The sequence below is a fragment of the Toxorhynchites rutilus genome, chromosome 1 (genome assembly GCF_029784135.1).
Source record: "Toxorhynchites rutilus septentrionalis strain SRP chromosome 1, ASM2978413v1, whole genome shotgun sequence".
Taxonomy (NCBI): Eukaryota; Metazoa; Arthropoda; class Insecta; order Diptera; family Culicidae; genus Toxorhynchites; species Toxorhynchites rutilus.
In genome coordinates, this window is record NC_073744.1 from 67773526 (window position 1) to 67845150 (window position 71625).

Below are 71625 nucleotides of genomic sequence, written 5' to 3' on the forward strand. Positions count from 1 at the left end.
CTTGATGTCGTTTGACAACAGTATTGAGGCACTTCCCCCTCGATTTAATAGTTGCGTTCACAATTTCTGTAGCGAGACGGTTTCAAACTTTTGTTTTGTTCGCATTATATTGCGAAAAAATATAAATATGATTTCCATCACTACTATATTTGACAGTAGCTAAAATAGTTCAGTTCAGTACTGTTCGAATTGTCTGATTGAGTTTGTTGATTGTTGCGTAAAATGATCAAATATTTAAAAATTATTATTGTTACAAAATCTGTATAAAATCTGCATGGATATCCAATAATCTGTAATCTGTATATACAGATTCTTGGTCAAAAAACATGCTGAAAATCTGTATCATTACAGAAAAATCTGTATATGTGGAAACACTGTTGCAGAGTGCGTTCGTTGTTGTTGCTGGAAGGAAGGTATTGAATTAAAGAGACTTTAAACTCTGAGAGTTCATTCGTCTCTTAATTGTTGCTGGGTGTGAACGACTAGAGAACATCGTCGTTCGCTATCGTGCGCTATCGAAGTTCGAGTTATTTGTATGCGTTGTTTACCTCCCACCTAACAGTGAAACGGTTTTATATGAGAATCATTCTGCTTGTGTCCAGAAATTGAGTGAACTTGCCGGCGATAAAGAACGTGTATTGGTTGTAGAAGATTATAATCTTCCCCACTTGTGTTGGATGCATGACGAGGATAGAGATGTCTAAATTTTTCGATTATTCATTCATTTCGACATGTAGTGGGGGTAATATGGACAGGTCAATAATATACGAAGCGTAGAAGTTTATCGCTCGCGAGAGGACTAATTTCTCTCTCTCTCAGTGTTTGTGCGTCAAATACATTAGTGATGATAGTAGTGATGGAAGCCCCCTGGTTCCAAAGAAAAGCGTTAAAGAAACGAAAAAGCCAATACTGCAGAAGTTCAAGGATGAGTGGACGAGTTCCAGCGAATTTTCTTGTTTCACGAAATATGAGAATAATCTGCACTGTGCATGGTTTAAAGTGTGCTTGAATAAATTGAGTGTCTCACGCGGTGGGAAATCAAACCTGACAACTCACCTGCAAAACAAAAGGCATCAGGAAGCAGCTTTGAGGATTTTGAATGAGTCGATAGAAAGCATGGAGAAATATGCCATCCCCGAAAAGGTCATGGAGGTGGAGGTGGAACTCTGTTCGTGGGCAGTGGAAAAGAATATCTCGTTCTCAGTCTTGGGTAATCTTGTTGAAGTTCTCAGAAGCATTGATCCTGAGTCGATAGTGTTCTTCAAACTCAAGCTAGGAAGGACCAAGACTGCAGCTCTGGTGACTGGCGTTTTGGCGGAAGTCCAGCACGATGAACTGGTGAAGAAGATGCAACAGCAAAATTTTTCATTAATGATTGATGAATCGACGGACCTGAGTACATCAAAGACCCTGGTCATGGTTGTTAGGCTGTTGGATGACGACGGAAAAGACAAGTTTGAGGTCAGTGACAATATATATGCAATTGTAGAGCTGAAGGCATGCGACCATAAATCGATTTATAATGCTATTATCGGGGAATTTCAAAAGGATGGTATTGATTACAAGAGGCGATTGAAAGGATTTGCATCAGATGGTGCATCCGTCATGATGGGCAACAATGATTCCTTGATGAGTCTTTTGAAGAAAGATTACCCAGGCTTAATAGTGGTTGAATGTACCTGCCACTCTTTGGCGTTATGTGTGAGCAGCGTTGTCAATGTTCCAGTTTAAACTGGATTCTTCCAGTTTTTTCCTCGATCCAGTCATCCAGCTGAACCATAAAATCTCCCAGGTTTTTGGAATATTGTCCAGTTTTATCCAGTTTTTTATATGTATGATCTAGTTTTAACCATTTTATGTAAAATAAATTTACAATGATAAATATAACCTCTCCCTTTACCTTCCTATGCCTTGACCAATTTTATTTTTTGCCATCTATCGTTCAATTTGAATCGATCATTCTTTTCTTACACAGTCAACTTAGTGTTGCTTACACTTCCGAAATACGGTCAGCGCGGAGTGCATGTGGTGAAAATATACTGTTTTTCAGTCGTGTTATATCTACCATATGGACTTCTGCGACAGGCGAGGTTGTTATTTGGTTCTTCCCATTTCGTTCAATTCGTCGGTGTTATGTCGAAAATGCCAAAACAAAAAGCTTTTTCCAAATGCTGTAAACTTATCAAACTACTTCAAAACAGGGTATCACTCCATTTTTATCTTATTCAACAGCCTACCCACCCAATCGTAAGAAGCAACGTGCTACACTGTGTTTAAATTATATAAATACCAGATGTTCTAGGTCCTCCAAACCATTCTGAAGTTCAGATCAATTGATCTATCATTTCATCCACTACTGGTAAAATGTTCTTAGCAAGAAAACCTACCCAAAATAGTTCATAGAGCCCGCGTGCTTTGCTGGCTTTGAGTTTATATAGGGTTGGAGAAAAAGAAATGTCGTATTTCTGATCGAAATTTAACGATTTATTTAACATACTTAAAATTATCCAATTTAAGTCAAATATGCGCTGTTTTGTTCGCAAATTTTTTGCCATTTAGAAGGCAACTTCATTATCCCCCCTTATAAACCCCTTATTTGCAAAAAAACTCAGACAGCCAGTTTTCGCAAGCCTCTATTGAGGCCAACTTAGTATCACCAAGAGCGTTTTGCATGGACCGGAAGAGATGATAATCACTTGGAGCCAGGTCCGGACTGTACGGTGGGTACAATAGTATATCCAATCCGAGCTCCCGTAGCTTCTGGCAGGTCATCAAAGATTTGTGAGGTCAATCGCCTGCTTCACACGGTCAACCTGCTCACAGTAGAGAACCGAGTTGAGGGTCTGGCCATAGTTGAGCAGCTCATAGTGGATGATTCCCTTCCAATCCCACCAAACATACAGCAAAACCTTCTTGGCCGTCAATCCGGGCTTGGCGATGGTTTGGGCCAGCTCACCGCTCTTCGACCACGACTTTTTTCGCTTTAGGTTGTCGTACGTGATCCACTTTTCATCACCAGTCACCATCTTCTTCAAAAATGGGTCGAGTTCGTTCCGTTCCAGCAGTGCATCGCAGGCGTTGATTCGGTCTAAAAGATTTTTTTTGCGTCAACTCGTGTGGAACCCATACATCCAGCCTTTTTTTTGGAATCCAATCTTCTGCAAATGATTCCAAACGATTCCAGTTCCTGGCCAATCGAGTGAGTGCTCACATGCCGGTCTACTTGGATGATTTCAACGATTTTATCGGCTTCCACGACGATTGGCCTACCAGTACGGGGTGTATTTTCGATAGCCACTACACCAGAACGAAATCGATCAAACCAACGTTGTGCTGTGCGAATCGTTACAGTATCGGGTCCATAAACTACACGAATTTATTCGGCCGCCTTCGTTGCAGTTTTACCTCGCAGGTAGTAAAAACGTAAAATATGACGGATTTCTTGCTTGGTGGACTCCATCTTTGACGCGCTATAATCTGAGACTGAAAAGGACAATCACAACACTGTCAAAACGACACTTGTAGCACAGATTGTCGTCTTTAAATAGCCGTATTGTATGACCCGATGCGATAAGTACAACACAAGATATGTTTAAGTGTTGCCATATATTGACAATATACGACATTTCTTTCTCCCCAACCCTATATAAACATCAGATGTTACAGATCCTTCAAATCATTCTGAAGTTCAGAAGGTCATAGAGTGAATAGTCTCCATTGACTTTAATTTATATGAATATAATACCCAAGTAACCATGCTTCCGTTTATATCAAATGGATATTAGTTTCTCATGGTCACTCAAAGGAATTTTAGTTCAAAATATCATTAATTTTATGCATAATCTAAACTCCCCTAAAGAGCTGATAGCATACTTTGCCTAAAATGCATATGCTCCAGAGTGCTTAGTTTGCAAGAAAGCATACTTTGTATATTTTTTTCAAACATACTTTCCCGAGTAAGAGGAAATATTTAAGAATATTTTGATCTTGATACCAAATTTGGTTTGGACAAGTCTGATATAAGAAGTAAATTACCAATGAATAATTTTCAAAAAAATGAGAAGAATAGTTTCTCAATACAAACATTTGATAATTCGCAGTTTTGCGACGATCTTCTATCAGCGATTTTATGGACATAAAGCTATAAATACGAGACACTTCAAGTTATGTCCGAAAAAATACCGTCCTTAAAATATTGTTTTACGGTAATAACAGTTACTAGAGGCGAATGAACTGCAAAGCTTAAAGCCTCGTAGAACAAAGAATGGAATGTAATTACAGTTATAGTTTTTCAACTACATATAAACACTACACGAAGCTTCAAGGAAAATTCTATTTCTCAAGCATTGAATGGGTAAAAAAACCACTTTAGATAAATCATAGCCGATCTTCCTAAAATAAAATTGTTTTACAGATCCAGTTTTCTTCCAGTTTTTTAAGAGCAATCTTCCAGTTTTTTGAAAAATATTATTGGCAACCCTGTGTGCGAGCCATGCTTGCGAGAAAATGCCTCCGTATGTGGAACAGTTGCCACGAGACATCTACAGCTATTTATCTCATAGCCCTAAGCTAAAGTGACCAGATGGTCAGAAGTCTAACGCGGGACACAAAAAACAAAAAGTTATACGTTATGTGAACATAAACCATAGTTTAGCGAGTCTAAACTGATCAGTATTATTTCTTTCTGAGTATCGGCACTCAGTTGTAATTATTCGTTGGGTTAAATTTTGTTTGCGCCCGAAAATCACTCGCCTGGCAAGCACGATTCAGATTCTACAATTTACTTCAAATTACCGAATGGAATGCTCGAAAATTCCAATTCATTTTTCATCGATTTTAGTGTTAACGTATGCATTCAAAAAAATGGACTAATTTCGGATGGCGATGAAAGATAATTTATAGGAACAAATTTTCTTTAAATCTTACGTTTATTAAGTCTACAACAAAAATGATTCAAAGATGTTGATTCGCAGCAGCAGCACTGTCAAGCAACTTGATGTTTCCATACTGCAAGCTCCACTCCACAGCGAAGGAGTTGGACATCCTGAGGCACTTTGTGTCCGCCAGATATAGCCGATGTGGTATTTACAATATCATCTATTTGCCGCTTCTTAAGCCGGGAGATCGAAGCAACCGGCTAAACGGTGGAGAAGAATCTGGCCAAAATGGACATTTTTATGCGGAAGCGTCAGACGAGACCGGCCGTATCTGAGCAGCTGGCAATCATCCTGAGGGAGTAGCTTGAGGTGCTGGTGAAAAACTTCTTTCCGGCGAAAGAAGTGAAAAACTTCTTTTCGTACTCATAATGAAAGACGAGACGTACTTGATGCTAGAATTTAACGAATGCCAGGGGACTGGGTACTTTATGTTCCCCAGGTAAGCGATAACGTCAAATATATCATTCACATCAAGTTCTCGAAGAAGGTCCTTCTCTGACAGACGTGAAGGGAATGTCCAAGCCGCTCTTCTTTCGAGTCATATGGTGAATGGGAAGATATATAGTACGAAGTGCTTGCCGGAGTTGGGAAGGTGATGTGGTCTTTATGCCGAACCTGGGATCAGCCCATTATGCCAAAAGATCACTGGAGGATGGATCGGCTGGAGATAAACATTGTCGGGAAGACCACAAACCTTCCCAACATTCCCGATAGAAAACTTTTGGGCGAATGGCCAAAATAGAGAGACGGACGACCACCAAAGCCACGAAAAGGTAAAATAACACGCCGATATACATATTTTCATCGGCCATGGTTCAGGTTCCGGCCAACTTCCGTAAGACCGCCCAGCGCTTCATTTACGATACTTCATCAAACAACTCTGCCTCTTCCTGTCGAGTTCTTCCGGCTTATTTAAAACGTTAAGCCCTGACCGAGCTAGGGGACCAAAGATGAACTTTTCGTCTGACTCACGTTGGTCCCTGCGGACCAATAGGGGACTTTCATAAAAATTATTTTCCAATTTTGTTGCTGTCGCTTCCAGTGGACACTCTCTAAATAAAAAGCCCAAAGTCGGTGCGATGAAACCAGCTCAACGTATTAATCTTTGGAAGCATTAGAAGCGCTCTTGTACAGTCTGCCAAATAAAAGTTTTTTTTGAGATTCATCCATTTAAGAAAATCAACATGATCAAATTGTGATATTGAAATATATTGATATCGCGGGACATTTTCGTTTCTTTTGCCAAATGCGGGACGGAATGTTACGCGGGACATTTTGTTGAAATGCGGGACTGTCCCGCGTAACGCGTAACGTCTGGTCAGTTTACCCTAAGCGCTCTTTTGAGTTCGAAGCTATTCAAGAAATTGTTGAATTGAAGCCATTACGTATGCTTCACCCCTCTCAGACACGATGGCTCTCTCTGGAAGCAGTTGTAAAACGGAACTTGGAGCGTTTGCCGGATTCAGTGTTTGCCAAATGATCCACTCATTGAAAAAATCGCTTTCGTTCGTTCAAATATGATCTTTCAGGAAACATTTCCCCCAGTGTTATTCTATTGTTGTTATGTGTTGCAAATCACGACACAAAAGAGAACGAGACAACTCTGCATCGGCTCACACTTCATTGCACACCAGCATGCAAGCAAAGCTATCATATACGTTTTCGGTGCAGAAAGCTTATTTTCTTCTTTGCCTCTAACATATGCATACCGACCTTTCCATGCATCATGAAACAGCAGGATCGTACGGACAACGCAAAGCGAAAGATTCATATTCAGCTAATGTAGCAGATCCTGATTTTTAAGTCTCAGAGAGTGCAAACTATATGATTATTTAGCTCGATAGAGGCTAAGGGAAGGGTAGTCAGATTATATTTTCCATTTTTAACGCCTCTATCCCTTGAAATGTGTATATTCATATAGACCGCATAGTTTTACTAGCAACACCGCTCCAGTGAGAAGCAAAAACTCTCGCGTTTTATCTCTTTTCCCATTCGCTGCTCTCCGCAAATGGTGACGTAATGATGACGTAATTTTTCTTGTATCATTTATTGCTTTGCACTTGTCTGTGCAGTGGGTTTCACTATAGTAAAATGGGACGATATATGCGGTTCAAACTTGTATGCAGGCTTCGAAAATGGTATGCGATGTTTGATACAGATCGGATATGCAATCAACAGTCTTCGTTCCTCTCTCAGTTTAATCACTAAATATTACACAAGTGATTACTGACATTCATACAAGTATCTGAATGATCCTCTCATATTTGGTTATATGTTCGTGAGAGTTTACTTGCATGACACATTGTGTATCATTCGATTTTGATCGAAATCCAAACACTGGCCGGATTTGAAAATATTCTTTTCCTTTCAATACAATTATGACAAGAATCCAACTGCTTACAGAATTTTATCATATTTGAGCGATCAAATGACGAAACCTATTCTGAATTTCTGGTTTTGAATTACGTTTTGCCTCTGATTAATAGGTTGAACAGAAAGTTCCAGTCCGAATCCTCAGAGTACGCAAGCATTTACGATGAAATGAAAACATTGCACATGTTGCTTCTCAACAATCTCTGCGGTGAAAAATACTTAAAAAGTTTAAAAGATATTAACGCATCATATTTCTACGTTGGGATTGCTGCAGAGGTATCGATTTCAACGGAAGAAATGGGTGATGGTCGAAAGCAAACATTTCGGGAGATTTGTTGCGGTTTTTATATCGAGCTTATCAAACAAATGAGGAAACGATTTGACTTCAACGACCCCACGTTCAAGGTATCTGCTATGATGACTCCGTCGAATCTGGAAGATCTTCACGATTTAGGCCAGTTTTGAAGCAGTTTAAGGATTGTTTCGATGAGGAAGATAAGCAAGATATTGAGAACGAATTCCGAGAACTACGCATGAAGATAGTATGCAGGAAGATAGTGATCGATAGATCGTTGGAGATAGAAAAATCTTGGAACAAGATTTTAAATATAGCAAGAGCGAATGGAACGTTAGCCTTTTCCTTACTTCGAAACCTTATATTTAATTTTCTCATCATTCCTCATTCATCAGCGGCTGTTGAGCGTATTTTTTCACAATATAATGCGAACAAAACAAAACTTCGAAACCGTCTCTCTGCAGAAACTTTGAACGCAATTCTAAAATCGAAATCATTTGTTAAAATCCAAGGGGGCCAGTGCCAGTGTTGCCACATTGAAATCTGTATTCCCGAGCTAAAAAATCTTTTTTATCGGTAGAAAAATAGAAAATCTGTATTGCGGATTTTGCACCTGATAAAACTTTTGCGTTACAATTAAGTACGAAATAATAATTGCATACTTGCAGTAAAGTGTACATATCCATATTTCTAAGCCCGTGATCACTGGTATAGCTGGCCAATAGTTTTCTAAATAAGACTATTTTCCAATTTTCAGTCCTATGCAAAAAGTTTACTGTGCAATTCTTTTTTGCACAGAGGTCTAATTTGATAAAAAATTGTAATATCTTAGATTGGGAGTGTCAGATACATAGAGCATTATTTTAAATAAAAAATAAAAAAACATTTTAATTTAATTTTATTTTATAACCAGCGGAATGAGTTTATTTTGTTTCGTTTTGCGTAGAAAACATTTATTTAGTCATCACTTTCCTCGTGGAGTTTATACATTGTCTTGCAGAATTTAGTCTTGATGTCGTTTGACAATTGTACTGAGGCACTTCCCAGTGTTGCCACATATACAGATTTTTCTCTTTTTGTAATACAGCGGCATCTGGAATCAATTAGACCAAAGAAAAGCCTCAAACCTGTAAAGCGGCCCATACATCTACAATATTATTGCACAACACAGGAGGTTGTGAAATAAAATTGAACGTTTGTTTCTGATATTGAAGTGTTGTACAATATATTGTATGATATCAAAAAAATTAGATATTTATTGTGCAACGCTCATAATATTGCATGGTCTACGGGCGACGTTGTGCAATTGGTGTCAATGAATGTTAAAGTTTATGTTTACATTTGCATCGTCTAGAGTGTAAAGTGAGTGTTCTCATAAAAAACTTCACGGACTTTTTTTCGAGGACGTGTGAGTCGCGATGGCCGTCAAAAACGCCGACAGGCAATTTATTCTCGAGTTTATCGAGGTTTACCGTTCACTCCCGGCATTATGGGACATCAAGTGCAAGGATTACACAAACCGTCTAAAGAAAATTGAACAGTATGACGTGCTGATAGAGAAATACAGAGAAAATGCTCCCGATGCCGACAAACAAGATGTTATAAAAAAAATTAATTCTTTGCGGACCAACTTCCGGAAAGAGCTGAAGAGGATTCGAGACGCAGAAAAAAGTGGTGCAGGTGCAGAGGAAGTTGAACCCACGCTGTGGTATTTCGAACAAATGAGATTTCTTCAGAACCAGGAAACACCAACCGCTTCAATCAGTTCGATGAACCCGGTTCTAGATTCTGGACACACTTATTGTGAAGATGCAGGGATCGAGGTCATTGACAATATAAATTATGGAGGAGCTTCTACAGAGATCAATGTAAGTCCTTTATTTTTATTTTGTATCCATTTTTAATTATAGTTACATGGTATCGTGAATAAGAATCATACAATGAATTACAATAAAAATCATCTTGTTATAAAAGTGGGTGTTACGGGAAAAACCACTTCACTTCATGAAACTGCTTTCAATTGCCATGATAATTGTCCTTCATTGTTGAAGTAATGACAATAGGTGTCTCTCACAATCTTTGCACTTGATGGTGCATTTCTGGACACAGTAGCCTGAAGAGGTGTTCCTTCATTCGCAACCGTTTTTCTCCATGATCCTCTTGTGAGAGTTCCGGATTGTAAATCTTCATCATCTACATCACTCCTAGTAATGTAGGTTCGTGGTTGTCGTTTTCGTATATAGTTATGTAAATAACAACAAGTCATAACTAGAATTTCAGCCTTTTCAGGGGACAGTGATATTTGTTTCTGAAATAAGCCGAACCTACTGACCAAAATACCAAAGGCATTTTCTACAACACGACGTGCACGGCTTAATCGATAGTTGAAATTTCTTTTATCCAATGACAATTCTGCTAGAGGGTAGGGTTTCATGAAATTGTCCGTCATCGCAAAAGCATCGTCGCCCAACAAAACAAATGGCAGCCGTTTCTCACTGTTCGGTAATTGTGAAGCTTCCGGGATTTTAATTAATTTGTTAGAGAATGCTCTTCCAAATTCTGTGTAATTGAAGACACCGCCGTCCGATATTCTTCCATTGATTCCCACGTCGACCATGATAAACTCATAATTAGCATTCACTACTGCCATCATCACAATACTGCAAAATTTCTTGTAGTTGAAGTAAAGTGATCCAGAGCCATGAGGTTTCTTTATCGCAACATGTTTACCATCTACCGCTCCCAAGCAGTTCGGAAAATTCCACCGGTCATTGAAGTCTCGTGCGATTTCTTTCCACTCTTCTTCTGTTGTTGGTAGCTAAAATAAATCAATTGAACAGATATGTTGTATTAAATATAAAAAAACAGGAATTATTATTAATAATTAATGTATTATTCATGTTTTTGCAGACTCAACTTGGACCACTCAAGAAGAGAAAGAAAACAGGAAATATAACAGATGAGCTGATGGAACTGGCTTGCAAACGCCTCCAAAAATCACCTGACGATCACGATACAATAGCTGCAGCTTGGGGAGTAGAACTTAAAAAAATGGAGCCCATTCAGCAGATGTTAGCGAAGAAGTTCATCAATGAAATATTATTCGAGGGACAAATGGGAACATTACACCGTGACTCGGTGGTTATCAATAACCCCCCACGATCGTTCACTCCAGTCAATGTTGAATATATCTCATCACCCAGCCACCAATACCTAGAAGTTGATGAGCAGAACACGAAACCCCATTTTGTTACTTTTCAATAAATATAAAAATTATAAGAAGTCGTATATGTCATATAAGTTTTCATAAAATTCTTTATTATTATTATTTTTTTCAATAATGCATTGTTACATAATAATTGTTACATAGATATGTATATGAAAAGGAGCTTACCTTTATGTATTCCTTGAGGCTGTTAATCAGAGCCGCGCAGGTTTCTATAACAATGTGGCCAATTGATTGCGGTGAAACGGCAGCAGAAAACTTAAGATCTTCGAATGTATTTCCTGTTGCGAGGTACCGTAAAGTTATCGATAAACGTTGACTTACAGGAATAGCATCTCGCATAATAGTATCCTTTCTCTCAATCTGAGGAGCAACCAAAGCCAGGAGTTCATCAAACATTCCAGCATCCATTCGGATAAAGTTTCGAAAGTCATTCGGCTCAGTCATTCTGAGCTCATTAAATAACACTTCATAAGTGTACTTCTCTCTGTTCAGCAACCACTGTTTGGCCCATTTCCGATGTTTTCGTTGCTTCTTTTTTTTTAAACTATTGCTCACTGCGATCAAAACACAGCTAATATCGGTATCACTCAACATATTTCTAATTTAACATAAGACCTGTGTATAGAAGGGACAATTCCGAAACCTGTTTTCCTATCAAACTTGGAACAGGCGGTATATAAACAAACAGACTTCTCATACCAATTGGACAGGGTTGCCAATAATACACGGAAATGAAATTCTACTAAATGTACTTACGGTACATACAGTTGAAGAAGTTTGATGACAAGAAATAACAGAAAAATACAATTTGTTGGAAAATATGTAATATTTTTGTATTACACCAACAAAATCTCACTATTCAGAGAATATTTGTTTCGAAGAACATATTTTACTGGTGAGCGGCAATAGTCTTCAGAAAGTTAATATTATTTGGAAGCTATGACATCTTGTGCTGTTCGGCATCCCTGTATTTTCCTCTCTGCCAGTTGTCAGGTTCAAACAAGTGCTAGTGATAAAATATTGAACGTCAGTAGCCACCCTTGTGCAATATTTAGCACAAACTTCAATATCATCTCCAAAAGATTCAATTCCATTGCACAAATATGACTGTGGCGCAATAATATTGTACGTTTGTGGACAATCTTCAATAATAATGTCAATAAATTCGTACAATAGTATTGTGCGTGTATGGGGCGCTTAAGACTGTAGGACCCCACAGAAACGTGTCCATGTCATCCCACACGACATGCAAAAATTAAAATGCAATCAATTCCATTTATTGTTATTAAACTGACAGTTTCGCTGCATCAAATTGTTCCTCTTCTGTAGGCGAACAGAATTTTACTGCACAATACCCGAAAAGTATGTTTAATCAGCGGGAAAAAACTTTAAAACCACGATCGAAAAACTCACAATTTTTGACAATCAAAGTGCTTACCGTGTTCATGCTACCGGTTCTTTCCACCTGTCGAATTTTACCAAAGTTTTTTTTACGTTGGGTACATACGGTTCAACAATAGAAGGAAATTACATTATAGAAAATCCAAGTTGAGCCGTACTTTTTGAGATAAAGGGGTGGTCCAAATCACCCCGTATGTCCAACTCACCCCGTGTTAGGATTGAATGAATACATTCACTGTTTCCGTCGGTTTTCCCTAAAAATACATTTGTAAATGTTTTAATTGTTTTAATGGCATTTTCTATGTATCTAAAACTCTCAATCTAAGATATTTCACATTTTTGATCGAATTAGACCTCTGTGCGAGAAAGAATTGCACTTTTTTGCATAGACCTGAAAATTGAAAAATAGTCTCATTCAAAAAAAATAAGCTATATCCAGTGATCACGAGCTTCGAAATATGAATAAGCAGAATATATTAACTTTATTATTGCTATTACTACTTTGTATTCAAATCTAATGCAAAGGTCTTATCAGGTGCAAAATCCGTTATACAGATTTTCGATTTTCACTACAGATAGAAGATTTTTTTTGCTCAGAAATACAGATTTCAATGTGGCAACATTGGTTACAATTATGCGCGGGATTGCAGGAGGATTCATTTTAAATGTCTCCTCTTTTATTAGGTTACGTGGGCCGATCCCGGTGGTACTGCAATACCGGGCCAACCCATGGTGGAAGTGGAGCAAGCCCCTAACCATTCCACCCTTTTCCAAAAATCAGTTTAACATTTGTTGTCTCCCTATGGGAGATCTATCAGATGTTAAGCTGATAAGAACAGATACTACACTTTGATCTTAGCCTTTAGGCCGAGAAGCGATAACCGTTAAAAGCGGTAGAAGCTCATGCGATGAAACAACAGCATACTGTAGTAGCGATACATTGAAACGCGTATGGAACGATTTCATGCCCACCGAGGTACAAAAGGTAAAGAAGATGAAAACCTATTCACAAACAGTAGATTAGCGACGACAGTGGTACAGTGTCGACGTCTGGTGGTGACTTTCAATTTTGGGCCATAATTTGGGTCCCATCAGATTAGAAGCACGAAGCCAGTTTTCAAATGTTAAAATTTGAATGAAAATTTCAACATAATGTTATGCGGTTACTTAAAACGCGTATTACTGACACTTATTTAACGATTTATCTTTAAATATCTGATATTGCTACTAAAACTTTTTATTATAATATAAAATTGTTTTCGAACACAATTTTCGTATGAGATTTTTTCACCATTGCAAAAAAGTGATTTTCATTTAAATAAGATACTAATTTGATACTGAGAAGTTAATTTTCATTCATAATTTTAATTTCAATTCGCGTTCATTACGCCTGAGAATCAATTACTGTAAAAGATCGATTCCCAAAATAGTAAAACGAAGCTCAATGCCGTCAATACGAAATTTTCAGACTATCTTTGACGAAAAAGACTATACAGAGTTGCTAGTTTTATTGAGTTTATGCTGTTGTAAGGTTTCTGATGAAAAAATTCGCGGGTGACATGAGTTTGGTAGGTTGAGAAGGATGACAAATTGTTTCGTTTTGTTTCATTGTTTCATTTTTTTTATTCCTCTTCATAATCACCGAATTTAATCCAACCATAAGTGTTTTATATATGTGCATTTTGCCGTATAAAAATAATCGTCATTGAAATCTTGATGTAAACATTTCGACCTTCGCTATCATTTTTATTCATCACTCCAAGCAATACATAACATTCATATTTCGATGTTCCAACAACGGCGAAAAGCAAAAATGAAAAGGCATATATTTCGATATTACCGTTTCAACTGTATCGATCTGCATTATTATGTTTGGGTTTATCTACAGCACTAGAAGTCATATTGAAAATATGTATCTTTCTATTTTTACAACAAACAGAATATTAAGAATACGTTAGAATTTTGAAGTTTAAAATATTTCATATATTAGGTGATTCAAAATTTATCCACAGTTATTTGTTACTAGAGGGTGTTGATTAATATATCGGGAAACAATAATTCAATTGTGTCAATAGAAAGTAAAATTATTTGAATATGAGCCTGGAAGACTACGTTTTAGATTACTTTTTTGTGAACAAAGTTTGGTAATTCACTAATCGTGTTAAAAGTTTTATTGGTTCGAAAATGAATGAAATTCTTGAGGAAAAATCGTCTGTGATGCTTTTTAACGTAGGACGTAGGTAACATGAAAATCTAGGCACTGAACAAGTAGGAAAAAATTAAAGATTTCGAACTCTCATAACTTGAGCATTTCTTAATAGATCGCAAGGATGTTTTAATTTATTTAGTGTTGAAAATTGTGGATGTTGTGCCTACTACTATCCACGATCTGTGAGAATAATTGATTTTTTGCAATAAACATAAAAGATCCGCTCGCGATTTGTATAAAATTTTGGTGGAAGCTTACGATGAGCATGCTCTCGGCAGATCGACATATTACTGGTGGTTCAACAAGTTTAAAAGTGGGAACTTTGATGTGAGCCACGATAAACGTAAAAAACCACCGAAAGTGTGCGTTGAAAATCGGTGAAACTGCCCAAAAGTGAACGTTATCGAAAATAATTGATCGAATTGCACCATGCTCTGCTCTGAAAATGATCAGAATATCAGAACTTGAAGTGATTCTTCGATGACAACCCAAGTAACCATGAGCATTAACGTATAGCTCTATTGTAGCACTAATTCAGCATCTCTAACACCAAATGGCAGTATATCTGCTTTTTTGATGCTTATAGGCCTCATATCAATGCGCTATATACGCTTTTAATGCTACTATATAATGCATACAAGCATTAGGCTAAACGCAAATTGAGAAGCGTATAGCGCTTGTGAGCTAGCACAAGACGACCAACACGACTCATGTGTACCACAAAAGTAGCGTGGCGGTGCGCATATTGAGTCGCAGTTTGATGTGAATTACGTGCCACAATTTCTGATTCACACAGAGTTGCGCGATATATTTATTTTCTAACACAACTACCCGATCGGCACAATCATACAGTGCCAGACTCACGGCGCTATATGATTGTTCACCAACACAACCACCACAGTCGGCACAATAGGCACGAAAAACTGTGGTTCAGCCACAACGTCACGCGAGTCGTCTCTCACGAGCACTGCGTCATCTCGGGTCTCCTCGCCAATTTGCGCCGTTCTATCTGTTTTCATTAGCAACAAAAACAGGCACTATATCGCGTCAAGTTACTCGCGCTATACGCGTCTCAATTTGCGCCTGGCCTTAGGATAAAACATTTATACATTGGGCATTGGGTATCTGACTGAAAGTGTTTGTCTCGAAATAAACATAACATAACCCTTTGAATTATTCTTGAATTGCGATAGGATTGTTTTGAGATGATCCATTTGAGCAGGTATCTGAGCTCGATTTTCGAAATAGGACTATTTTCAATTCTTTTATATGTATTAACAGTGGGCCAGATAGCAAAGACACAACAGAGAAACATACATGTTGCAGAGATACCTCGGTTCGAATCTCATAAGGTAATTTTCATATAACAAATATTTCTCATTTCAAACAATGCGCCGTAAATATAAATAATGATATATCAATATTATCCAGAAAATTATTGCAATAAATCTGTGTGAGCCCATTAAATGCGTGATTTATTTTTTTTTTGTTTTTTTGTCGAGTCCCCATAGATTTTATGGCTTTTTCCTAAAAAAAACTAAGCAAAAACAACTGCTTAGTAAAGGCTGCCATCACAAGTGACATTTTCAGTTAGCCCTAAGTAAGCTTTAGTAATGCTTATTTAAGGATGTAACTGAAGCATTTAAAAAGTCCTATATGTTGCCTTTTTAGCATTAGCATTATAACCATATTATATTATGGTTTACAGAGTGTAATAAGCATTTATTAATTATTCTATGTGTGGATGCAATGCTGATTTAAGACCATTTCTTAGTGCTCACTGGTTCCCTGGGAATGCTCCGTCACAAGCAAGACCGGCCAGGAAAATGTCTGAGCTATTCAATTGAAATAACAGATTTGGCTACTTCCGATTTCAGTTTGTTTTCCTAAATAGGTTACACAATTCTTATGAAAATTTGCGAAAATGGCTTGATGACTGGTTTGGCTAAAAAAACAAAGAAATGTTTGGCGATGTATTAATGAATTGCCTGACAGATAGGAAATATGTAGCCTCCAATCACTTTGAATAAAATATTTTAAACCTTCCGAGAATAAAGAGCAGTTCCACGTCGAAACAGCTGACCACTGGCCCGAACCTCTCCGATTTTTTCTGAAACTAGGTATGTACTTATAAAATAAAATTTTGAATACACTTGAATACACATCTTTATATCACAAAACACTACCCTTTCGATATTTTTTTTGAAAACTCTTTTGATTCAACAAAGTTCGACATATAGTGGTGGCGTGTCGGACTCGCCAAAATGGAGATATGAATTTTTGAAAAAATTAAAGAAATTTCTATACACATTTTTCACAAATCGTAACCATTCAAGATAAATAACATAAGAAAAAACTCTACTTGCGATTTAACTACATTAACATAAAACACTATCTATAATGTTTTGTTCTAGGGATATGACCAATTCAATATAAATAAAATCACTTTGGTAAATTAGAAGAGTTTTGCTTTAAAAATATACAAAAAAATATCGACCGGGGGAGAGGGTTGGTTGTATTGATAGTTTTAACTTGATTGATGTGATTGATTGGCTCTGTACCTATAATAGCAAAATAGAGCTAACATAATAGGACCCATTTTTTTCAAATTTTACAACACATACTTTGTGTGATGAAATCTAGGATGTAATGTAACATGTATCTCTGGCAACACTGACTGCGCCTTCATTTCATTTTGGAGGTTAAATTGTAACATTTGTAGGGTTCCTAAAACAACTTCCGTTAAATTTTACCGACGGCGTATGCATTCTCACACCTTATCTCAACCTTGAAATAATCTACCGACACGAACGTTTTATATGACAACATTCAAGATTTGTTATTTCAATTTCTTTGCTGTGGTCCTTGAGGAAAGTTGTGCTGTCGAATATTTGTCGGAGCTGAAATACGATAAAGTTCCAAGGTAAGGAATAAGTGCTCAATATATATTCTCCCATAACAGGAATAATATAATTGTGTTTCCACATCCAAGCTAATCTTTGCTTTTGTCTCATCTCTGCATAGCTTTTTGAAATGGCGTTTTCCATTGTGGAATTTTTGTATGTGGGCCGCTACTACCTGGAAGAAATAGAACACGCCGCTGTTAGGCCAGCGAATACCGACCCCGTATAGTGGGGGATCGGTTCCGCTGGCCTTCGGCGATATGATGACTACTGCTTTGAGTATTCAAAAATGCAGAAACAACGATAGTTTTAAGAATATCCAATGCGATGTACACTCAAACAATAAACCACTTAAATATATACATATGTGAATCCCAAATATTTTTTTATTTTTTTCTCAGAAATCTAAGTTTGATGTTAATTGTGTAGTTAAAGCATGGCTTTTTTTTTGTATGCAGGATACAGGTAGGTAGGTAGCTCAATAAATCTAGAATGAATAGCAACTCGAAGTCAACCTAACCTAGAATGGAAACTATCCGAGTTAAATTCTTATGAACACATCTAGTTGTGAACCATTGGTTGTTTGTAAGAGGACATTCATCCACATCGGATACTAGAAAAAGGAAACTTCGTGAAGTGAATGTGTTCATTTCCGTTAATTTTATGCAGGCAGAATTAATGCAGTGTAATGGCGGGTTTACATTAGGGAGATCTATTGCTATAGATGGATTTATTCACCCGAAAATAGATGTAAACGGGTGAGAATACACAGTCGATCGCAAAATAAAGTATACACCCCGTGTTGGTTTGTTATTTTTAAGTTTTCGGGGTTAACAGGTAAATAATTAAAAGCGATTCATATTCATCGTAAAATTGATCCTTTTCACTCTCATGGAGTGATAAGAAAAAAATTAAAATGGTCTCATTTCTACTTAAAGTTTAAAAAGCAAACAAAAAATCTTCGATTCAGCCGTTGTAAAATTGAGTGTACAGTTCAAGTTTTTCTTAAAAAGAACATTGAAATCACTTCAGAAATGTTAACAGATAACAAAAATCAATCCCCAAGTATTTGGTATGGATCGTTTGCGTTTAGCACTTCCTGCAAACGACGAGGCGAGATTTCTGGTCACTGTAGACGGAAGTGCCTCCCAGATCTCCGAAATCGTCGTTTCGGTTTATGCTTTGTTCCCTAGATTTTTATTCTTCAGATGCTTCTTTGTTTCCCACCAAAGATAATGTGCGATGACAGCATATAAGCCGCAGAATGCAGGATGCAGCGATTTTGTTAAAATGTATCTGTTCAAGGTTCAAGGAAGGGTACTTGGATTCGAAGCACCTGGGTTACTATGCAGGTATGGTTCTGATAATTTCAGATTCTGTCAATTGAAAACCATTTGTCAATTTGTTTTTCTAGTATACTCATATTGCTGGTGGACGATGTAGTTTCTATTGGATCAAAATAGCCAGTTACTACTATGTTAAAAGCCATCTCTCTTACCATTTTTGTGGTTTCAGTCCATTTAATTAACGGAACAATGTTTAATTTACTGATAAATTTCAAGTTATATCCTGTTGAGTTCCTATTGAAAAGTGAACAAGACGTGAATGTTTATTTCCGAAGAAAAAGGGATTTATGTACTTGCGTTTAGCGTTGATTTATAGCGTTTACCGTTGGCTACTACTGTTCCACAGGAAGTCTCGCCTAACGTATTTGTTTCAACGATAACGATAAGTGGCGTGGTTCTGAATGCAACTGCTATGTTACTCGCACGATCGTGCAACGATATTATATCATACTTCGGAGTAATAGCATTCGTTGAGGTTGAATCTGTTTGATGATTCGGTTTCATTAGGTGCAATCTGTAAGAAGTTCTGATCAAACTAACCACTCTCGCTAAATGAGTAAATGATGAAGTGACAACATTAACTTCACCAATAAGTCGTGGACGATATCCCAGTTTCAATGACGTTACCAAATTAACGATTTGAGTTTTCTACAGAGCATGAGCATGGCTCGTTTTTGTTTATTAAATTTTGATTAACTTACTATTCATGTTCTCCAAAGGATATTAACTCGTACAGCAACATGCAAAGTTGATCCGTTGCAATACTTAAAAACTCGACGACCCAACATTCTATTGAAAAGACTCAATGTGGGATACTATCTGGCACTGGCACTCAATTTGATTTTACGTTTGTCATATAACATCGGTTTAATGAATTTTTCGAACTCTACGTGACTTTTCACGTAGCATTGACGGGTGCAGCGTTGCCAATGTTCCAGTTTAAACTGGATTCTTCCAGTCTTTTTTCCTCGATCCAGTTGAATAGTTAAATCCTGAAATCTTCCAGTTTTTTAAAATATTGCCCAGTTTTATCCAGTTTTCTTATATGGTTGCTTCATTTTACCAAGTTTTTTGTAAAATATATTCATTATGCATAAACATTCTCCCATATCCTTCCTATTCCTTGGCCAATTTTGTTTTTTTTGACATTTTTCGTTCGATCGATCTAAAGTTATGCATATTTTTCTCCTGCTTACACATCCGAAAATCAATACGGTTAGCGCACAGTGCGTGGGGTGCCTTACCAAGCAGCAACGTACTACAATGCCTTTGAACCAGAAACCGTGTACGTCAATTAATCTCATTGTCGAGGAAAAAAAACGAGATTTTTAAAGTTTTATCCAAATAAAACCATATTTTTTAGAGGTTTTAGAAGAAAAGATCCTCAAATGTTGTTTCACAGTAATGTTCGAGTGGTGGAAAACGTTATTTTGATCTACTCGAATGGTTAATTCATGGTTTATTTCGCTACCACACGATCTACTATACGCTTTGAATGGAATACTATTTCTCGGACATTCGAATGAGTATAAAAATGATTTTAGATAAATCAAAGCCGAAGTAAAACTTCGAAGAAAACTTCTTAAAGTAAAACGATTTCACGGGATCCAGTTTTCTTCCAGTTTTTTTTAGGAGCAATCTTCCAGTTTTTTGAAAAATATTATTGGCAACCCTGGACGGGTGGATTTTTTTTGAGTGTAGCTATTTCCAACTATGTTTACAAATTTTGACAGCTGTATTTACAGATTACGTTGGAAAAATACCAGGTCATGCTGCCCCAAGCAGATATGTCCATTCTACCCCGTACATTTACGCTCAATAAAAAAGAATTGACCTTTTACATGAAACGGCAAAGCAGCGCAATAAATCGGTGGAAATGATCTTTTTATCCCTATCTACCCTATTGAGGGATTTCGGCATCAACGGAAAGAACTGCATTGTTTGTATAAGAAAAAAAAAAATGTATTCCACATGCTTCCCTTCAATTACTATATGTATGTGTATGCACTATGTACGCGTGTTTACGTCTGACTGTATAGTTCAATTCTCATAGTCTCTGGATATCGAATATCATTCAGCTTATAACTGTGGTTCAACTCATGTTTGATTGCAGGTTTATAGTAAATTTAATGCGTGATAACTAGGTTTTGTAAAAAAAATCAATCGAACTTAAAGTTGTATTCATTATACATTAAGTAGTATTAATATTCATTTATCTTGCTGTATGCTTTTGTCGATTAAAATCCAATCAAATTTCTTTTCATTAACTAAGACTTTTTTTATCGTATGCCTAAACCTAGCTTTTTGAATTGGTTGACTATAAGCCAGAATGATGAATCATGTACAAAGGTTGGCCTCATGGCATCCATTCTTCGACAGTCCTTTTCCCTTACCAATGCTTTTGTTCCTTGCATCTTGCTTAACCTATTCGAGTGTAAATGTTTCACCCACTGATGCAGCGGGCTTCGATCCATTCTACAATCTCTCTCTCTCTCTCTCTCTCTCTCTCTCTCTCTCTCTCTCTCTCTCTCGATCGTACCATTCGTTACAATGGAAACACTTGTATGTGAAGTCTTTACAATTAGATCGAATAAAATAATTCCATTTCATTTAATCATTGGCAGTTTACGTGTGTCTTGTGTGTTTATTTTGATGTGGATATTTAACTAGAACACTTCAAAAATGTTATCTGTATGGGGTGTCATTTTGGTTGGTTGTTTCTTAGGGTGGTTTTTCCGTGTTATTATATGTTCGTAATTTGAAGAACCCGGGAAATACAAAATGAGTCATAAACTATTTTGTTACAATTTTCACAACTGGTTGAAAGAGAAATGTTTCTGTTCTGTTATTAATTGTTTAAATGTGAATACTCCCATTATTACTGTATGGCATTGTCCTTACGTTATGACGACTGCCCTATTGATTATGTAGCCGTCGAATTACCTGTCCTTTAAACTAATATTTTTACAATTGGTTGGCAAAGTAAATCGAACGCTGTTGGTTGTTCCACTACTATTCCGTGCACCGCTGAATCGGTTATCGTTAGCTCTTATCTAAATTTAGAATTTCTCTCCGGTCAAAGTGTCCTGCTGCAGTTCGCAACTCAAGATGCAGCGAATCTATAATTCATACGAAATCAACTTTCCCGTTCTAATGATTGTTTGTTTTGCTATCTACCCTAAACACCACACAAAAATTCCGTACACCTATGAATGTGTGTACTCTAGTTGTGTTTTCACGCACGGCAAAATGGAACATCACTTTATATAGACAGTATTATTCATAATTTTGACTAGCTATGCTTGCTAGAAGTTTAGAACATCTTTCTCTAATCTCTAGCCATTCGACACTCAAATCACAGAAATCAACAACTCAAGCATTGAACTCAAACATTTCTCACCATTGTGTAGATATGCGCCACTTAGCATCTTGTCTCCAGTATGGGTTCGTTGATTTGAGAATGCGACGAGGCACGTTTCTGTGAATCGGTTGCCGTTCCTGCGGTATTCGAAACAGTGACCAACCCGCCGCTGGCCGCTTTCTTTTTCTCCAGCGGAATGGTATCGTTCATAAAACTGGGCGACGTCGTCTGGCTGAAATAGCTGGAACTGTTGTACTTGTTCATCTGTTCGCTTAGTCGCCGTATGTTTAGCTGCAGCTCTTCTTCTTTCTGTGAGGAGGGTGGTGTGGAAAAACTGTGCCGTGGCTGCAGCAGGTTGGGATTCAGTACGATTAGGGATGTTTTAACTAGTTCAGGCTGGTTTGTCTGTTGCTGCTGCGGAGATGACTGCTGTTTTGGCTTCGGGGACTGGGGGATGCTCAACTTCGGCGAAGGTTGCTTCTTGGCTGTAGGAGACGTGATACTCGTCGTAGATTTGTGAATGATCGAATGTTCACATTTGTGTTGTGCATTGTTACCGTTGCTGAAGCGACTGAGAGAGTTACTCTCACAGCAGGAACACTTGAATCCGTTAATGTTAATGTTCGAGTTGCTGGCATTTTTTGCTATTTTCGACGATGATACCGATTTGCTTTTGTTGAGAGTCTTTTCCGTTTCCGCTTGGAAGAATTCTTCATAGAACGCAGGCGATTTAGAGCGCTGCAGTTTCGGTCTAGTGATTTTCTTGCGAGCATCGAAATTCATATCAATTCCTGGGATAGTAAGAGTTTTGTCGAACCGGGTCAGCGAACGTTGTTGACATAGACGCGTTTGTCTTGATTCCAACAATTCATCCCGACTTCCGAGTGCGTTGCCCAGTGATTTGGTCTGATGTGGAAGTGAACCTTTTTTCCGCAAATTGTGTCCGTTCAAAGTAATGTTGGAACGCCACACCCAAGGATTGGTATCTTCAAGCTGCTCCAAATCTGGCCTGCTGAATGATTTGTTCTCTAGTTTCTTCGATTTGTGTTCCTTCTTTGTGGTTGGGCTAGGGGAGTTACTGGCAGACATTCTAGTCCACGGATCAGATGGAACGTATATCAGACAACTAGTGCTCCGATTGTTAGCACTTTTCAATTTACCATCGTCGAGCTGCAAGCTTCCACAATCGGACAAATTGGGCGATGCAGTTTTATCATTTCCCGTGTCCAGCGGAGATGCACGATCGACCTCATCCTGTTTCTTTTCTTTTTCTCTGATTTCATCGTACTCTTCATTAGGGGACAGCTTCACAGAAACGATATCGTTTTCATCCGACACCATAATAGAGTGCTGATGTTTCACCGGGGGCCTAGGTGATAGGCTACGCGTTGTGCGGAGTAGCTTTTGCGGTTTACTTTCTCCCAGAGAGTTAGACTTTTCCAACACCCGATCGCTCTTCACCGGGGTCAACTTGTTTGGGCTCAGTTTCGAGATTGGCATAGGACTGGTTGCCACGCTTTTGTTACCGGCGTTGATGCTCAAAGTTGACAGCCGCTTATAGTGGCTTTCTGTTTTCGGAGAGCATGGAAAATCAAATTTCGTATCAGTGGATGCTTCCGCCCGTGGGCTTCGGGGGCTTCGAGGGCTTTTGGGTTCCAGGGTACGAAGTGGGCTGTTAGACTTTGGTGAAGTAGAAGCGTCTTTGTATTTCGAGGAATTTTGTTTCTTCTGTGCCTTTTGAACTTGGACAGGAACACGACCGAAGTTGCATTTTCTGCATGAGTTGCCATCGATTGAGTTGGGGCTGAAAACAACACAAACGCACTTGTTCATTGCTCTGTTGAGTGAATCTAGATTTTCATTGCTGACATTCTTCTTCGCTGTTTTCGCCGTGACCGAGGGTAGTGGCTGATGTGGATTCTCGTACGATGCTAACTCTTTCCGCACGGTGCTACTAATAGTGGTATGTGTGTGAGAACGTTGATTTCTTGCCTTTCCACAGTTACAACCATATGCTGTGGTGCTAGGCCCCGGTAGGGAGTGCTATAACAATTTTTCGCCTGTGGAAGCAGCACTGGTTGCCACCGCACTGCCAGAGCTGCTAGTCGAGCTTCTCAATCCGCTGCCCTTCGATTGTCCGCCTAAGTCCGGCACCGTCACCATTTTCTCAGTCGAGCTATTGCTGTACTCGGCTGCGTTCACATTGGCTCCCAGCGTACGTTTGGGGCTTCTTGTGCCGGGCGGTGGCTGGCCGGGAGCATTCTTTAATTGTCAGTTGATGAGCTCTATTGCGATAAACTTCTTCAAACGGTCTAGATATTGATTGTATAGCTCTACATCATTATGACCAGCTCCCTGTAATTGAGGTAAAGCCATAATGTGAGTTCACAATTAAATGCTGGAATCGAAAAGGGCCTACCTCTACCCACAGTGGTTCGACAGCCTTGGGGCATTTTTCGTAGATGCTAAGACCGTGGGAAAAATCTATCACCTCATCTTCGGTTCCATGTATGACCAGAACTGGGGAACCGATCTTTGAGACCTTATCAATGCTGAAAACGGGGTGAATACGCAAAAACATATAATTATTCAATTATTCTCGGTGGTCGTGAGCCCGAACAAATTACTTTATGAAAATACTCGGCATTTACTGATGTATGTTTCTTGATTCGAACATTTTTTTGTCAATTAATTGTCAAATATCATTTACATGTACATGTACAAATTTACATTTCATTATTCAATTCATTGACAAACGCTAATAAATTTATGGCTCCTTCGGTTCTATGTAGAGATGGGCAAACCGTTCACGAACGGTACGAAAGAACTAGTTCGCCGAAAAGAGTGAACGAGCGGTCGTTTTTTTTCAAAGAACGATAGTTCTCCCCACGAACTGATTGCGAGCGAACGGTTTGTGAACGAACTGATTCCGTAAGAACAGTTTGCAAGTGAACTTTTTGGGAGTGAACTGTTGGAGAGTGAACTGTTTGTGAACGAACTGTTTGCGAGTGAACTGTATGGGAAAGAACTGATTGAGAGTGAACTGTTTGGGAACGAACTGTTTGAGAACGAAGTGTTTGCGGACAAATTGTTTGCGAACGAACGAGTGCAGCTGAACTGATTTGCACTGGGCGGAATCTTACTATAAATAAAATCGCTAAAAAATAAAGCGCGGTCGTCGTGAACAGTCGTAAACGGTCGTAAATGTTCGTATTCTTGACGTAAACACAAACATAGTGAGAGAGTGAGCAGTGAGCAGCTGCGATGCGTTTTTTGTGTGAGAGAGTGTGTGCGTCTGCGTTGTTGCGAGAGTCTGTTTGAGTGCAACAGCAAAGCTATTCCAATGACTTTGCGGTAAACTTATTAAAACATAGAATTGGGCCGCTAGTGGATAAATATAACGAGAACGCTTGTAAGGAAAATAAAACGATTTGTCATTTATGAGCAAAATGCGTGTAACGCAGGGTTTATTTTGTTAATGTATTCTCAATTTTGGGTTAAAAATTAAATTAGATTCTCGTAGTTTTAAAAGCAAAACTTCATATACATATCATAAACTTTCTATTTATCAGAAAAAATCTGGGGGAAGCTGGGGCGATTCATGGATTAAGTAAAATACAATTTTATAGTGAGGGTATGTTGAGAAAAAAGTTGTTTCGTTGCTTTCAATTCATTGTTTGGCCAATTGCGTGAACCTGTGTGTTGTCCAAAAAGAGAATATGAAAAATTGCACATATTTTGTGAGCATCAAATTATTACATAAACTTTTGTCGACCGATAAACATATTTTCACATACAGTTTGCGACTTTTAATGAAGCAGCTTATCTTTCCCCACTAAATTTCAAAAATATAAATCCCATACATACACTATCCAATCCAACGATATCAATATTGATGCTGCTGTCTATTGATGTTGGGTTCCAGCTAACATTCTATGTTGTTCTTAATATCGCTGAACGAAAGAGCGAAAGAACGGTTCAAAAGAACTGATTCACTTAGATGAACGGTTAGTGAGTGAACCGTTCATCAAAGTGAACTGTTTTGCCCATCTCTAGTTCTATGTATGCGTTTTATATAAACGACGAGCAATTCTAAAATGCTTATTCTCTGTTGTCTGCATAATCCCTAGCGCAGAGCTTAACAATTGAATCGTTTGTTTGAGAAACCCCGAGATGAAAAATAGAAGGTGGGAAGATTCACGGGTTTTGCTTGTGTTAAACTTTGATTGTATTAGTAGCCAGGAAGATAAGAAGTTCACATACCAGGCATAACAGTCAGTTACTCAAATGGTACAAAATTGAATGTGTCAACGAATAACGTTGAAAGAGGATATACAGAAAATAATTACATATTTCCAAAAAATATTTTTCGCGTTATATTCATCATTTGAAAAATAAACAGAACATGTCACGAACCAAAATGTTTCATTTTTGTTATTTCTTCTTATATCAGAATTAGTATTCTAATTTTTACTATGTTTGGATTTTAGAGCATCTTCATGGTAGTTTATCTCTTGTTAGCAATTGTAATTCCTTTTTCCACAATTAGGGTGCTGAACACTTCATTCGTCTAAAACTAGGACGGAAGCAGAAAACTTTTCGTCTCAATTGAGGTCATATGGAGTCTATTCAATTTATTTTTCAAGTGCATTTTACGCGGAAAAAAAACTTGCTACTTTTTTCTCATGCGCTATTAAATGTTTTCCGCCAAAGGAAAAAACGATTTTGTAACTCTGACTTTGTTCATTTACGTTTTTGGTCGATGTAAGGAGAAGTAAAATAAGATTGAAATAAAGTTTAGAACACCTCAACAATACTGAAATTTCAGTTTCTGCTAAAATTTCAGTTGGGCCCCTATGATTTTGAGCGCTAGCATTGATTTAAGAAAAAAAATAATAATTTGTTCATTTCATCTGCTTATTTTTACTTTTAATAACAACACTTTTGGGGGTCTTCGTAGCCACTTGGTTACGCGTTCGCTTACCAAGCGATCGATCATGAGTTCAAACTCAGGGCCCTCAATTGACCATCTTTGTGTTGTTATAGAATAACTACGTTCACGCAACCATCATCAGCGATGGAAATCGATCCACGGTCGAAATAAGATCGATTCATCCATACAACTGCTGTGCTCTGCAAGACACATCGGGCTGCTGTTCTATAAATAACTCAACAATGATCAATATCAACTGTCTCCGCTGTCCGGTCTGCTGAACAATGGATGAACAAAAAGAATACCCTTACGCCTAAATGGCTACTACTGTGTAATTTACCATAATGTAATGGAACAGAAAACTTAACGCCTTAATGGCTACTACTAACTACCGTGTAATTTACAATTTATAGAAACATAAACATATGTACATGTACACGATTACAACCCGGCTCTGTTACAGCTAAAATGCTAATGAGCCTAATAAATAAATAAATGAGATAAAAAAAAACAACACTTTTCCTATGTAGTGGACTATTATAAGAAAAGTAACATACATAAACAAAATCTGTGACGTCACATATTTAAAAATCTTCCCACCTTTCATTTTCCATCTCGGAGAAACCCCATAAACGCCACTTTTATCAAAATTGACTTTTTGGCAGATTTTGAGTCCTTGAGGATACCTACACCGACTATCAAAATTTCAGAAAAAGTTAGTTCTACGAACCCCCTTAAATTGGGGTTGCAAATATTCGTTTGTTTGAGGAACCCCATAAGTCCATGTTTCCAATTATCATCATGGGCGGCGTTGAGATAGGTATACAATTTTCTTTGTTTACATCTGATGTTATAAGAAGCTTGCGCAATTTAACTCAATAGAAATGTCTTCCGACTCGGATTGTGTCCCAGACAGGACCCAGAAACGGAAGCGTGGATTTCGGCGGACAGCAGAATACAAAGCGGAAATTATAAAAAGGGCAAGAGTACAAGGAACGGCATACAAAAATTGGAAGGGAGTGGATGTTCCAGGTGTAATAGTGGAAGCGGATTGCAACTGCAGGTAGGTTTGATTGGATGAAAATTAGGGTAGTGGGTAGTCGTAATTAAACAATCTTATAATCTAGATGCACCAAAAACCGTTGCAGCCTCATTCCGGAAACTGACAAGCAGCGCATTTTCGGGAATTTCGAAGTTTGAAAAATAAAAATGAACAGAACTGCTACTTGCAACACTTGATAGATCTCAAACCAATAAAGCGTCATCGAAAGAGGATTAGCCAGGATGAGTCAGGTAGACCTACCAGAGGAAACACTTATGGATACAATGTTTCTACATAACTCAAAAAAGTCAGTGTGTGCCGAGCTGCTTTTGAAATCCTTCACGGTATTACACCTGAGAGAGTTCGAAGATTGCGCTTGCTGTTGGCAAAAGGCAAGGTTCCAAACGATTTGAGAGGCAAATCATCTCCCGGAAACTCCAAGCCGGGAATTGTAATCGACCTAGTTAAACAACACATTTCCACGTTTCCGGTAAAAATATCTCACTACACATCGGTCGAGAAACATTATTTAAGTGAGAAGCTTGATTTCACAATAATGTTCAATATGTTCCAAGAGTAAAGTGACCAGATGGTCAGAGGTCTAACGCGGGATACCCAAAAAAACTTTATGTATATACGTCATTTGAACATAACATTTATTCATGAAATTCTTAACATGTGTCCTTGCAATTAAACCTGATCTGTATTATTTTTTTCATCTTATCGGCACATAATTGTAATTTTTCTGTGGTACAGATTTTGCTTACGTTTGAAAAAAACTCGCTTAGTCAGAGCATTTAAGTCTGGAAACAACGATTCGAATTCAACCATTTTCTTCAAATTACCGAATGTAATTTTTTAAATTCGAAGCCATTTTTCCAAAATTTTAGCGTGAGCGCATGCGCAAAAATTGACTTATTTTGGATGGCGATGGAAAAAATAGAAAAAATAATACAATGGAACAAATTTTCCTTGAATCTTATGTTTATTAAGCCTTCAACAAAATTGATTCAACGCTGTTGATTCGCAGCAGCCTTGGCGAATGCCTTCATGCAACTTCATGATTTTTTCACACTGCCAGCTCCACCAGCGAAGAAGATGGACATTCTGAGATACTTCGAGTCCACCGGATATAGCCGATTTGGTATTTATAACTTCCTCTCCCTGCCGCTTCTCAAGCCGGGAGTTCGAAACAACCGGCCAAACGGTGGAGAAGTATCTGGTCAGAATGAACATTTTTATGCGGAAGCGTCAGAAGAGGTCTGATGAAGTAGCTGGAGGTGCTGGTGAAAAACTATGTCGTGCTCATAATGAATGACGAAACCTAGTTGACGCTAGAATTCAACGAATGGCAGGGGACCGGGTACCCTACAAATGAGGTAAACATTGACGTCTCTGGCGGACGAATGGCGCTGAGGGAATGTCCAAGCCGCACTTCTTTCGAGTCTTGTGGTGAACGCGAAGATATACACGAAGTGCCTGCCGGAAGTTGCCGCCTTCATAAAGAGGTATCACGCAACGGAGAGATCAATGGAGGAGATGAATCGGCCGAAAATAAACATCGTAGCGAAGCCCGCCAACCTTACCAACATCCCCCAGCTGCGAAGGATAGAAAAACATTGGGCGAACTTCAAACGGAAGATTTCCTTCAATAACTTCATGGACAAAATGGAGAAACAGCTGACCGCTAAAGTCACGTAAAGGTTAAAAAACATGCCGACATTTATCTTTTCGTCGGCCATGGTTGAGGTTCCGGCCGTAAGTCCGCCTGGCACTTCATTTACGATACATCATTAAACATCCCTGCCTCTTGCTGTCCAGCATCCACTAGTTCTTCCGGCTTATCTAACACGTTGAGCCCCGACGGAGCCATAGGACCGAGAATGAATTTTTCGTCTGACTCACGTCGGTCCCTGCGGATCAAGAGGACACTTTTATAAAAAAAATCCAATTTTATTGCTGTCGTTTTCGCTTGATGCTCTCTAAACAAAAAGTACACGTTCGGTGCGATGAAACTGGCTCAACGAGCTAACCTTCGGATTCATTGAACAGTCTACCAAATAAATGCTATTTTTGACATTTAAGAAAATCAACATGATCAAATTCTAATATTGAAATATATTGATATCGCGGGACATTTTCGCTTCTTTTGCCGAATGCGGGACGTTTCGCGGGACGTAATCTAATGCGGGACATTTCGTCGAAATGCGGAACTGTCCCGCGTAACGCAAAACTTGCAAAACTTGCATTTGCCTAATATTCCCGTCCAGGATGCGTTCTATTTGAGACAGCTTACGGTAAATGTTTTCGGTATACACAATTTGAAGGATGGCACTGCTAAATTCTTCGTGTACCACGAAAGAGACGGCACCAAGGATCCAAACGTAGTGTGCTCATTTTTGATGCAGTACATCACAGAGAATCTGGAAAACGCTAAGCACCTCCACATATTTTCCGATTTATGCGCAGCTCAAAACAAAAATAACACGTTGGTGAGGATGTGTTCAGCTTTGGTCACCCTGGGGAAATTTGAATCCGTTGATCAATATTTCCCGAGTAGAGGACATTCTTTCCTGCCATGCGACAGAGACTTCGCAGTCTTGAAGAAGAAGATCAATATGGTGGATCGTGTCTACACAGTACAGCAGTATGCAGATCTTTTTTTTTTTTATCCAAAATATATATTTTATTAAGGCTCATATGGCGTCAGCCTAACGGGGCCGGGAGTTCAATATTTTGACAATGTTTGCTTAGACTATGTTAGTAATATGTAACCGATTACTCGCGGTTGAGTATGCAGATCTTATCAAAACAGCTTCCAAGAACGATAGATTTGAGGTGGAAATCGTTGAGGCAAAGAATATTGTAGACTTCAAATCCTGGTGACCATTACACTACAAGAAAACGCCTATTTCGTTAGAAAGTAGTGGTCGGCAAACCGCAAAGGACCAAAAAGTGAACTTCAACCTGTTTTCTCACTCGAAAGGATTCAAGGACCTGGTGGTGGCAAGAAATCATATACGTGACACCAACAGTAGTACTTTTCGGCTTTTACAATCTAAACCGGAACAATTAAGTCTCCCTGCCAATCCTGCATATCCAGGTGGAAAAGCTCCGATCAGTATAAAAAAAATCGAGGACATCAGGAAGTTGAAAGTATATATTCCGGATGAAGATAATATCACCAGGTTTTATAACGAAATTTTGACGGATTAGCCTACACGTAACATGGTCAATAGTCCAATAAAACCATTTAAAAATTTGTTTGCAAATAAATTTTATTATTACATGGCTCATATCCTTATTTTTAACAGCTGCAAAATAACTATTTTGAATATTACATGACTGTAAAATCAGGGGCTCAACAGCGCTAATGCTAAGCAGGTCGGTTTTCCAAGCCGGAGGTTGAGGATTCGAATCCGGCACTATTTTTTGACGTAGGACTACGTCTAACCGGAAGATATAGGGGGTGAAATGGAAATCTAGGCACTGAACAAGTAGGAAAAAATGCAAGATTTGGAACGCTTATAACTCGAGCGTTTCCCAATAGATCGCAAAGGTTTTTGCATCAATTGATAGGAAATATATCTACGCATCTATCATAACGAAAAACATTTCATTTTCCTTGAGATAAATAATTGAATAATTGTGAAATATCAACCATTGTCAAAATGCACTATGTGCCCATTTTTGATTGGTCCATTTTGTGCTCCTCAAATCGTACCGACCAAAACGGGCAACCAGAGCAGCAGCGAAATATAATGAAGCACGATTGGAAAGGAAAAAGAAAAAAATGAACGAAACATTGGTCGCAGTCTCACACATGCGTAATTCTCGAGCCAGCCAGTCAGCTTAAAAATCCCCGCTCCGCTGCCGTAACGATCATTCTCATTCAAACCGTACACCACATCGGTTCTCATCACAACACATCAACAAACCAACCCAAGCAGCCATGTCTGGACATGGTAAAGGAGGAAAAGTGAAGGGAAAGGCAAAATCCCGCTCGAACCGTGTTGATCTGGAGTTCCCCGCAAGGGTAGCTAGGCCGAGCGCGTTAGTACCAGTGCACCAGTCCACCTAGCCGTCGTTATATAGTTTCGGCCGCCGAAGTGATCGAGTTAGCTGGCAAAGCTGCTCGCGACGATAAGAAAACCCGCATTCGGAACAGAACACATTCGGTTCGGTGGACATCAAGACAACAGGCAGTTGCAGCGAGTAGCGAGTGCCAAACGCAATCGCAAAACGGCAGCTGGTAGCAGAAGAAAAAAGTTTGTTCTTTATACAATCTGCTTTGGTGGCAAATCCAGAACAAGGCGGCATCAAGGGCGTTCGAAATGGTTCGCAAAACGGCAGCTGGTAGCAGAAGAAAAAAGTTTGTTCTTTATACCATCTGCTTTGGTGGCAAATCCAGAACAAGGCGGCATGAAGGGCGTTCGAAATGGTTTTTTTTCAAAACCACGAGTACTAAGTTTTCTAAATTGGAACCATTCCATAAAACAAGGCGCTTTTCAGGGCCATTAAACCTTCCAAAAAAGAGTTTAGGAAATACAGTTCAATGCTTTCTAAAACATTATGCAAAATAATAATAAAACACAAATTGATTTTTTCATCATTTGTTTGCCAGGATCTGATGAGTATGTGAATTTGGCAGTTGTTCTGAGCTTATTGATAGTTAGGGACTTTCCTGATTATTCAATTTTCACCCATTCTTAAATTGTTTCCAGATTGAAAGTACAGTAATTTACAATTAGTTCGACATTTAGCTAATTGGACGGACATGTAATGCGACTTATTTAGTTGGACATTTTTGTAAACATAGAGATCCAAATTATGACCCCACATTGAAAGTCGACACTGTACCACTGTCATCGCAAATGTTCAATTACAGGTTAAAATCGCCTCCAATGCGACACTGAGTGGCGCGTCGGCACGTCGCATTGAATGTAATTTATAGTACAACATGTCACAAAGCTGGATGGGAAGAAATTTTCCAACTGTGAAAGCTGTGGCGAGTGGCAACAAATCGCTAAACAGGAAGGTTTAGCCGAACAAGATGGGGATATCGAGTGATAACAAAACAATAAACTCTTTAGATTGAAGATAATTTTGTCATCCTGAAAAGGACCCTTTTTAGCCTGCATGTGAATCCAACGAGCGAACAAATCGTAATGAATGTATTTTTTTGCCATCGCTCCCTTTTAACGCTCATTCGTTCGTCTCGTTGGACTCGCCCCTCTGGCTGAGTCTGCCGATTTGTCTCTATGCTGTGAGTGTGTACCGCTAGAGTATAAAACACGCGGACCCCAAAAAAATATCTTATTTTCTTTCAAACCGTAAACCCGTGTGGTTGTACGGCATCGGCATCGTGGGCGTAACAAAGGAGGACGAGTTAAGGGAAAGGCAAAGTCTCACTCGAACCGTGCAGGTCTCCAGTTCCTTGTTGATCGCATTCACTGATTGCTCCGCAAGGGTAACTAGGCCGAACGGATTGGTGCCGGAGCACCAGTATACCTAACAGCGATTATAGAGTTTCGGCCGTCGGAGTGCTCGAGTTGGCTTGCAAAGCTGCTCACGACAATTAGAAAACCCGCATCAAGAACAGAGCAGGTTCGGTTCGGCGCTCATCAAGGCAACAATTAGTTTCAGTGAGTGGCAAAGTGTTTCTCCGGCACGTCGCATTAAATGTAATTTACTGAACAACATGTCACAAGCTGGATGGGAAGAAATTTTCCAACTGTGAAAGCTGTGGCGAGTGGCAAACGCAATAGCTAAACAGGAAGGTTTAACCGAACAAGATGGGAATATCGAGTGATAACAAAAACACAACACCAAAGATTCTTTTCAGAACCATCAACATATTCATAAAGAGTAAACAGTAAACTAATCCATTTTTAGGTAGATAGGTAGGTATTCACGTAGGAGAAGAAAATAAAACAATATATTTAAAATATATATTTAACAAAAGCTGTCCCCTTTGTATAGTCCTACGTCACTCCGGTTATGTCCCCGACATTACCCACCCGTCTTTTTTTGGTTGGAAATTCCTTCAACAGCCCTGTAGTATTAGCGGGTATTGCTGTGCTTGCAATTTGAATGCTTTGAAAAGGCTAAAAAGGCTTTGAAAAGGCACACACTAAGAACTGTGGTAGTGCTCAAAGTACACTAAGCTGAGTGACAGACAAAACCCCGTAGAACTATGTACTTTTCATAAATTACGTAACGCAAAAAGTATTTCAAAATAACCTCTATCTCCCTCCATAACTCTTTTTTGTATTCCTTATGCATTGAAAGTAATGTGAGCTTAATTAATACTTATTCAACCATCAGTCAAACGCGCCCTCCTTACCGTCACTCCTTCAGTGCAGAACATAATATATCATTAACCCCATTCTTACTTAAGCGCGATTCACATACAACATCCACGTCACGTTCACGTTCCGTCACGTCACGTTGCGTCAATTATTCATCCATGCAATTCCTATTGAAGCATTCACATACACCAGCAACGGCAAGTCGAAGTTGCCGTTGCCGGTGTATATGAATGTTTGCATAAAAGCTGCTTGGAAGAATAATTGACGCAACGTGACGGGACGGAACGTGAACGTGACGCGGATGTTGTATGTGAATCGCACTTTAGTATGAACATTATGAACATTAAAAGTACATGGAATCGAATTGAATCACTGCCAATTTCTCGTTTGTTTGAGAAACCCAAAAAGTCCACCAACTTCGAAGCGTTATATTTTGAGTTTAACCTGTTATATTGATATGGTAGTGGGTCCAAATAATATGTTTTGGGTCTAATAATCGAACTTCATACCAACAAATTGGAGGACCAGGTCAAAATTTTGAGAAAAACAGTTTTTTGTCGATTTCTCGCATGTGCGTCATATGGACTTATGAGGTTTCGCAAACAAACGATTCAATTGTGAGAAGTTCGCCAACCGTTGAGAATTTCTTTTGTTTTACGCTGCATCAGTGTCCACGCAATTACTACTCTACAACATTCGCTGAATTTATGCCGCAGAATTTCCGTTGTTCTGTTACAGTGTATACATACATATTTCGTCGTCCGCCCTTCTTATTATAAATGAAAGGCTGCGATGCTGTGTTTTTTCATTATCTGGCATATAGGGTAGATAGGGGCAATATGTTCCCCCTAAGAACGAAACGTCCTAAATCATGTAGGAACATTATTAAATTATGCTACATGTTAAAACCTCACGATTTGAAACCTTATAGATCGATGTACATTGTGTGAATATGCTTTTAAAAATGTTTATGTGGAAAATTTACACTTTTAAAAATGTGTTCCTTTTCCGTCGTTCGAGAGCACTACAGGGCAAAATGGGCCACCATTCGGGGCAATATGACCATGTTAGTTGATTCAATCTTCTAAGCATATTTTCGCTAGGAATTAACGTAACAAATTCATAAAAGGAAAGTTTATTCTATTTTGCAACTATCACGTATATTTCATTGAATTTCATTCAGTTTGCATGTACAAAATTTTACGTTACTCAAATCAGGAACAGAGAATATCTGTGAAGTTATGTTCCCACGAGTGGCATCGATAGCATTGGTTCCATCTAACGCCGTACGTAGAGGAACTGATTTGTGTCTCACAGAATCAACAAAGGGTGTCCTGTGGAAGATTCTAGAATCGTTATTCCGTGCTCAGCACCCAGTACTTTGCTGAAGTTACAGCGCTCATCTGCCTTTTTCTCCACATTGCTAGGATTTTGGAATTTTTGGTCTGCAGCTGTTGAAGGAAGATAATAATCATTAGATTATTTGCTTCTCCTATTGATAAAAGATATTTACTAGAATAACTGATGTCTCATCGACGCTGAATTGTCTTTCTGGTGGAATGTTGTATTTCCGCTGTACGTGCTCCAGTAAATCGTAGAATTTCTCAACTGCAACGCAATTGAATCCTTGTGCCCTGGCGACGGAGGTTGCTTCTGGTGTCCGAAGTGAGATTAGTGGGTGGCGCTTTTGATAGGTCGAGAGATACCATTCATTTCGGCCGGATTTCATTCATCGTTACAGCATAGAACCGTTTTCCCATAGAGAGAATATAATCTACAAGCATTTTCTCTTGCTCCGTCGTAAAAAAATTACTAAATAATCCGAGCAGTTGAACTGCACAGGATCTGCACAACGTAAATAACGTTTAAGTTTTTCTCGTTGGACACAATGCACTAAGACTGCATGTCGCACTCATATACCACTCTTCACTGCTTCGATTGCCGCTTTCAAGCTGGTCTGTGACCACTTTTTACGATCGGATGTTCTGGTATAATTCCGCACCATGATTCACCATCTAGCTATTTTCAACTATGTTTACAAATTTTGACAGCTGTATTTACAGGTTATGTTGAAAAAATGCCTGGTCATACTGCCCCAAGCAGGTATGACCATTCCGCCCCGTACATTTACGCTCAATAAAAATGAACTGATCTTTTGTATGGAATGGCGCAATGAGTCAGTGGAAATGATCAGAAATAATACCAGTAAGAATTGATATAAAGAGCAGAGTCATAAGTTCCAGTATGAAGTTGCTGGACGCTCTAAAATGGTAATCCGTGAAGCAAAGAATTGTTTATTTAACTATGGTGTTCATTTTTAAAGTAGTTAACGGTTTGCTGCCTCGATATTTGTGTGATCGAGTTGAAAGTGGAAGTGATTTCTATAGATATAACACTAGAAACGCGAATGGATTAAGGACACCTAATTTCTTGTCATGTGCTTCACAAAATTCATTGTACTTCAAAGGAATAAATGTTTTCAATTCGATGCCAAGACATATTAAATGCGCAACAACACTTACATAATTTAAGAGGCACTATATTTCACACGTTAAAACTGTGTTTTATTAACAGTCCAACGATTTTTTTTTAAATTTTATGACGAAAATTTTTATTGACGAAGTTTTATACGAACGGATAATTAATGTGGACAATTTTTTGTAGTTTGTTTTAATATTTTCAACCTGACGAAGTTTTTTGGACGGATTATATTATGTAGACTATTTAAATTTTTTAAATTATCCTTTTTTTTAACTTGTATTGATCTCTATTATATCTGTCATGATCTGGTGATGATGGACTATTTTAATTTTTATTTTGTTGTTTTAATAGTTGTATTAGTTGAAAAAAAAAATAAAAGTAGGCTACTAAAGTTTAAGCGTCGCGCCACAGATATAAAGGATATTAAATTGAAAGATTTTTAAGTGCCGGTCTAGGAAATTTTCTCGATTTCTCTGAATGAGGACATTCATTGTCAATCCAAAACAAGGCTTGCGGTTGGACTTGTGCTCTGGTGGACCCTTTGGCTGCAAGGGACCGTATCGGCTCTGTGGCGGACATGACTGATTATTGGCTTGTCTTTGGAAATTGCATTTTTTTTAACTTATATCTGTGAATAAAATCAGTGCGTTTTTTGTGTTTGCTAAACTGATTTCAATGTTGAGAAAAAATAAATAAATTATCTTTTAGATAACTCGTCTTGCTCAAACCTCTGTAGGGGAAGGAGGCGGGACCATCATCATCAAGTGTACAGAGCTTATTTTGTTAACTGCGTTTCTAATATGATTTTCGTGATAATCAGTCAGTGTTAGATTTCTTTCAATATCTTTACAAAACAATTGAATTTGAATAAGGTTTACACGGAGATACTTAATGAGAGTATATCTAACACAATTGTAGGAAAATAAGTGTCATTGGTTAAGTAACAAGCCCAAACGAAGAGTGGCCCATTTCGCTCCGTCTGGTCATATTGCCCCTATCTACCGATCTTCGTATGTGATTGTCCCTATATCGTTATACCCTCCTTTCCTTCCTTTGCGGATAATTCGTCCCCTTGCTATAAACAGTAGAGTAAGTTGAAACGTAAATACACTATAGACATACGAATAGATTTAAAAAATGAGTGTTCATCAATATTGTAACAATTTCTACATATCTCATCCTTCTCCTCAAAATATGTCACCCTTCCAAACTCGAGTACACCGGTTTTCCACCTTTCTAACCATAGATGTAAGAAAATTATATATATATATATATATATATATATATATATATATATATATATATATATATATATATATATATATATATATATATATATATATATATATATTAAGAATTCGGCTCCTTTAAACTTAAGTAACTGAGCCTGTAAAAATAAACGAATTAATAAAAAATACATTTTTTTGCATTTTAAATATGACTTATTTCAAGGAAAAATGTAACCTTTCAAAATTTAAGTGGCTATTGTGTGTACAGTGGGGTAAAAATCGTGATTTTTCAAGATTTTGCTTGAATATTCACCAGAAATTGTTTATTTCGACATTGCAGCGAAATTAAGATAAATATAAGTTGGGTATTAAAGAACAAATTGTACAGTGGTTAGAGAGCTTTAATTTCATTGGTAGAAACAAGTTTTAGGAGAAAATTAGTAATAACACATTAAAAATTACTAACTTTGAAGGTTTTTACTTCCAAAATGTTATTTAAATAAACTAAGCAACAGAATCATCTTCTGTAGCGTACTTTTCAATGTAGCGCCAGTTTGAAGTAACAGAGTCCAAAAACAAACAAAAAATAGTATAACTCTGTTATTGTTGAAATTAGAACATAAGGCTAGAAGGATTTTTTTCATCAAATATGATCCTCTATCACCTCCCGACTGAATTGGGTTTTTTATATGAGAAAGGTATGCTATGACTTTAGGTGGATGAATCAAAAATTAAATTCTTCTTTTATTTTCAAAAAACGAAAAATATATGCATAAAAACGATTAAAAGAAAAAATAGTTTTTTTGACTTGATTGTATACAGGATTCGATTATATACAGTGAAAATAAATCCGATACTGTATATAATCGAGTCCGCCCTGTGCATCATTTAAAAACTTAAATTTTCAGCTTTTAGAATATATTTCACGAACATATTGTTATCTTGGCGTGTGTAAAGGTAATGGACAAAAATATAGAGAAGAAATAAAAAATCGATTTCTTTCTGTTTTTACAGAAATTTTGTGAATTAACACAATTTTTTGCTAACCAACTTAAGGTCAACTAAGCTTTAAAATTATATTTATATTATTATCCTAATAGAATGTTCCGAATGCATATCTTCGACTCTCAAAAACAGTGGAAAAAGATCTGCATGGTGGGGTACGATAACGAGGTTGAGTCACTGTATATGAGTCGTTGTAGACGTTGATACTTTTGATTGCAGCAATGCCCTTTCAAATTTTTCCTCGATGCTCAACGGTTCTGCTGGCTCTGCATCGTTTTTTCCTCCTGTTGTGTTTCGTCTTAAGATCGAAAAGTGATTTTGGAACTAAAGTACGGAAGTCGTGGAATGGGCGCAACACTGCGAATTGTGTTTTCGATCTTATATTGATTTTCGAAAAATAGCGACAAGAAAGGCAAATATTATTTGTGGCGTGAAAATGAAAATAACCGAAATTTCCGATTGTTTCTTTTCGTCAATTATCGTAAATTAATTTTTCGTGTGTTCTCCGATCCAATGGAATGGTCATTTGCGGAAAGTGTTGATTTTACTCTTTCATTGGAAGGAAACGGTGGCTGAAGTGCATCGGGAGATACAAAAAGGTTACGTAGATGCTGTTCTAAGTGATACATAACATGCCAAACGCAACAAAGGGAGTTGCTCGTCAATCTATTTGATTCGAAAGCACACATGCTGTTCAACAGTTCTGTTCATATGAAGACATACAAATGACTTGAATCATGTTAATTTCAAAAGACGAAGACTTTTTCCTTAACAGTCTTACCAGAAAGATGGAAAATGTTGTAGCTAGCGATGGGCAGTACCTTATATGTTCCATTTGAAAAAATTTCATCATGATGAAATTGCATTATAATTAAAAAAAACGAAAACTTAATTGCGCACCTAATAATACAAGGATCAGCTTGGTTTCGCCGCGACAACACGCGTTTTTTCACGGTGAAGTCTTTTCGCGAAAATCGTGCGAATACGAAGTGTTTCTCTGATCACTTTTTTTAGAAAGTGATACTTGGACCTATCAGTTTCCTTTTAACGATGGAATCTCGACAGTATTTCCACGGACTCGAACGTAAAAGTGATTTTGTCTGATTCTATTGCGACAGCACGCCATGGTAACAATTTCTATTCTCCATCGGTGAATAGTATGAATGAACAATAGGGACGGTTGTGAATAGAACAACAGATAAATCAGCAAAGAGCAAAAGTGAAAAGAAACATAAACACGTGCATCAATCGATCGTCATTTATGTATGGTGGATTACCTTAATAGTCCGTAGTAGAAGATTTATCCGAATTAAAAATATATTTCGTCGTGAGTGACTGTTGTCGGGATCGAGTGATTATAAAAAACACATCAAGTCAAACCTACCGGCATGCAACGGGGGGGTTTCCCCCCCTTACCCCCTTACGGGGATCCAGGGGACCCTGGGTCAGGACACCGAGTTGATGGAATTTTCGCCGGACGAAGCTTTCCGGAATGGGGTGATTCCAGTGGGGACTATGGTCAGATACGTGTACTACGACTTGAGGGAGTAAATAAAGCCTTACCTAAGCGGCCTTTTGAAATCAGAAAAGCAGTTGAGACGTTCCTCGGCATCAAAATCAAGGAAGGATACCCTGAGAACAAGGGAATTTCCTATGTTATTAAGCTACGAAACAAACGGCAAATCGATCAACTCAAACAGATGAGCAAGCTACCAGATGGTTCCCCAATCAGGATTACTGATCACCCCACCCGCAATCAATGTAGATGTGTGGTTTACTGCCCCGAATCCACGGAATATGAAACGGAAGAATTATTGAGTGAACTTAAGGAGCAAGGGATCAAGGACCTGCGACGAATCACCCGCAAGGACGGAGATAAGAATATTCCGACCCCAACTATCATCCTCACTATTGACGGGACGGTAGTGCCGCAAAGCGTAAGTTTTGGCTGGATAAGAGCACGTACTCGACCTTACTACCCTACGCCAATGCTGTGCTATAGTTGCTTCGAATATGGACACCCTCGGAAGCGATGTACGGCAGGCCAAATCTGCGGTGTATGTTGTGGCAATCATGCCAGCACGTCGGAGATGCCGTGTCACGAGAAGGCTTACTGTAAACACTGCAAGAACGATACGCATCCAGTTTCAAGCAAAAAATGCCCGATCTACCTGAAGGAAGTCGACATTCAGCACTTGATGGTGGACCAAGGAGTCGGTTACCCAGCAGCTCGAAGGACGTATGAAGCTAATCACCGAACCAAGTCCGCAGCTGCAGTAGTTGTAGAAGGGAACGATGCTCGATTTTTTTTTTTTTTTTTTTTTTTTTTTATTTATTCATCGTCTTCGAGAGTATCGTACAGACTGGTTATACTTATGATATATTCTTAATCCTAGCTTTAAAATAATCTTTGGTCATGTTGAAATCAAAAATTTGGCAGACATTGTTGAAGGCTCGAAGGCAGGAACTGAATGGATTATTGTAGCCATAGCATGTTCTATGTCCGGGAACAGCAATTAATGCGGAGAAACGCAGCTGACGTTGAGGAACGTTTATTGGAATATGCAGAAGAAGATCGGCACACTCGATGTTTTCACTGAGGATGTCGAATACAATCAGTCGTTGCATCTTCAGTCGCCTTGCCGTGAGCAATTCCAAGTCGATTAGACGACAACGTTCCGAATAATGGGGAAGATGGACGGGATCATTCCACGGGAGATGTCGCAATGCAAATCGAATGAAACATTTCTGTACACGCTCGATACGTACAATCTCGGAAACGTGGTATAGGGCCCAGACCGGTGCAGCGTACTCTAAGTTGCTCCTCACTAAACTACAGTACAAAGCTTTTAGTGCATATACGTCGGTGAACTGTGACGCATTCCGACGTATAAATCCCAGGATAGAGAATGCTTTGGAGGTGATAGCTGAGATGTGATCGTGGAAACGTAGCTTTGAGTCCATGATAACACCCAAGTCACGGATAGAATGTACACGATCCAAGAAAAGAGTGTCGATCTTGTATCGGTAGTCTATCGGCTCGTAGCAACGACTAAAGGTGATCACCTTGCACTTACTTGTGTTCACACGCATGCCGTTGTCTTTGCACCACTGCGCTAGAGAATCGATATCGGCCTGCAAGCTGCAGCAGTCCGCAGCTGATTTGATGACTCGGAAAATTTCAACTCAACGCTAAGCTCGACCATTTTTTAGCCGAAACAGAAAAAAAAGATAACGAAATAGAGATCATGCGAAAGGAGGCTGAAAAGCGCGACCGTCAAATTGACGAACTATTCGAAGTACTCTGGAATAAAGACAAACAGCTACAGGATAAGGACGAAGAAATTGCAGCATTAAAAACTGCCCTGGTTGCCGCGAACGTTCCTATCCCTCCGGTTGCAAGCTCAAGCACTCGAAACAACTTACCCATGAAATCAACAGAAATGGAAATCTTGAAGGTAACCGACGCTATTCCAAAGCAAAAACAAAAGAGTAACAACAGCGAAAAATCAACGCATAGCGAGAGATCAAGATCTCGATCGCCTCGGATACTGAACCAACGGGACTGTAGCAAGGATGGACGTCAAAGCCGGGCCTCCTCTAGACAGGACAGACGTACTGAGCTTAAGTCCCGGCATACTCAAAAGACCGATAGCAAAACAGCTTCCCCACCTTCCGAGGGTAAAAACAAACAGTCTACGAAAAAGCAAATGGCGAAGGCAAAACAAGACAAGAAGACCCATCCCAGAAACACTCAATCTACTAGCATCATATCTGATGATGAAGGTAACACCTACTCACAGACCAAAGCAAGAAACGAGTCAAGATCGGAGATGGACATTTCCTCAGACGGATCGACATATTACGGTCTGTTGGAGGATCTTTCATAAACGACTCTCTTTGATAAGTCCTCTCTGGCTGAACCCACAAGACCAAACAACTGATTAACAATAAATGGCTTCTACAACCACCAACGTGGACAATTCTATACGATCAAGCAGAGAGGACAATGTATGCTCTATCCGTTTTAACAATAACGATAAAACTCAAAACCAAACGACAACAAACGACACACGTGTCTCAGATAGGCGAGGCCCTGCCGGTGCGGAAGTCTCTGGAGGACCGGAACCGGCAGATCACCCTCGATACCCGAAAACACCAAACGAGACGGACGAGCGGGCTTCGTCCCCGTATTCCTCGCAGGACACCGTGGGAGTCAAGATTTCTGCAAATAGCGAGACGGACAAGCGGGAATTACCCCCGTATTCCTCGCAGGACAACGTGGGAGTCAAGTTATCGGATGCAGCCCTGGGCAGCTGGGGCCCCCCTAGTGCGGACGCTATGGACCAACCGGAACTAGGGACCACCCCTCAGCACCCGGTGGCAATCCCCGAAAAAAACAAATCTGAAGCACCTTTAAGACGATCCACCAGACTAGCTGCACAAAATATCGTTCCTCAGTATACCAGGACATGCGCTAAATCCTACGATCTGTGGAGAGCTAATGGTAATAAGATCCAACTATCAACCCCTGGGCCTTCTTTAGTATCTCTGCTACCCTCCATCTCTGCGGACCCTTCACCTCTGCCGGTAGCTGGGTCCTCACGTACTACTTCTGCCGGTGGAGCTCTATCGGGTTCCACCTCCCGAACAATGAAAGGTACCACTCGCAGGTCGAGTACACCACGTGACGATGACTCTGGAAGTTCGGAACGACTCAACTGCCCTCCTTTGGATACCACTATCAGTTATCAACAAACTACACCCTTTCCCACCCCTAGCCACAACATCAGTGAAAATTTCCTTCGGGTTCTACGCTGGCAATCCAGTGGAATGTCAACGGCTTCTACAAAAACCTCGGTGACATTGAACTGATAGTTCAGCAATACAATCCACTGGTACTTGCGTTCCAAGAAATACACAGAGCTGACGTTGTCAGAATGAATAAATCTCTCGGCGGGCGATATAAATGGACACTCATCACACAACAGAACATTTATCATTCGGTGGCGATTGGCGTGCACCATCCATACCACTTCACGGTGGTGGACCTGGACACTGATCTACCTATGGTTGCCGTGCAAATTACTCACCCCTTCCAGGTGACAGTTGTGTCGGTCTACTTGCCCAACCAAAAGATCCCTAATCTCCGAAACAAACTCATCCACACACTGCGGCAAATCACTGGACCAGTCCTTCTGCTAGGTGATTTTAACGGACACCATCAAGAATGGGGTAATTATAACCGAAATCGCCGTGGAATCGACATACTCGAGGCTACAGACGAGTTAGGCCTTGTAATCCTGAACAACGTATCCCCTACTTTTATACGTGGCCAAACCGAAACCACGATCGATCTTAGTTTTACCAGTCGTAATCTGCTTCGTCGGCTTCTGTGGCTGACTCATAATGACCCGATGGGAAGCGACCACTATCCCATCATCATCCACTCTGATGGCAAGCCTGTTACACTCTCCCGGCGACCCCGTTTTTTATATGATCAAGCGAACTGGGAAGTATATCAGCATAACATAATTGAACTCATGAATCGTCTTGACCGGGATCCTGACCCGATATCTATAAAAAAAAATCACGGATGGTATATATGATGTTGCAACCACTGCCATCCCCCGAACCAGCCAAACGCCAGGCAGAAAGGCAACACGTTGGTGGTCCCCACAAGTCAAAACTGCTGTTAAAGCGAGAAAGAAAGCTCTAAGGGCAGTTAAGCGGCTTCCTAAAGGCCATCCAAACACAGAAGTACTAACCGAAATGTATCGCAAACTAAGGAATGAGTGTAGGCAGACAATACGCGACGCTAAAACGGCCAGCTGGCAAGAATTCATTGACGGGGTAAATAATAACAACACCTCGACGGAGCTCTGGCGACGAGTAAACGCCCTATCCGGTAAGCGAAGCTGTCAGGGAATTGCCTTCACCATCTCAAACAGAACGGTTACGGAACCAGTGGCTGTAGCCGACATACTAGGCAAATACTTCTATTCCCTATCGGCTCTGGACGGATACTCCACTGAATTCATTAGAAAAAATGACGTATCACGGGACTTGATATCCAGTGTTCAAATACCCAGTATTGATCCCAACCCGCACCTGAACCAGCCGTTTCAACTACAAGAACTAGCCACTGCCTTGACCACTGCTAAAGGAAAATCGTCGGGACCAGATGAGGTTGGATATCCACTTTTGGAGAAACTAACCTTACGCGGAAAAAATAGGCTGCTCGACATCTTTAACCGTATCTGGGTTGAACGCAAGTTCCCCCAGGAATGGTCGCAAAGTTTAGTGGTTCCCATAAAAAAACCCAACAAGACCGGACGAGTCCCTGAAGATTACCGTCCTATCTCTCTCACATGTTGTACATGTAAGGTTATGGAAAAGATGGTCAACCGTAGATTGACGCAATATCTATACGACAAAAATCTGTTAGATCCTCGACAACACGCGTTTCGCCCAGGAGGTGGTACAACTACATACATGGCTACGCTAACTCAAGCATTGGACGAGGCAAGGAAGGAAAACCTTCACGTTGAAATGGCAACTCTCGATATCTCTAAAGCCTACAATCGAGCTTGGACACCAGCGGTACTACGACGACTTTCCAACTGGGGTATTGGTGGCCATATGCTACATTTTATTAAAGGTTTCCTGAGCCTACGCTCCTTTCAAGTCATGATCGGCAATCACAAATCCAGACCATTCAACGAAGAGACGGGTGTCCCTCAAGGCTCCGTCCTCACCGTGACCCTCTTCCTGATCAAGATGAACGGTGTATTTGAGCATCTTCCGAAGGGAATCCGAATTTTCGTCTATGCGGATGATGTAGTTTTGATGGTTGCAATGGCTACAGTCAAAGCCCTTAGACGAAAACTCTCTCAAGCCGTGGCGTGGGCGGCACGGTGGGCCTCCTCCGTCGGTTTCCAACTATCGGCAGCCAAGAGCGAGTACACACACATATGCGACTCAAACCATTGGATCCTGAACGCACCAATAAAAATCAATGGCACTGGCGGAACACGCTAAAAATCCTCGGTGTAACCATAGACAGAAAGTTATCCTTCGGTCCACACTGCGACAGAGTGAAAGAAGATTGTCGTAGTCGCATCAACCTTCTCAAATCCCTAGCAAGTCGGCATGTGAACGCCAACAGGGACACCAGACTCAACGTCGGGAACGCGATCGTTAATTCCAGACTTATCTACGGACTGGAGCTTACTATCATCGGTATCCATACCCTTCTGGACAAGCTAGCACCTATCTACCACCGAGCAATTAAAATAACATCCGGACTCCTCCCATCGACTCCTTGTGATGCGGCCTGTGTGGAGAGCGGCAAACTCCCCTTTCGCTACTTCCTCAATAAAGTGATATGTCATAGAGCACTCAATTTTGCCTCCAGAAAATCCGTACGAAACGGGGAGGGGTTCCTCCTAACCGAGGCTAACCGCCTCTTTAGAGATACTACTGGCCAAGAGCTCCCGCCAGTGTCCAGGGTCCACTGGTGTGGAACAAAAGGCTGGAACCTTCCAAGCATACAGACTGACTACTCAATCAAAAATAGTTTTAGAGCAGGTTCCAACCCGACAGGCATCCAAAAGGCAGTCCTTGAATTGATTAGAAACCGGTATGCAAACCACACCGTTCGATACACGGACGGTTCATTGGCACTAGGGAAGGTAGGTATAGGTGTCTCAGGACCTGATCTGGTCACCTCTAACCGCCTCCCGGACCCGTGCATAGTTTTCTCGGCAGAAGCAGCAGCAGCCCTTATCGCAGCAACAACACCATCGAATCGACCAATCGCCATTTTTACTGACTCAGCCAGCGTCGTCTCTGCACTTGAATCAGAATCAATCAAACACCCATGGATTCAGGAAATCCTGCTAAACGCACAACCGCACACCACCTTTATTTGGATACCAGGTCATTCCGGAGTCCCTGGAAACGAAGAAGCAGATAGACTCGCAGGATCAGGTCGACGACAGGCACTCTTCACCAACCGCGTTCCCGCAGATGACTCCAAATCATGGGTTTCTAGAGCCATAGAGAAAAAATGGGCTGAAGAATGGTATCGCGCCGGTCGGAGGGGAACCAGAAGTTTCTTCCTTCGCAAAATCAAAAGTGACATCACCAAATGGGAAGACCCCAAGGGGCACAAAGAGCAGAAAAAAATGTCGAGGCTAAGGACAGGACACGCAATATTCTCGTACAACATGGGTGGTGGCGAGGAATTCAGAACTCAGTGTACATTATGTCGCGTACACCAGACAGTCGAACACGTTCTATGTCACTGTCCTCAATACGAGGGCCCAAGATCGACATACGACATCCCAGGGAGTATCAGAGATACCCTGAGAAACGAACCAACCATGACCACAGCGGTATTTTCTTTCTTGAAAGACACTGGTCTGTTTGACCGAGTGTAATGGAATCAACGACATGACAACGAAATGTGGATACGTACTGGACTAATGAACAGAATAACGAACCGCTAGAGATCGCTAAAGAAATTTATTGTAAATAGGGGAAATCTCCAAAACTAGAAAGAGACCTTAAGGCCTCTTCATCGTTGCAAGAGATGAACCAGCCTAAGGCTGAAAATCTCTCTAATAGACAAAAAAAAATACAAGGATCCATTGATTACCTTCTTAAGCCTGGTTTAGAGTTCCCGTGAACGTGGTGGTGTAAGGTGGTGAAATAGTACGATCATTTAACGGTGAACTACATTGCGATCAAACAACTCAAAAAATCGTGTTGAATAGACTGATTTTGTTCACGTTCACGTTCATATTACAAGTTCGGCAGTAAACGTGAAATAAATAAACACCGATCTTCAATAAAGTTATTTGGATAAAATATACAGTTGTTCACGAATCAACTCGGAGCAACGCCAAATCGTCATCTAGGTCTGTTTCGAAATTTACCTGTATTAGCATTTTTATATCATTGTATAAGCTACCCTAGAACAATCCGTTCGTTGAATTTGAATTTGACTAGAAATGTTTTAGGAAAATTGATATTTGTGTCTAGTTTGAGTAAAATAGTTCAAACTGAACGATGGCGAAGACGGTGTTAGATACCCAACATACAAGATATTGATATCAGACAAATAACTATCATCAAACTTGGATCTTTATCGAATAACCTATAACACACATCTTACCTTGGAAATACATCAAAGAACCAAGTTCTTTTCGTATTTGGGAACGCCACCCGCATTCCGGACATGAGCGGCGAATGCAGAATAACCGCGCCAACCTCGTATCGCGCGGCCAAATCTACCGTTGGCACTGTACCAATACTCTGGCCATACAGAATGATGTTCTCCGGACTGACTCCAAAACGTGTTCTCAGAGAATGCCACGCGGCGTCGATATCAGCGTATAGGTTCTTCTCCGAAGGCTTTCCGGTGCTCATTCCATAGCCCGAATAGTCGTAGCTGAAGATGTTGCAATTGATTCTCAGCCCGAGTCCCAAATAGAAGCTGCTCATCTGTCCGAGGTCCACGGCGTTGCCGTGAGAAAACAGCAACGTATACTTGGCATTAGGGGCACATCGTACATAAATACAGGACAGCTTGTTGCCTCGGGATGTCCGCGTGAAGAATCCTTCCACGTTCTCTTTCTCCCGTTCCGAATATGGCCATTCGGCTCGTTCGTTGAAGCTAAGCAAATATTTTGCTTTGCTTTCATCAATTGGCGTTAGATTGTACGTTGGATCGGGCGGTAGGAAAGCGAGTTTGGCTGCAATCCTACCGGGAAACGGTGGGCAACAGAATAAACAACACAGCTCACCAAAACTGCAACCAACAAAGATACAATGTTTTGTGTTTAGTGGGAATGTTGGAACAGATCGATATTTTCTTATTATTTCAAACTCGGCGAAGCATAGTTTCACTCACCTCAATCCGTTCATTATTACGCTAGCCTAAATTACTACGATATTTTTAATTACTCGTGTTTTTATTTCCAGTTGATGCTCTAGTAAGTTCCAGACAGCAGGTTGTGGGGTATGCAAACCTCTCTTAATCTTCTGTTATTTTTCTTTTTATCTCTTGTCGCCTTTTTGCCCTATTCCATTTTTCCATCTAACAGGTAAGAAATGCGTCACTAACACAATTCGTCAGGTGGTTATTTCCTAATAAAAAACAGAAGAGCATTTTCTATCTGTTTTTCTTTTCAAGCATTGAATCAGGCTAGACGAAAAAGTTGCATCCAGACAGTTGCATAAATTAATCACGGAAAAAACAACCATTTCACTTCTTCCTCCTCTCAACACATCTCACAGCGATTTGACAAACCAGACACACACTGTCGTATTGTGTTTTACCATTGTATGGGAAAAAATATGATTCTCTGAAGTTATTCTTATTTCTGATTTTTCAAAACGCATAAACATACACAATATCTGTGTATGATACCCTAACTCGATGGGTTGATCGACTTACAACGCCATAACACTGAAGAATTTGTGTATTCCTCCTACAACTGATTGCCCATATACACCGATCCGCAGCGAACGTAATTTCTGTCAATAATTTTAGCATTTCAGGTGTGCCTGGCACAAGTGCTGTCAGGGATGTCACTGTGTGCAGTATTTCGAAAGAGCTCAGTTTTTTTTGTGTGCAATGGCTGTGGTGAAATATTTCACTTGTTTGGTTTGTTCGAATTTAACCCTTTCAGGACCCTAAGATGCCTAAGACTAAATATGCCAATACAACATAATATTTTAGCTATTGTTGGTGTAAAGTAAGAGAATATCACCAGAAAAACATGACAGGGTTTAGGTTTCTTATAATTTCAAGGACCATAAAAGTAAATAAGTTAGGTTTATTATATCGGTATTCTATTAATTGCTTTGTAATACAAAAAAAAACATAATAAAATTATCATAAAAGTAAAATAAAAGAGTTAGTTATGGTATTCTACGAAAACAAAATTCGTTTACTTGTGAAGCACATGTGGACAATGCACATGACACATTTGATAAGTTAGTCCGTACCATGTTTGACAGTTCTATGTTTTTGGTTCAGAAACACATTTGCTGCCTTGGACATACGTTTTATTTTGACATTCAGTAAAAAAATATCGATTCAATAATCATTGAACAACGATTTTAGTAGAAGGGAAAAATATTTCCCTTGGTCGTGTTGACGGCATTGTGTGGCCTACACATGGGGGGTAGGGGTTACGATAACGTCCACGCTTGTCCACGGAGAGGAGGGAGATAGTATAGATAACTTCCACGCAGACAAGTTAAATAAATGTTTTGAAAAAAACAGCATATATATCTGCAATGAACAAAGTATGGAAATTATTATTTCCAAGATATCTATGCGTATGAAAGGCTTTAGCTGTCTGAAAAATGAAAGGCTTTAGCTGTCTGATAGTGCTACTAGTAGAACTTCCGTGTTTTTTCATATTGTTGAACTTTTTTTTCTTCTAACGTTTGTATTCTGTGGGTAACGCAAATGAGCGAAGTGCGATCGAATTATTTTCATTGATATTAATTGATTATGTATTCCGGCAGGATGAAGACATGTTGGAATGTTGTAATATTTAAAATACACGACATCGTTTTCTTAGATGCGTGTTTTGATTCAGCTTCCGCTCTTGACGTAAAAACCGTATCGTTTTTGTTCTTTGAGAACTCCCAAGATGTTAGGAAAATGGAACACGAACAACAAATTCTCGAATGGGTGCACGAACCGTATCTCTGGAAAAGTGTCCCTAAAATCGCTATTAGGAACACTTTTCAATGATATGTAATATACACTCGACAAAAAAATAGTGGAACTAATAAAAAAATAGTGCGAAGGCGGATTTTTTAGGTGAAATTTGATATGCTGTAACTTCGTGAAAAAACAGCCCATAAAGAGAGGATATCTTATTCTTGAATGGCGTTAACGTTTCCTGTGGAACTTTCTCCGTCTCAACGTATGTATTAACTAGCGTCATTCGTCAATACTTAGTTGAGATTTCTTAAGCCAAATAATACGCCTTGAATGTATTCCGAGGGGCAAGCTCACAATGACACAATGCAATTCGAAGGAAATTTCTCTGACGAAAAATCCCCCGGCCAGAACGGGAATCACACAAGGATAGGATATACATCATTTTGAAGTTTTGGAATATTGTACGTACACGTTTTTCATCTTGGTGTACGTCGATGTAGTGGACAACGAGTTAATAACTTTCGGACTTAAATAAAATAAATATTTACTTTTGGAGTTAGGCTCCCACTTTATTCACTTGTTGAAATAGAACTGACTTCACAATGATTATCCCTATCTTTTATATTGAATGAAATGGTTTACAATATTTTATCTAATCCTAATCCAGCATATTTCCTGGGAACGATCTGGGTGGTGTGATGTGTTGATGTTATCGGGAACGTTCCGGATGACGTGATCGTTGATGTGGCGTGAAAATGTTCATGTTTATCGATCGTTCGGTGGCTGATCGATATTTTTTTTCCAATTTGTTTTTATTTTTTTATTAGGCTCATTTAGCAATTCAGCTGTAACAGAGCCGAATTTATCGTGTACATTTTGACGTGGGACTACGTCTAACCGGAGTATATGGGGGCGAAATGAAAACCGAAACACGAAAAATGAAAGATTTCGAATGCTTATAACTCGAACATGTCTTAATAGATCGGAAATATGTTTGCATCAATTGATATGAAAATATTTCTACGCGTCTATCACACTTAATAAAATGTTATTTTTAATGAGATAAACAATTGAATAACTGTAAAATGTCAAGCGTTATCTAAACGCCCTAACTGCTAAGTTTTGATTGGCCCGATTTATGGTTTCCCCAACACGAACTTCAAAATCAATGTACCTGTGGGAATCGGCTTTGCAAATATACATGCAAGTAGGGGGTGTTTTTATTCCCTCTGAGCTGTGTTTCCCTAACACGGACTTCAAAATCAATGTGCTTGAAAGAATCCGCTTTGCAAATAAATATATGCAAACTGTAGGTTTGTATCCGCTTGTCTTTGTGCAGACCGGAATATGTTCCCCTAAAACGTATTTCTAAACTGAGAGACCTGGGAAAATCGTCTATATAGAGGTGAATGAACTTTCGCGGTTCGATAACTACGTAAGCATGAGAGATGCAATACTTTCAGAGGGGAATGTAAAATACAATGATCGTTTGACAATTCTTCTGTTCCCATATTTTGGTGGTCCTAGGCGAATATCAAACGTAAAAGGACGGTCATCAAGTTTACTTGTGACGAAGAACATAATCTATTACAATGCATGAATTGATCTTACATGGCAACTGTTTAAACATTTTACTTACAAAACAAATATGTTGAATTTAATTGAATTTAAAAATTGTTTCATTCAATCGATAATTTAATCAATACAATACAAATGCTTACTAAGACAATAGTAGTCCTACGTCAACCTTGCGGTTATATCATCGATATAACCCACCTATAACTGCGGTCTCTATCCCCCGCACAAAAAAAGATTTGTCTGTATTCAAAATATTTTATACCAAATAAATGGAAAGTATCGTCAAGTGGCATTTGTACATTCAATTTTGCGTTTGACTGTAACAATCCCGTTCGTATCTCCTACATTCTGCCCAAAATCTGTCACTGAAAAACACACCGTCCAATTTTTTGCCACATGCGGAACTTGGAAACAATAACAATAAATATTTTCGCAATTTGGGTTTTAAAAATCATCTTTTCATTAGCGACACTGTATTATGAAATTTTCATTTTTGATAGTCGGGAACTTCGCAAAATCATGCGGGAAAACGGTCGGGAAAAATAAGAGAATTCAAAAAATAGAATCTGAGTAGCCACTCTTTACTTCCGAACAGCAGTTTTACACAGCGATGGAAAGGATGTAGTCAATTTCAAGACCATGAAACTATCCAACTTCCCCAAAAAATACCTGGTACTTCAGGCCATCTGCACCTGCGGTTGGAAAAGGGATATTTTTATTACCCCGGGAACATCAACCAGGACTTATTGATCAAGGAATGCCTGGGGAAATATCCGCTACCTTTCTTCAACAAAACACAACAAACCCGTTTTGTTTTGGCTGGATTTGACAGCCTACCATTGAGGAAAGAAGACAATGGAATGGTGATAAATGTTCCAACACCCTAGAACACCGCCTAATAGACAGATATTGGGAGGAATTTGAAGAAGGTGCAAAAAACAATGGAAAAAATCATTCTACACGCATATACCTACAAAATATGTGGTGAAAGTTTATTCAATGCACACTCAAAAGAAATACAGTAGAACCCCTAATATCCGCGAGCGGATGATCCGCGGTGCGGTTTATCCGCGAAAGCGAGTTCCATAGTAACTCTATGAACCTATCCTAAATTTGAGTGGTAGGTTTTTGTTCTTCTGTTTTCATTATTTGACTAGAGGTGTACACGACCTTACTGATGGATAGTTCAATGATTCCTGTATTAATAAAAAATTTTTTTTCATATTGAAATATCTTTTTATTTTGTGTTTGCACCTCATTTTTAGTCATTTGTTGTGTTATCCGCGATTTTCGTGATCCGCGGTGAGCTAGCCCAACTATTGCGCGGATAATCGGGGTTCCACTGTACATCAAATATTTGTGAGGTAAACAAGGAGAATTTCATTGTGATATTTTCACGTTCATTCAAAAATGTTTTTTTTACGAAAGTTATGTATTCGGTAAAATATAAATATTCATATATTGGTAAATAGTAAATATGGTAACATCGTGGCATACATTGCATCCGGCAATTCACATTAAATCTGTTTGAGTAACCAAAGCTTGAATGTTGAAAGAACAGTTTAGACACTAAACAAAGGAAATGTTTTCCGTATTTAATTTTCAGAACAAATTCACATCACATGTGATATAGCTATAAAAAAGAATTATCACTATTCCTTTCTTACGTCTATTTGAAATTTTGCAATCATATTTACAAAATGATTCAGTATCAGTTCATGTTTCTTAATTAATGCTTATGATCCATGTTTCACGAACGTATATTTATGACTTTCAATGTGCCCCTAAGCATATGTCTTATTTGTCTAATCTTAATAATACAGTTATATATGTTTCGAACAAGGCTTTGCCTTGGTCAGGACTAGCAAACTACATTTACAGCGGTGCGATATGGTGCAGAAAATATGAAGTTGCCTGATCATTTTGAGTCCGACTTAGTATTTCGCGTTTGCATTGCAAAATAAATTATCGTGGCGCCCATATTCGTCCCGCCCCATTTAGCACAATCGGAAATCTGAAAAAGAAAGATATGATGTTCGTTTCATTGTGAATTACGTGTGAAAATTGCCTTTCTAGTCATATTTCTGTCTAATTTCTTACTGTGTTTTTTAGTTTCAATCACTTTGTAGAAAAATCACATGAGACATGATTATATCTATGATAGTCAACTGTCTAAAATAAATATCCTTTGTTACGTAAGTATTTCAAATTCTGTCGATTTGTTTTGATTCCGTGTATATTCAATGGAAAGAAATCAAGATAAATATACATGTCCACTGACTGAAACAACATCTCCGAATCAAGGCGCCTAGAAGTATATACTAAGGTGGGCCAACTTGCTAAAGCCATCTTGGAAGTCTACACTTAGAAAATCCCCGGTCGAAAACTACCAAATACATTTGGTAATGAAAAATTTGTAGAATGTACAAATTTTTTGTACATATTGTCAACAAACCCGCATCCCTACCAGAGATTAGTATATTTTACTCGATAACATTAGTAAGCTTGGATATTGTCATATCTGAAAACTGGTGAGAAAAGCGCGTATTAACCATTTCCATTGTTCCCATGAGTCAATACGGAGGTATAATAAGGATATAATTCTGATACGTGCATTTTCGGCGAGAAAATGTAGCCGATATTGGGCTTCCGAATCATGATTCTGCTTGACATGTGTTTATTAGTACGGTCGAAAATGACTATAGATTGGTAGTATTTACCAAAAAATTCGTTATATTTACTAATATTTCTCTCAGTGTACTGTGTTTTGTTTGTAAACAAAACACAATACGCTATTGCCGAAGCTCGCTCGTGATCAGTCTGTCTCTTTCACGCTACAAGCAAATAATTCCCCTTCTACTTTCTTCCGTGCTGTTTTCATATACCGCTCCCCTAACCAACTTAGTGACGAAACGGCCTCACCTAGTACCATGGACCCGTCTTGCTCCGAATATGTACTGATTGACTTTATGTTTTGATGAAATAGTGTGGCTTTTCTGTTTTTGTCTAGGGGTGTAATGATGAATATTCTCTCTAACAATGTGGCGTTCTTCCGCTTTTGGTGTCAGGTGCCGTACAAGAAATAATTACCATTCACAACCGATAAGCTCAATGCACTCTGATAAGGACAATGGCGTTGTTATTTGATCCCCCTGAAAGCTATGGCCAGTCTGAGTACTGACTTCCCTCAATCCAATAAAAAAAAAGTGTCACTTATCTTATCGAATGTCCGACTCATTGACTTCATTATCACCGTAGCGCACGGTAGATTGGCAGTTTATAATGAAAGGATTGAAACCGTGCACAAATTATAATGCGCCAATTTTGTTTTATCTGGGTGTGTCTATAGGGGAATGTTGTGTTCTCTGACAAGTGAACATCTGGATAGTTATTCTAAGTATTGCTCTTGTTAATGTCGTTGAACCGCCACCTCTCCCACAAATAGTTGTTTTGAACAGAAAAAAAATATAAAAACCTTTGTTCAAAAGTAGGGCTGCGCTCCGTTCAGTGCATCTTCGAACCGTTTCAACAGTACACTTACTTGTCGCTTCCTGTTGTCCTGAGGCCGATCGCCATAACGACAAAACTCAGCGAAATGTTGACTATTGTGAAAGGGCATTTTCGTTTTGGTGGCATATTTAACCTGCAAACATTCGCTATACATATTAATATGATCCAATACATGTATTGAAGGTAAGGCATAACTAACCTGCGCCAAAATATCTTTCTCGCTGTGTGCTTTTTTGGATTTGTCATACAGATTGTTGATCCGGATTCGGTAGCCCTGCTTCCACAGCTGATCGAGCGAGGTGTTGTAAATCTTCAATCGCCTATTGCTGTCGGACAGTTTGACGGAGAAGATCTTGATGTTTTCGGCTGTGGGTTTCATCGCTGTGTTAGATGACGAGAGAGAGAGAAAAGAAAATTGGAACATTATATATTTTCTCTCGAAGTTAACCAAATTGTCTATTGAAACATTAATGATTATAATTTCTTACATGTTGGTAAACACTAGAGATGTGCCATCCGCTCATGAGCTGTTCCGAAGAATCGACTCTTTGAAGTGAGTTGACGCGGAACAGCTCGCAAAAAAAATCAAACAGCTCTTCAGCTCACTTTGATGATGATGAAGGAGTGAAAAGAGCTGTAGAATTGAAGAGAGTGTGTGAGCTGTAAGATTCAAATGAACTGACCGTCTCTCGCTCTTCGTGTTAAGACATCAGTTTAGTTTCATTTGTCCCTCGTCTTTTCAACTGTTATATTCGCGTTGACGGCATTGAGCTTTGTTTACCAGTTTAGGGGGCGCCAAAAATAATAATTGGCTCTCAGGCAGAATGAACACGTTTTTAAAATTCAAATTATTAATGAAAATTAACTTCTGTGTATCAAATGAGTATTCTATTTCAATGAAAAACACTTTGTTTGCAGGCGGTGCAAAAATCTCATAAGATTTTTTTTTTTTGAAGAAAACTTTCTATTGTAATGTAAAGCCTCAGTAAAAATGTCGGAAATGTTGTACTCGCCGAGTCTGTTGTAAATAATAGTCTGGAATACGTGTTTCAAGTAATTAATAATATGGTGTGAAAAATTTCATTTGAATTTTAACATTTTCAAACTGGCTTCGTGGCTATCGAGTTTGGGACCCAAATTGAAAGTCGGCACTGACAACTGAGCTGAAGAGCTGTTCATAAAGAACAGCTCATTTAGATGAGCTGATATGATCAGAGCTGTTCATCATGATGAGCTGATTTGCACACCTCTAGTAAACACTATTGAAGCAGATTCTAAACACAAGAAAATCAATACTATCGATTAAAGTGCGATTCACATACAACATACACGTCACGTTCACGTCAATGATTCTACCATGCAATTCTCATGAAAACATTCACATACACCAGCAACGTAACGACCCGTCAGCATACGTTCAACGAAAACGACCGGCAGGGTTTGTAGAAAAGAATAATTGACGGAGACGGACGGCTCGTTTGGTTTTTGTCTGGGCTTTGTGTCTCGGCTTTTGTTTTGATTTGGTTATACAGTAATTTACATCTACATCGACATTAAGCTAAATGAACAGATCTGTGATGCAACACGTTTAATTAGACATTTTTACCTCTAGTTGGACATTTTTGTAAACATTGAGTTCGGGGCCCAAATTATGGCCCCACATTGAAAGTCGCCACCAGTCGCAAATGTCCAAATACTGGTCAAAACCGACTCCAATGCGACACTGAGTGGTGCCTCAGCATATCGCTTTATAAGTAACTTACTGTACTTTTTATGCCAACATATCTCTTAGCTCCAAATTTCGGAGTGAAAATCATTCGCGACTAGTTGAAAGAATTATTCTATTTATTATTATTATTGCATAAGGGTTGGACTACGGGGTTTAAGCATTTAAATAATTGAATTCAATGATTCTCATTGAATTTTTCAAAATTTAGAACTGATTCTAGGCATGCTGTTTTGAAAGAGGGCATTGCAATTTAAAATTGTTGTAGGTGGCGACACCATGAATAAAATTAAATAAATCATTCGTTTGGCATTTGACGTGACGGTGCTGGTGGAAGCATTGACTGCATGTGTGAATTGGTGGAGACGTTGACGGAACGTAGACGTTCTTCTCCGTAACGTGCTATGTGAATCGCACATAATTCGTTTAGCGATTTTGAGTGTTGTCAAGTAAATTCTGATATCTGGCATCCGTGACGGAGAGAGTTTACTGTCATTATTTTTCTTGTAAGCGTGGGATAGTTTTAATCAAGACGGGTCTATGGTACTAGGTGAGGCCGTTTCGTCACTAAGTTGGGTAGGGGAGCGGTATATGAAAGCAGTACGGAAGAAAGCAGAAGAGGAATTATTTGCTTGTAGCGTGAAAGAGACAGACTGATCAGGAGCGAGCTTCGGCACTAGCGTATTGTGTTTTGTTTACAAACAAAACACAGTAGACTTCCAAGATGGCTGAAGAGTGGTTTTAGCAAGTTGGCCCACCTTAGGATATACTTCTACACGCCTTGGTTTTAATCAAGACGGGTCTATGGTACTAGGTGAGGCCGTTTCGTCACTAAGTTGGTTAGGAGAGCGGTATATGAAAACAGTACGGAAGAAAGCAGAAGGGGAATTATTTCCTTGAAGCGTGAAAGAGACAGACTGATCAGCGAGACAGCAAGCGAGCTTCGGCACCAAGGCGCGTAGAAGTATATCCTAAGGTGGGCCAACTTGCTAAAACCACTCTTCAGCCATCTTGGAAGTCTACTGTGTTTTGTTTGTAAACGAAACACAATACGCTTGTGCCCAAGCTCGCTCGTGATCAGTCTGTCTCTTTAACACTTCAAGGAAAAAATTCCCCTTCTGCTTTCTTCCGTACTGTTTTCATATACCGCTCCCCTAACCAACTTAGTGACGAAACGGCCTCACCTAGTACCATAGACCCGTCTTGGTTTTAATTACAAGGCTAGTAGTTTGGTTAGTCTGAGAGAGATGTTATTCTCATTTAATATTTTTTAAACACTAGAAGCTCGTAACATTTTGAATTTCGAAAATTTGACATTGGCAGTCATTTGTTTTTTCGTCAGGCTTGCCATTCAATCGCAAAATTATTATGCTTGTAAAACGCTTGGAAATTGTCCAAACTTCTTCGAAAAGTAAATAAGTAAGAGAGCTATTTCTACAAAATACTGAAAGAATTTTGGAAACAATGACACATGGCCGAACTGAGTAGAAGTTTCAAAAAATTGGTCATTTCTCGAAAAGCGTGTTGGCTTTCCGAGGTGGAATTCGAATGCTGCCTATTTATCTAAAACGTCAACGTTATTCCCGAGTTTCCCATTACGTTCACTATAAAAGAAGTCCCGTAACAGTTCTTTGACTCGATTGAATAGAAAGAACTGGGAGACATATCGGTAGCGCATATGATTCGATGTCTGTCGGAAATGCTAAACACAGAAGATTCATAATCTTTCCATTAACTCACGGTAAAGACAAATAAAGCTAAGCCATGAGCATAGCTTGAATTTTTTACTTAAAATGAAAATATATTTTTTGATTTAGAATCATTTGCTAATCGCTTTACACTTGCTCGATATCTGGATTGCGTGTTGTACATATAAACTTCGCTACCGATTTTTGTGTGACCCTACATCCCTTAAACGGTGGGAGGGCAAAAATGCGTTGAAGAGCATGGTCACTGTTTGAGGAAGTGATTGGTTTCCGAAAGTACGAGTGTAGAATGACATTGGTGGGTAGGATCTTCTCCTCGCCGGATAAAGTTCAAAGTTATTTGTAGAAAAAAGGGTTGATCAAAGACAGAGTTACTCAGTCTTATTCTCATTTACGGCCGTATCTGACCTTAGTTCAAAAGATTCTATTCGAACATTTCCGCAGAACTTGCACTTCGTTCGAAACTATTGTTTCGCACCCTCGGTGTAAAAAGCACTCTTGGCCAAGCAGCAGGAGCATAGGTAGGGTGCGGTGGGTAGTAGGTAGTAGGCTCTAAAAATCTCCATGAAATGCCGCAAGAGTCCCAACCTTGCTCTTGAAAGGCGAGTCGACGCCGCCTTAAGCGTCTAGCCCACACCGGTGCGTCAGTATTCCAGGAGGAGCGGCCCTAACAACGTCAGCTGGCATCCAGCGGCGGAATAAGCAATGCGGCTCCCGCCAGCTAAACCTAAGATGGCAGCCCCATCGCGGTATAGGGACCTTGCGACATATAGTGCAAAACAAAGGACAAGAGTTGGAACATGGGATATATTAACGTTAGCTCAGCAAGGAAAGCTGGCACAACTTGCCAGCGAGACACGACGCATGAAACTCGAAATCCTGGGGCTGAGCGAAGTCCGTTGGCCTAACATTGGAGAACACAAGCTTCCGTCGGGGCTACTATACTCTGGCATTCGAGGTGAAAAGGCTCCCCGTCACCGTGGAGTTGGTTTCCTGCTTATCGCTTAAGCACAAGCTGTGCTCATCAAGTGGGATCCTATGAACGAGAGGATCATCGTTGCCAGATTCAAAACACAGGATTCGCTCTTTCCCTATCGACCAGTGCATAGAGTCACGTGGGTCTCCCGTGATCGAAATACCGAAAATCAAATCGACCACATTTGCATCAGCCGAAAATGGAGACGGAGCCTTCTTGATGTTCGAGGAACGCAGCGCCGACACCGTGTCTGGTTGGCGAGATCCGCCTGCGCGTTGCACGGATCCAGCAACAGGTGGAGAGGCTAGAACGGCGATTCAACATACGCCGACTAGAAGATCCAGCTGTGAAGAGGTCGTTCGTTGAAGAGCTTGAGACTCGAGCAGAGGATTTTCCGAAAGATGGCAACGTATAAGAACAGTGCAATTGACCACGTACCGAATTGTGGGCTCTGGCAGCCTGTTACTATGGAGCATCTGAACGACTTCGAGCTGGCCGATGACGTTGCACCACTAGCACAAAGGCAATCCGATATTCAGAGTATGCTGAATGATCTTGCCGAACATTCCTCTGCCGCTGGTCTCAAAATCAACGTCAACAAGACCAAATCCCTGGATGTAAACGTGGACAATCGCCCCAACAACGTAGAAAGCTTTCAATATCTTGGCAGCCAGATAGCGTCGGATGATGGTACAAAGACGACATAGGTACACGGATCAAGAAGGCGATGGCTGCTTTTGCGAGTGTACGAAATGTGTGGAAATCTAACCAGATAAGTTTTCGCACCAAAATCTGAATCTTAAACTCGATCGTGAAACCGTGCTGCTGTATGCCAGCGAGACGGGGTGTGTATCAGCGGAGAACACATAGAAGCTGCAGGTGTTCGTCAACCAATGCCTGCGGTACATAATTCGTGTCTGGTGACCTCACAACGGGATCTCGAACGTCGAGCTCCATCGGCGGTGTCACCAGAAGCCGATATCAACTTGTGGCGACACAGCCTCAACAAGAAAATCAAAGATGTCGACGCGAATCTGTCTTCTGATGTCAAGGCTAATGCGAGTAGCCGCCCAGGATGGAGATCTATCACGTTGGCAAAATCAGGGTGATTCTCGTTTTCATTCGAATTCATACGAGCGACACTTTTTTCGAACGTTAAACTGTTGATGTAATCAAATTCGCTTAAACTTTTTTATACAATTAGAAACATGGAGCATGGATGGAACATGGATGTGAGATATTTTGGATAATCAAGTTATCAAACCGATGGCAATAATTACTTTTTTCGCACGATTCGAAAAATTTAATTGTCGCCGAGAATCGATTCGCTCGAACGAACAATTCTTCGTGTTTTAAACAAAAACCGGAATACAAATGAACCGAACGTACTTGATACGTAGCTGATCCGAATGGAAGCAAGAATAAAAGAAGTAAAAAACTAACAAACTGTAACTGTAAATTGTAAACTTGAAAACTAATTATATTGAGTATTTTGGTGAGTGTTGTTTGTATTATTGCCATATAAGATAAGGTTAATCATATTGAAATAATTCGATTTGAAATATTTCATCGCCTGTTGGTTCTGAACAATGAAAATTTTCTCAGTAATTCTTCTTAAAATGTTTCAATTTTACTTCAATATGTCACAGCATTGCGTATTACATAGTTCCTGACAATCAGTGAATTAGATGCATGCTTGTGAAGTTTGTGTGTGGTTACTTTCGGGCACAAACTTTGTGGTTTTTGAAATAAAGCATCAACCGCTGGAATTTTTCGAAAGCGTTGTAACACGAAGAAGAACTTCTGTGCAAACGACTACCAATTATATATTGTCGGTTGGCGGTCTTGCCAAAAACAGGAATATCCAAAAAGTTCGGATGTAAAAATCGACTTTCCATTGACCTGAAAGTTAGGTATTTGAAATACCTAACTCTTGACCCAATAAGTAATTGCCAGTCATTATTTTGATGGAAAAATCGGTATCCAAAAAGTGTACTAGCGGAACGGACTTAGAGCGTACATGAGCCGTAATTCTCGCTAGGATGTTTTGTACTCAACTTTCAAGAAAGAATACTATCTACTTGAACGACTCATATCTGCTTGAAGATTCTAGGCTGTCAGGTTTATTTTTCTATGCTGTTTTGCATGGGTTTTCAAAACGAAACAGTGTCCAAATCATTGAAGGAATATTTAATTTGGCGGGCCTTTTGTAGCTGTGGGTGAAAGCTTCGAAGTTTTGTTACAATCAGCACTATCATTGAAGACAGTCATGAGAAGGATGTCACTAAACCCCAGGGTTGTTTTGGGTAGTTTTTACTGAGCTGTGGGTACAGGGAAGTCCCAATTATAGTCTCCAATTTTGTTTCATTGCATATAATCGAAGCAAAAAAAAAATTTTATATGCAGTTTAGTTTTATTTATTTTTTAATATAAAAGAAGAATTAAATTTCTGATTCACCCCCTTAAAGTTAGAGAATAGCTTTCTTACATACATTACAAATTATATTTATAGGGTACCAGGTAGCTGATAGAGGATCTCATTTGATGAGAAAAATCCTTCTACGCATATGGTAGAATTTCCTTAAACTGACTTTAACCCAAAAAGTACGGTACATAGAACGACGATTCCATTTGATAGAAAATTGGGTATTGGATACGGCTGTGAAACATTTAAATACGTGAAATTAAACATTATTTTAAAAGTAAAAAAACGTAGAAGTTTGTGTGTGTTTCTCTCAAAACTGCACGAGACTTGATAACTTTGATGATTTTCGTACTGAAATTATTGCTTTTTGTTTCCGTTTTCCTACATTTGTTAACGTTAGTTCGATAGAGTGAAGCTTTTATTGTTATTATGAAACCTTTCTGAGTATACACTTTGACTTCCACCCCTTCGTCACTCCCCAGGGAATGCAGTACCCTATCGGCCTAATCTGATATTCAAATTATCTCATACACTGCATTCGTCGTGTTCGAGTGCAGAATCGTAAACAAGCCTCCAAACGCGTCCACGATCAAGGCGGTCACACACTATCTCTCTGTCTCATGGCCACGATTTTGTTTGCGTGTTGTTTGTTGTGGTTTCGCGTTATATTTAGAATCTGGTTTTCCCGGTGCAAGAATATTCTTGTTACAACTTTCACTTTCTGCAGTGCAGTACACGTTAGTCTGCGAAGGCAATTAAGAGCGTCGCGAGCAGACAATTATTATGTTGACCAAACAGTCATGTATAATTTGTAATCTAACAAACATATTGCGAAACGTACCGGCGTGAGCTTACTATGAGTAATTTGGTGAGAAATGATTGAACATTCCTCGCGGTCGACAATAGCATCATCCGGTATGGACCATGCAATATTGTGATTGAATTCAACAGTTTATGAGGTGCCTTTACCAAGACATACTGGTGGTTCGCCAGAGTCACTCACATTTCTTCGTTTCGATGGCCGTTACGCCGAACCAGCTCTCACCGGTTTCTGGATGGCGCAGTTCAACGACAAATCCAACCTCGATTACTGCACAGAATATGCGCTCTTCGGCTGAGTCAAACCATTTAGATTCGCGTAACTTCTGAACCGCCACTGAACTTCCAAACGAAGGACTTCGCCCGGAACTGCTCGACCCAGCGTTCCACCACTTACTGGAGACAAAATTTAAACTGTTCCGTCGAATCATTGTAACCATACTGTTATGAAAATTTCTCCGACACAGGCACTGCAAATATCTTGTTTTGCTTTTTTGTATAAATCACACCGCGGATAGCACTACTTTTTCACTCGAAATGTAAACTAAAGCAAACTGTTCTAGCCAGATGCCGTTCTGTGCAGCCGCAGAAACTGTTAACCAACTGAAACTTCTCTTTCTTTCGCGTATATGCAAAAATACGTGTGCATTACTTGCCTGCCCATCAAGCTCTGAACCGCTCGTTCGGCAAAAATATATGCAAGCGCCGGACCGAGAGCAGTCACGTAATCGCTACAGCGTAGCAGACTCGCGGTGACACCCTGGCGCGCGCGCATGTCCTCGCAGCAGCCCCCCATAGACGACAAACAGGGGGTAGAACGCGCGTTCGGCTTACACCACTTCATTCAAAAATCCGGCGCTGCCTTCGGATCGGCCCGCGTCTGTCGGTACGAGTTTCGTTGCTTATGTGTTAAACGTTGCACACTCGGAACGGAGCAAGATTTCAGCTATCTTGGAAATGTTTCTTCCAGCTTTGATAATTATATTAATCATTTGGTAATATTATCAATTAGCGGAAGATTGTGGTTTTGTTGGAGAATCAACGCGCTCAACGCTTCGAGTTGTTTATCGTTTGATGACTTTGGATGTAAATATCACCGGTGTTTTCTGAAGATACACCGGGTGATAAAATGTAATCGGATGACCCTGCTGCAATTCAATACTTTTGCTTCAATGTTCGAGAGTTCTAATATCAAGGTATATTCGCACTGAATCCCAGCGATGCCTCATTCATGCGTAGTACGATTTGAATAAATTTAGCAACTTTGGATAGCAAATGTCTCCAGGTATCTGTAAAAAATAGCCAAAAGTCAATAACAATAAATAGAAGAATTCACTCCTCGTTTGGTGGTCATCGGAGCAACATCGTTGCCGGCGAGCGTCGAATGAATTGTCTTTCTTAAGACTGGTGAAGGAGGAGTAATGAAGTAGAGTTTATCTCACCACAAGGGTTCTTCTCAGGGCTAGACACGAATGAACTGCAAACGTTTAAAGTCTCTATGAACCAAACAAGGAAGGAAGGAAGAAGAATTCATACGACGTGAAAATTTAATTGAACTCGGTGCTATTATGGATATAACGTCATTGTCTCATAACTTAAACTAGTAACACTTTCCGGGGAACTTTTCACTTGTGTTTTCAATATATAGAGAACTGTATTTATATCTATGAACATGCATTGTTTGATCTGACTCATGTCTTTTTGATATGTTAAACATCCTGTTGTCACAAACAAAATGTTCTGGACTAAACGCGTTTTTATTCGTTTTCAATACATAGAATTCTCGAAGCAAAACGACATTATTTATTTTTTATGGAAACCCAAGAGATTATGGACCCAGACACGATATGGAAGGCGATAAAGCAACATACCCACAATTTGACGGGAAGGGTTTCACGAGCAGGAAATTTCGGATCGTGCTGTTGATTGCAGAGAAGAATATGTCAGATTTTATCGAGAAGGAACCAACAGCGGAAGATCTGCGGTCTGTGGAATGGAAGCAAGAGGATACGAAGGCTCGGAACACAATCGTCAAATGCTTGGCAAATTCTCATTTGGAGTATGTCCGTCTGCAAACAACCGCTTCGGGGATGTGGACGTCACTGTGCACCGCATTTGAGAAAAAGGGTGCAGTTACCAAAATATACCTGCGAAAACGTTGTGCCTGAAGTATGCCGAGGAGGATTCCATGGAACGTCATTTGGCGGCATTCGATGCAATAATTAATGAGTTGCGAGCAGCTGGAGGGGAAGTACGTGAGTCTGAAGCTGTAAATCATCTATTACTGACTCTGCCACAGGGCGAATGACTGCAGAGTGCACATAGATTCAGAATAAGCTGGAAGCTCAGGAGGAGGATCGACTGGAGGCGTATTTGGAGGACAGAAGAAAGTATTCCAGTTGCGGAGGCCGATTCAACAGGAGGAGGCAAGTAATGCTAGGAATGGTGCATTTGCCTTTGTTACCGAATAGAAATGGAAATATCGAGAAAGTGAAAGAAAACACAAATGTCATACGATGGATAGTAGTTTCTGGTTGTACGGATCATATGGTTTGTAACGATGCAGTTTTTGTGATGGCGAACGCTCTTCGGAATCCGTACCTGGTATCGCTAGCAGAGGAAGGTCAGGTTACAACTGCAACGAAAGTTGGCTTCATAGCTGCTATGAGTCGTGTGAATGATGTGGAATATCCTTGTGAAATATCTCATGTTCTTTATGCCCGCGGACTCATACACAATCTGTTGTCGGTAAGTCGTTTGGGGACAGCTGGCTTCACCGTCATCTTTGAAGATGGAACTGTGCAGTTATGGTCGGGAAACACATTATTCGCTGTCGGAAATCGTACTCAGGACCTGTACGAGATTTCGTTTGTGCTGAGTCGGTGTGATGTAAACAATGTGCAGCGAGTTATTGATAGAAACACCCTGTGGCACAGGCGGTTGGGACATCTGGGTATGAAAAGTGTGCAGCATCTGGCAAAATGGGATTTGGATACAGGCATCGATTCTACCATTTCAGATGCATTGGGTGTGTGAGAAGCTTGCATTATGACCACCGTTTCATAGTCGTGAGAAACGAGCGAGTCGACCATTAGAGCGAGTGCACACAGATGTATGCGGACCAATCACTCCAGCAACATGGGATGAAAAGAAGTATTTTATCACATTTATCGCTGATTGCACTCACTTCACGGTAGCATACCTTATTGCTTCCAGGGATGAAGTCGTTCACCGATTCAAGGAATATAAGGCAATGGTAGAAGCCGAATTCGATCTTCCTCTGGCTAGACTGCGGAGCGACAACGGAGGTGAATATAAATCGAAGGAAATGCAACGGTTTTTTTCTTCGAGAAAGCGGTGTGGTAATGGAATTCACGATGGCATACACCCTTCGCTGAGAGGATGAACCGTAGCTAGGGTGATGATCTTCAAAAGCGGGTTAGATAAGGAAATGTGGGGCGAAGCAATTATGACGTCGGTTTTTGTCACGAATTGGAGCCCTGCGTCCTCATTGAACGGTGATACAACCCCTGCTGAAGAATGGTTTGGTGAGAAGCCAGACTTATAGAAGCTACGCGTGTTTGGCTGTTTGCGTTTGTCCATGTACCAAAACACAAACGTGATAAATTTAACCCCAAAGGCAATACATGCATAGTGGTTGGCTATTCGATTAATGGATGTCGTCTATGGAACCCTATACCCATTTCAATTGAGGATGAATCGCAGATTCAAATGCAACAGGCTGACCAAGGCTCGGATAGTGACAGCGGAGACAGTACAAGCGATGAATACTATGAGGTACCATCCAGTGGTAATCAAGTTCAGGATGCAGGGCTTGATGATCCATTGCCAAACCAGCATTGAAACGACAGAATAAGAAGACCCCCCGTGTGGATGAACGACTACATCGTGGGACCGTCAGCATTACTGGCAAATACGTCAAATGATGATGTGCCTGCGTCATACGAGGAGATCGATGATCGTGATGATGAGCAATGTTGGGACAAGCAATTCAGGAGGAGTTGTCATCTCTTCGTGAAAACGATACATGGAAGATCGTCGAGTTACCTGTTGGTGCAAAGGTGATTTCGTCGAAATGGGTATTTCGTAGGAAGCTGGACAAGAATGGTAGTTTAGAGAGATATAAAGCGCGTCTTGTGGCACGTGGTTTCATGCAACGACAAGGAATCGATTTCCAAGAAACATATGCACCAGTGGCAAGGCTTGCCACACATTCTTCGGCATACGCTTCGAGTAACCGGTCATGTGCTGTGAGCGTCTCCGTTAAAGCATTGTTTTCGGTTACCGTTGGCTGTTATTTTTTTTTATCGCCCGGGTGTGCTTTTTTCGCGCGTTTTCGAACTGTTCGAGATATCGTAAAACGCAGTGTGAACTCGGAATTAGTGAGAAAAGCAGAATCATCAAAGCCTGGCAAGGCCAGCTGGCTTTCAGTTTTCGCCGATTTGTCGCCATCGCAATCGAAGTCGGACATCGGTGCTCAGTTGCACGCACACAATACCAGCGCGATTCGCTGTTCACTTACAGCAGTGTGAAGGAGAGCATCACTTCTTAGTGGTGTGTGATAGTGCCGAGCGCTCAAGCGCTCCGATTGAGAAGCAAGCAGCGGTTGCCAGTTCATCAGCACTGGGTGCATTGTGATTAGAGGTACCAATTACGGAATGGCAGAAGGAGGGGGAGGATCTCCAGATATGGAGATCTCTGATGATGACTCCCCTCTGGTTGAAAAAACAAATAAAGGAACAGCGAAGACACTTAAACGCGTTCCTACATCAGAGGATGTTTCGTCCGGGGACGAGTCTGCTAACTCTAGCAAGCCCCCCTCTAAAAAACCTGCAAATATCTCCTCTCCAACCCCCCTCGCTCCTACCCCAGCTCAGATTTCGCCTCCCCATCCTGTTGTCCCCGATCCCCTTCAATCCTCGTCATCTACTTCTCCTCCTGTTGTCTTCTCTCCACGTGTCAAGGTCTATCCTGAAGATGCACCTGGAACTGGTCCGTGGGTTGTTTTCTTCAGGCCTAAGCCAAACGGAAAAGCACTTAATGTTATTCAGATCATGAAAGATCTGGCAAGATACTCCTCCTTGACAGAAATTACGAAGGTTAGACCGACCAAACTGCGTGTTGTCGTGGCTGATCGGAAAGACGCAAACGGTATTGTCGTCGACCAGAGGTTTACCCTGGAATATCGTGTCTACGTGCCTTCCCATGACGTAGAAATCTCGGGGGTGATAACCGAAACGGGTCTGACGTGCAAATCAATTATGGAAGGAGATGGCAGATTTAAAAAGCTGCCTTTGATTAAGGTTAAAATCTTAGAATGCCGACAACTCGGCAAAGTCTCCCAGGAAGGGAAAGAATCGAAATTTACGCCGTCCGACTCGTTTAGAGTCACTTTTGCTGGCTCCGCCCTCCCTGACTACGTTATGGTGGACAAATTGAGGCTACCGCTGCGACTCTTCGTGCCAAAGCCCATGACTTGCCTGAAATGCAAGTCAGTTGGTCACACAGCAGCTTACTGCGCCAACAAGGAGCGCTGTGCCACTTGCGGAGAGCAACATGTGGACAAATCCTGCAGTGCGATTGAGCAAAAGTGTCCATATTGCGGAGGAAATCCGCACGTGCTCTCGGCTTGTGAAACTTACAAGAGTCGCTGGGAGAAGCAGAAGCGCTCTTTAAAGGAACGCTCGAAGCGCACTTTTGCGGAAATTTTGAAGGGCGCTTCTCCATTGGCCCAACAGCAACAACCTTTAACCGCAAACAATGTCTTCGCTTCGCTGCCAGTTGACGAAATGGAAGCGGATACAGCTAACGAGGGCACACCGTACATCTTCCAAGGGAATCCCCGGCGCAAAAATGTGACCACTCCCAAAGTTCAAGGACAAGCCCCTCCGGTTATACCCTCTGTTAGCATGCCTAAAAAATCGAGTGCAGCGGACAAGCAAAATCAGGTTCCTCCTGGCTTCCGTGGGAATAATTCACCTTCGAACGACCCAGCACTCGAAGGGACATCAAAAACCCCAACTGTCCCTATTTTACCGTCCAGTTCAACTTCCCAATCGGGATTTATAAAGTTGACTGACCTTGTGGCTCAAATCTTCACATGCTTTAATGTTTCCGACTCCATCAGAACCATTGTCATATCAATGCTTCCAGTATTAAAGACAATTTTGCAACAATTGGTGCAAACATGGCCCCTCCTTGCAATGATTATCTCTCTTGATGTCTAATTCAAATAGAGAGGTCGGAGATATCACTGTTTTACAGTGGAATTGTCGTAGTCTTATCCCTAAATTGGATACATTCAAATTTTTAATTCATAACTTCAATTGTGATGTTTTTGCTCTGTCCGAAACTTGGCTTTCTTCGCGAGATGATCTCTCTTTCCACGATTTTAATATTATACGCTTGGACCGTGATGACAGATACGGAGGGGTGCTATTGGGGATCAATAAGTGCCACTCATTTTTTCGAATTGACCTTCCACCTATTGGAGGGATTGAAGCTGTTGCTTGTCATGCAAACATCAGAGGAAAAGACCTCTGTATTGTCAGCTTGTATTGGCCTCCGAGAGCTGCGGTTAGCCGCAAGCAACTTGTTGACATGTGCTCACTCCTTCCTGAGCCACGATTGATCTTGGGAGACTTCAATTCTCACGGAACTGCCTGGGGGGAACAGTACGACGACAATCGTTCACTGTTGATATATGATCTTTGTAACAGCTTCAATATGACACTTTTGAACACTGGGGAAACAACACGTGTACCTAAACCTCCTGCTAACCCAAGTGCTCTTGACCTCTCGCTTTGCTCGAATTCACTATCGTTAGATTGCAAGTGGAATGTAATCCAGGACCCCAACGATAGTGATCACTTGCCAATCAAAATTTCCATCACCATTGGGTCGAATTTTTCTGAATCTATAAACATGGCATATGACCTCACAAGACACATTGACTGGAAAAAATATGCGGACGCGATTGCTCTAGCCATCAATTCCAGAGATGGTTTACCTCCATTGGAGGAGTATAACTTCCTTTCTCGTTTGATCTATGACAGCGCGGTTCGTGCTCAAACGAAACCCATCCCAGGCTCCACTATTCGTCGAAGGCCTCCCAATCCATGGTGGGATAGCCAATGTTCCAAGCTTTATCAGGATAAATCGAACGCATTCAAAGCTTTTCGGAAACGTGGAACCCCTGAAAATTTTCAGACGTATTTGGACCTTGAAAATCAATTTAAAAACTTGATCAAATGGAAAAAACGTGCTTATTGGCGAAATTTCGTGGGAGGTTTGTCACGAGAAACGTCAATGAAAAAATTATGGAAAGTGGCTCGAAACATGAGAAATCGCTCTTCATCCAATGAAAGCGAGGAATATTCACATCGATGGATTTTGAATTTTGCACGGAAGGTTTGTCCTGATTCCGCTCCTGTGCAAAAAATTGTTCGAGATATACCACAAGATAGGTGCGATCTTGATTCCGAGTTTTCGATGGTAGAATTCTCTCTTGCTCTCCTTTCATGTAACAATTCTGCTCCGGGATCGGATAGAATTAAGTTCAACTTGCTGAAAACCCTCCCTGATGTGGCGAAACATCGCTTGTTGAATTTATTCAATCGGTTTCTGGAGAATAATATTGTTCCAGATGATTGGAGACAAGTACGAGTTATAGCTATTCAAAAACCCGGAAAACCCGCGTCCGACTTCAATTCGTACCGCCCAATAGCAATGCTGTCTTGTATACGGAAATTGTTGGAGAAAATGATCTTGTTTCGCCTTGATCGATGGGTTGAAACGAATGGCCTACTCTCAGATACACAATATGGGTTCCGCAGGGGCAAGGGGACGAATGATTGTCTTGCGTTGCTTTCTTCAGAAATTCAAATGGCTTACGCCGGAAAAAAACAAATGGCTTCAGTATTCTTGGACATAAAGGGGGCCTTTGATTCTGTTTCAATAGAGGTTTTGACAGACAAATTACACTCTCGGGGTCTGCCGCCTCTATTGAATAATATGTTATATAACTTGCTTTGTGAGAAGCATTTGAACTTTTCTCACGGAGATTCGGCAGTAAGTCGGGTCTCTTACATGGGCCTCCCCCAGGGCTCATGTTTAAG

The 71625-nt window shown here is 40.0% G+C and overlaps 5 protein-coding genes, 2 long non-coding RNA genes, 1 other non-coding gene and 1 pseudogene across 9 annotated transcripts; 3 read left to right on the plus strand and 6 right to left on the minus strand.

The window, feature by feature from the left end:
• The first annotated feature begins 1116 nt into the window (after positions 1-1116).
• Positions 1117-7775, plus strand: LOC129782166 (uncharacterized; annotated as a pseudogene).
• A 992-nt stretch (positions 7776-8767) lies between these two features.
• On the plus strand, positions 8768-12022 carry LOC129774826 (uncharacterized). The gene is made up of 2 exons (XM_055778834.1): positions 8768-9473; positions 10516-12022. The coding sequence occupies exons 1-2, from the start codon at positions 9024-9026 to the stop codon at positions 10867-10869; spliced, it is 804 nt and encodes a 267-aa protein (XP_055634809.1). The 5' UTR covers positions 8768-9023; the 3' UTR covers positions 10870-12022.
• Positions 8770-12024, minus strand: LOC129774800 (putative nuclease HARBI1). Its single transcript, XM_055778765.1, has 2 exons — positions 11000-12024; positions 8770-10423 (listed from the first exon to the last, which is right to left on the minus strand). The coding sequence occupies exons 1-2, from the start codon at positions 11426-11428 to the stop codon at positions 9608-9610; spliced, it is 1245 nt and encodes a 414-aa protein (XP_055634740.1). The 5' UTR covers positions 11429-12024; the 3' UTR covers positions 8770-9607.
• An 895-nt stretch (positions 12025-12919) lies between these two features.
• On the minus strand, positions 12920-13114 carry LOC129763874 (U2 spliceosomal RNA). Its single transcript, XR_008741056.1, has one exon. It is a non-coding gene; the product is annotated as a U2 spliceosomal RNA (small nuclear RNA).
• A 3943-nt stretch (positions 13115-17057) lies between these two features.
• Positions 17058-17726, plus strand: LOC129774845 (uncharacterized). Its single transcript, XR_008742784.1, has 2 exons — positions 17058-17367; positions 17469-17726. It is a non-coding gene; the product is annotated as an uncharacterized LOC129774845 (long non-coding RNA).
• Positions 17727-18889: 1163 nt separating this feature from the next.
• Positions 18890-19441, minus strand: LOC129774857 (uncharacterized). Its single transcript, XR_008742791.1, has 3 exons — positions 19395-19441; positions 18987-19207; positions 18890-18927 (listed from the first exon to the last, which is right to left on the minus strand). It is a non-coding gene; the product is annotated as an uncharacterized LOC129774857 (long non-coding RNA).
• Positions 19442-20845: 1404 nt separating this feature from the next.
• On the minus strand, positions 20846-23892 carry LOC129774781 (uncharacterized). Its single transcript, XM_055778746.1, has one exon. It carries the CDS (start codon positions 23885-23887, stop codon positions 22115-22117), a length of 1773 nt encoding a protein of 590 aa, XP_055634721.1. The 5' UTR covers positions 23888-23892; the 3' UTR covers positions 20846-22114.
• Positions 23893-24269: 377 nt separating this feature from the next.
• Positions 24270-49198, minus strand: LOC129774821 (alpha/beta hydrolase domain-containing protein 17B). The gene is made up of 4 exons (XM_055778820.1): positions 48975-49198; positions 48237-48872; positions 24474-24606; positions 24270-24409 (listed from the first exon to the last, which is right to left on the minus strand). Exons 1-4 carry the CDS (start codon positions 48986-48988, stop codon positions 24326-24328), a joined length of 867 nt encoding a protein of 288 aa, XP_055634795.1. The 5' UTR covers positions 48989-49198; the 3' UTR covers positions 24270-24325.
• Positions 49199-51290: 2092 nt separating this feature from the next.
• LOC129774831 (uncharacterized) lies at positions 51291-64194 on the minus strand. 2 transcript variants are annotated; one of them, XM_055778854.1, is made up of 4 exons: positions 63672-64194; positions 56035-56216; positions 55801-55968; positions 51291-54339 (listed from the first exon to the last, which is right to left on the minus strand). In XM_055778854.1, exons 1-3 carry the CDS (start codon positions 63925-63927, stop codon positions 55807-55809), a joined length of 600 nt encoding a protein of 199 aa, XP_055634829.1. In that variant the 5' UTR covers positions 63928-64194; the 3' UTR covers positions 51291-54339; positions 55801-55806. The 2 variants fall into 2 exon arrangements, with proteins under 2 accessions (XP_055634829.1, XP_055634820.1); XM_055778845.1 differs by having other exon boundaries at positions 55867-55968; positions 63672-64174.
• Between the last annotated feature and the right edge of the window lie 7431 nt (positions 64195-71625).

What these genes read in the sequence shown, in the direction of transcription:
- LOC129774831 (XM_055778845.1), bottom strand. Translation starts at nt 63,927, where the DNA reads ATGGTTACAATGATTCGACGGAACAGTTTAAATTTTGTCTCCAGTAAG. An exon ending in AGAAAGATATTTTGGCGCAG is followed by an intron (nt 55,969 to 56,034) that starts GTTAGTTATGCC and finishes GAATGTTTGCAG; the next exon opens with GTTAAATATGCCACCAAAAC. An exon ending in AGGACAACAGGAAGCGACAA is followed by an intron (nt 54,340 to 55,866) that starts GTAAGTGTACTG and finishes TTTCTTTTTCAG; the next exon opens with ATTTCCGATTGTGCTAAATG.
- LOC129774821 (XM_055778820.1), bottom strand. An exon ending in TTCTTTGATGTATTTCCAAG is followed by an intron (nt 24,607 to 48,236) that starts GTAAGATGTGTG and finishes CCCCGTTTTCAG; the next exon opens with CATTGATAAGGTCTCAAAGA. An exon ending in TCGAACCACTGTGGGTAGAG is followed by an intron (nt 24,410 to 24,473) that starts GTAGGCCCTTTT and finishes CCTCAATTACAG; the next exon opens with GGAGCTGGTCATAATGATGT.
- LOC129774826 (XM_055778834.1), top strand. Translation starts at nt 9,024, where the DNA reads ATGGCCGTCAAAAACGCCGACAGGCAATTTATTCTCGAGTTTATCGAG. An exon ending in GAGCTTCTACAGAGATCAAT is followed by an intron (nt 9,474 to 10,515) that starts GTAAGTCCTTTA and finishes ATGTTTTTGCAG; the next exon opens with ACTCAACTTGGACCACTCAA.
- LOC129774781 (XM_055778746.1), bottom strand. Translation starts at nt 23,887, where the DNA reads ATGAACAAGTGCGTTTGTGTTGTTTTCAGCCCCAACTCAATCGATGGC.
- LOC129774800 (XM_055778765.1), bottom strand. Translation starts at nt 11,428, where the DNA reads ATGTTGAGTGATACCGATATTAGCTGTGTTTTGATCGCAGTGAGCAAT. An exon ending in GCCTCAAGGAATACATAAAG is followed by an intron (nt 10,424 to 10,999) that starts GTAAGCTCCTTT and finishes GATTTATTTTAG; the next exon opens with CTACCAACAACAGAAGAAGA.